The 71,164-nt window shown below is 45.5% G+C and overlaps 3 protein-coding genes across 12 annotated transcripts in view; 1 reads left to right on the forward strand and 2 right to left on the reverse strand.

Moving 5' to 3' along the window:
* Positions 1–749: 749 nt before the first annotated feature.
* On the reverse strand, positions 750–26,279 carry grb2 (growth factor receptor bound protein 2). Of its 5 annotated transcripts, none has more exons than XM_012971688.3 (6): positions 26,258–26,279; positions 10,720–10,951; positions 6,822–6,919; positions 4,143–4,265; positions 3,432–3,636; positions 750–3,083 (listed from the first exon to the last, which is right to left on the reverse strand). In XM_012971688.3, the coding sequence occupies exons 2-6, from the start codon at positions 10,795–10,797 to the stop codon at positions 2,898–2,900; spliced, it is 690 nt and encodes a 229-aa protein (XP_012827142.1). In that variant the 5' UTR covers positions 10,798–10,951; positions 26,258–26,279; the 3' UTR covers positions 750–2,897.
* Positions 26,280–26,438: 159 nt separating this feature from the next.
* tmem94 (transmembrane protein 94) lies at positions 26,439–52,604 on the forward strand. Of its 5 annotated transcripts, none has more exons than XM_031894314.1 (33): positions 26,439–26,655; positions 28,750–28,994; positions 30,102–30,189; positions 32,243–32,353; positions 33,063–33,187; positions 35,833–35,969; positions 37,021–37,223; positions 37,404–37,555; positions 39,182–39,284; positions 39,373–39,459; positions 40,959–41,075; positions 41,164–41,220; positions 41,308–41,412; positions 42,097–42,261; positions 42,351–42,527; positions 42,624–42,918; positions 43,042–43,215; positions 43,336–43,438; positions 43,737–43,954; positions 44,149–44,324; positions 44,404–44,542; positions 45,437–45,552; positions 46,606–46,705; positions 46,793–46,901; positions 47,691–47,880; positions 48,504–48,581; positions 49,078–49,163; positions 49,250–49,331; positions 50,550–50,698; positions 50,806–50,900; positions 50,988–51,081; positions 51,161–51,331; positions 51,970–52,604. In XM_031894314.1, exons 3-33 carry the CDS (start codon positions 30,166–30,168, stop codon positions 52,040–52,042), a joined length of 4,011 nt encoding a protein of 1,336 aa, XP_031750174.1. In that variant the 5' UTR covers positions 26,439–26,655; positions 28,750–28,994; positions 30,102–30,165; the 3' UTR covers positions 52,043–52,604. The 5 variants fall into 5 exon arrangements, with proteins under 5 accessions (XP_031750174.1, XP_031750175.1, XP_031750176.1 ...); XM_031894315.1 differs by having other exon boundaries at positions 26,439–26,570; XM_031894316.1 differs by lacking the exon at positions 28,750–28,994.
* A 4,712-nt stretch (positions 52,605–57,316) lies between these two features.
* The window catches only part of caskin2 (CASK interacting protein 2), a 26,559-nt gene continuing 12,711 nt past the window's right edge, over positions 57,317–71,164 (reverse strand). Inside the window, exons 3-21 of one of the 2 annotated variants that reach the window (XM_004918462.4) lie at positions 70,647–70,698; positions 68,810–68,907; positions 67,714–67,859; positions 67,515–67,610; positions 65,374–65,504; positions 65,149–65,257; positions 64,718–64,826; positions 64,544–64,638; positions 64,323–64,440; positions 64,083–64,211; positions 63,869–63,978; positions 63,473–63,521; positions 63,313–63,386; positions 63,015–63,125; positions 62,821–62,922; positions 62,528–62,666; positions 59,963–61,480; positions 59,628–59,880; positions 57,317–57,825 (exon numbers count right to left, since the gene is read on the reverse strand). In XM_004918462.4, the coding sequence (XP_004918519.2) occupies positions 57,732–57,825; positions 59,628–59,880; positions 59,963–61,480; positions 62,528–62,666; positions 62,821–62,922; positions 63,015–63,125; positions 63,313–63,386; positions 63,473–63,521; positions 63,869–63,978; positions 64,083–64,211; positions 64,323–64,440; positions 64,544–64,638; positions 64,718–64,826; positions 65,149–65,257; positions 65,374–65,504; positions 67,515–67,610; positions 67,714–67,859; positions 68,810–68,907; positions 70,647–70,698 (3,533 nt within the window). In that variant the 3' untranslated portion in view covers positions 57,317–57,731. The remainder of the gene's footprint in view (positions 57,826–59,627; positions 59,881–59,962; positions 61,481–62,527; positions 62,667–62,820; positions 62,923–63,014; positions 63,126–63,312; positions 63,387–63,472; positions 63,522–63,868; positions 63,979–64,082; positions 64,212–64,322; positions 64,441–64,543; positions 64,639–64,717; positions 64,827–65,148; positions 65,258–65,373; positions 65,505–67,514; positions 67,611–67,713; positions 67,860–68,809; positions 68,908–70,646; positions 70,699–71,164) is intronic. The other variant, XM_002939982.5, reaches the window with a different exon arrangement.

Raw genomic sequence — 71,164 nt, forward strand, 5'->3', positions numbered from 1 at the left:
CGGGGGTGAGAACATGCAGGGGGGCAGTTAATCTCAGTTTCTGATACCTTTTATAGTTTACACAAAGGTAATCCATCAAAGCAGCCAGACAGGTGGGGGGCCACACAGAGGGGGGTAGCGGGCCGCCAGTTGGACAGCTATTAGAGATAGTAGCCATTAGCAGAAAGTGATAAAAGTCTCACACACACAGCCAAGCAATACCTTTAAGGGCTCTGGCACATGGGGAGATTAGTCGCCCACGACTAATCTCCCCGAGTTGCCATCACCTGTGAAAATGTAAGTCGCCGGTGGGATTTCGGGAAATCGGCGAAGTTGCCTCGCGAGGCTTTCGGCGATTTTGGGAAATCGTGCCGCCGCGTGTGCCATCCCACCGGCGACTTACATTTTCGCCGGTGGGATGGCAGGTGATGGCAACTCGGGGAGATTAGTCGCCTGCGAACAGGGAGTTTTGTCGCGGGCGACTAATCTCCCCGTGTGCCACAGCCCTTAGAAGACAAAGCCCTAAAACATGGGAACAGCTTGGTTGTACAAAGAGTGGATAGATTTATCTGCAATTCTGAATACAAAGACAAGTATAAGCTTTTAATTCACTTATATATGTGCCTACAATAAGAACCTTTTGCTGGTTATGAGCCCACAATAACAAAGCAAATGCTGGGCAGGCAGTGATGGTATGGATCCCATATGCAGGGGAGGTGGCTGTGGGATAGCCGGATTTCCATGAAGAAATGAAACCTGTTTACCAACAGTCAGGTGAACAAAACACCAGATTTATTATTATTATTATTATTATTATTAACAGTTAACATCTATCTACTGAATGCTGCATTGGAGGATTAAATACAGAAGCCGTTCTTTAATTAAACACTGATTTGATTGGTTTCATATACACACACAAGTTACCAATCTGCAAGGCTGCAGGATACACACAGATCCCCGAAGAGACAATCATATGGTCCCAGTGCATTCCAAGCCCCCCCATACACGATGACCTGGAGGAAGCAGATAAGATGGACCGAGAGTCAGAGGGGCAAGGAGGAGGGGGCCAGAGAGGCAGTCCAGCTGTCCTCAGTGAGGGACTTACGTTACCACCGTAGGGTTTTGAGGACATGGCTAAAAATTCAATACTTAACGGGAAACAGACCCTATTTGCATGACTTTCTCATTTAATTGCACTTAGATGCTCAGAGCATGGCTTGCTTCGTGAACAAAACACTCCTTTCTTAATATTGCGGTATAACATGGGAGCTGCCATATTGCTTTCCTCTGTTCTATAAGCAATGCTGTGTGGTTATGAATACAGCAGGAGAGGCAAGTAGTATGGCAGCTCCAATACATAAGTATAAATACTCTGTGCTGTATATAAGCTATACTTTATACTTGCTTGCTTGCTAAAAGGGCATATTATCATTTATATTTTTAATACTTTTTAATTCCCTTTAAACAACCAGGGCAAGCTGGAACATCGGCCCACGTGCCAGGAACCACTGCTCCGATAGCTAGACATAGTGGGCAGAGGCCGATTCTCTGCATCATTCTACCCTGAACCACTTCTGAAGCTACTGCCAAGCATAAAGCCATTCCTACCCGGTCAGTCAAACCACTGCCAGGTTGTTAGGGTGAATTCCCCTAGCAACCTCACAGAAATTGAAATAATTGTGTGATATTAAAAGTGTCCTTTGCCTCTTGTCGTTCAAAACCCTAGGTTATAACCAATACCCTGCCAGATCCCTGCTGGCCCCCTCCCAGCCCCAATCCCAAACGTATTTTCCTGCCAGTACTTGTGTTAAATGACAGAACCATAGAATAGTAGATTAGGCCAACTGCTGTCTGTACTGTGGGAGTGAGATACAAAATGTCAATATCATGTAAAGATGCCTGAGGCCGGTCAGCTGAACAGACACCAGGCTAGACAGGCATATATGTGCCAGCTACCGCTCCACCCCCCACCAACCTTGTTTATTTGGGGGGGCTCCCTACTCCAGAAAAACGGGGGGGATAGAGTTTGTGGCCCCTTACAATCAAACCAGCAGAACCAGACTTGCATAGAGAGAAAATGAGTGGATATGGCAGCTCTCACTTCTGCGCATTTTATTTTCCAAGGCGTGTGTACTTAGTGCTTGGCTAACACATGCATGATAAGGATGGGGGGGGTGAAACAGGAATGGGACGTGGGGAAGAAACAGCAGCAGTAAAGGGAGTTTGTTAATTAAAAAAAAAAGTCTCTTGTTTTTGTTTTAATTTAAAGGTAAGTTTTGGCATTCTTAATCAAACATCAACAATCGCCCATCCCCTTCCCCTCGAGAGTCGGTCGGACCCTTCGCCCTCCCACCCAAAAAAAAGTTCAACGTTGGGCCAAGGGGTTCACCTTGTGGAAAGCGTGCGTGGCGGCTGCACAAAGCACAGCCAGACTTGTGGGATCGCCGTCTCAGATCCAGGCCCAGGAAGCAATAACATCTGCGATACAGTCGAGTCTGTCGGTCTATAGAGTTGGGTTTGAGCTATACTGAATGCGTACCATTCCCACCCTCGCCCCCTGCGCTATTCTGCAATGCTGTCATCTGTCAGTCAAAGGGCAGCAGCCAACCAGATTGAGGCAGTCAAAACATAAGCATTCTTACAATATATGTCTATGTCCCCCCACCCACCCCCCCCAAGTTAATGATCTATCCATGTTTCTATCCTGTTATTGAGTATTTATGACAATCCCGGGGCAAACTGTCCTTGCTGGTGTGCGGGGCTGCATTTAGACAGTCATCTGTCTGTCTTGGTCAGTCTGTCTTGGCTTCCCCCGGGTAAAGATTTTCTCTCCCTTTGGTCGCTCAGTCAGTCCGAAATGCCTCCCAGATCAGTCTGCCTGTGCTCCTCCTTGGCCACTGGTTCCTTGCCGACTCTGGTTACATGTTACGGTTAACGGGTGTCACGTAGTTGCGTGGGAACATGCCAGTTTGGCCGAGGCATGTCCCCTTCCACCAGTTGGGGTCGGAGTTGTCTACAACTTGGATGAAGTCTCCTCGTCGGAATCCAAGTTCACCATCTTCTTGTGGGTCAAAGTCAAATAGCGCCTGCACATAGGTCGGTTGCTGCGGTGAGGTTAAAGATCGACATGTCAGGGGGGCTTAGCCTTAATAACACAGGATACCCCTCCCTCATTCTGCATGCACCTATTATACATAGCACAACATTCCTACAAGCAGAAATATATATGCACCACAAAGCACCCTAGTTATACACAGACAGAACCCAAATAGCCACACCAGACAGGCAGGAAGGTAGGTGGGAAATGTGAGAAAAGGCCCAATGTTATCAGAGAAGATGAGATTTTGTTCCTCTTTAGTAACGAGATACATTATATCCCACACAAAGCTGTATAAATGCACCGCGCTTCTATCCAAAGCACAGTCTCTTGCCTGTCCCTCCCCTCTATATACCTGTAGCAAATTCGTGGCTCTGTCTCCCCCGTGTACCTGTGGAACCTGCTCGATGTCTCGTAGGAAGATCTGCTGGTTCCTAGACACGGATGTGGACCTGTGGTAGTCCACCAGCTCATTCAGCGAGTTGAACTTTACCACCCACAGGAAATACTTGCCGGCTCCATCCCGTAGGACCTTGAAGTGCTGCACGTCATTGCCGAATCTGAAGAAGATGGGTGAATTTTTACAGATGCTCCTTAAAGTTTAAGGTAACTTTTAGTATGTTATAGATGGCCCTATTCCTTACAACTTTGCAATTGATCTTCATTATTTTTTTAAGTTTTATTTTATTATCTCTTCTACATCTTTCCAGCTTTCAAATGGGGGTCACTGACCCCGGCAGCCAAAAATCTATTGCTCCGTGAGCTTGCAATTTTATTATTGTTACTTTTTATTCCTTATCCTTCTATTCAGTCCCTTTCCTATTCATATTCCAGTCTCTCACGGAAACCTCTGCCTGGTTGCTAAGGTAAACAAGACCCTAGCAAGCAGAGAGCTGCTGAACGAAAAGCTGAGAAACTGAAAAACCATAAAAAATGAAAATTAATTGCAAATTGTCTCAGAATATTAATGTCTATGTCATACTAAAAGTTATTGTAAAGGGGAACAGGCCCTATTCATGACCGCACTGCCAAAAAAAATACAGATCCCCATAAGAAAAACACTCACTTGACTGATAAGGAGAAATCTCCAGGAGCACTTTCACTCTCTCGGATCAGAAAGGCACCATCGTGTCTCTGCTTTCCAAGCATCTCCTCTGCTTTGGCACGGGGGATTTTACCGAAAAACCACCTACGGAAATCGAACGCCATTAAACTCAAGGGCAGAAAACACACAGAGGGAGAGCTGTGGCTAGCGGGAAATACTATTAGAGAACTGGAGATTAAAAGAACAGGAAAAGGGAGAGCATGCAAGCAAAAAAACCACAAGAGGGGACTGTTATGTGTTAGAGAAATGGTATATGGTGCAATTCCAAGGGGGGATTCACAAAAAGTGGAAAAAGTCTGTTCTGGGGGGGCTAAAAGTGATGGTAAAACAGATGTAAATGCATTCTCCGTATTCCCAAAGACACAAATTTAAAAAAGGAACTGTGCTATGCTGAAGTTGCACAACATCTTCTACAGACGGTCACTTTATTTGGAGCCTTTGTGGGACAGTGTGCAAATGTTTCTTCCTCTACTTTGAACCATAACCTCCTAAACCATATTCACAAGCAATTTAAAGTGAATTTGTCTTTTTGACAAAAAAGGAGCAAACTGCATTTTATGACATTTTCACAGTGGAGTAAGTCAGGGAGTAGCACAATCATAGCACAGCGGAGAATCACCCAAAGACACAGTGACACAGGAAAGGCAGAACAACATTTCAGAAATAAATGGTCATTAAAACGCTGTGTAAAAATGAGAAGTGGAGAAATTTAACCTTTAAAGAAAAAAAAAAAAATCACAAGTGGAGTTTGCAGTCGGTGAATACGGCAGGTGGAATTGCCCAATGTGCCATTACCCTTAGTCTGATACAGATAGGCCTACAATACGCACGATTCATTCCTTATTTATGGTGTTATGGCTGCATTATCTCTCTACTCTAATTACAGCCCCAGCAAACAGTCTGCAGTTCAAATTCCAACTCTGAGAGCTTCAGCTCTATAAGTGATAAAAATCCACCTCTCCTCCAGGGACATTTCTGTATGGGCGGCCCAAAGGGACAGCAAGGCTGATGCCACAAGGGACTGACTCTCGGCCTGTGTTTATTCCCTAACTGGCATCAGCCTTTCCTCTGCAACCGGAGCCATTGTGTTGGCCTAGTGCAGGCACACAGAATGGATTTCGGTGCCAAAACGCAAACTTGCCTGCACCCAGATGCAAATAGGGAGCCTTGTGGGTGCAGGCAAAGCAGGCCGAGAATCAGCTTTGTATGGCCTAAAGGTGGCCATACACGTGAAGACCCGCTCGCTTGGCGAGGTCACCAAGCAAGCGGATCTTCTCCCGATATCCCCACCTACGGGTGGACGATATCGGGGAAAATGTAGGCTAATTTGTCCCTGGGGCCAAATGATCGAATTATAACGGCACCAATGGGGCAGTCGGTGCGGGGGCCGCATCAACGAGCCAATCCAACTAAATCTTTCAACCTGCCCGATTGATATCTGGCCAATTTTAGGCCATATATCGGTCGGGCATGCCCCTTGTTCCTGCTCCTACATGGGCCGATAAACTGCCGAATCCAAGGGACCGATATCGGCAGCTACAATCAGCCCGTGTATGGCCACCTTTAGCCTTCTCTGTGCTCCAGGTAACTTCTCCAACTTGCCATTATTACTATTTCTTATTGCTCCCAGTGAATTAAGGTGCCACATATAGGCAGCTGTAAGGGCCACATGGGTGGTTAAGGCAGCCAAGCTGGCCATATTTGATGCTGTTAGTCTGGGAAGGAACTGTCAGATGACTACCTATATTATCCCTTCTGAAATCTCTCACGATTCAGTAGGTGCAAAAAAACTGCCTCCATGCAGGTTTATTGGAGTATCAGTGAGAAGGATACAGACGTTTTGGGAACCTCTCGTTCCTTTTTCAATGTAGCATTCCCTAACACCCACCCCAGGTGAACAGAATTTAAACTACAAGGTGCAAGTCCATGATCATATGAAGTGTCGCGAGATCTCGGGCTGTTAGTGATGTCAGTCATAGGTCATGCGATAGGGATTGCAGACAAAGGAAGCTCACAGCAACAGAGCCCAGCAAGAATAGATGGCAGCACAGTACAACAAGCACCAAGGATGCTCAGCAGTTTGCCCAGCTACTACTGACTAACAAAGTATTGCGGTACTGCATTTCCAACTCCATGCAGCCTTCGGTGTCAGGCAAACTAAACTGGGGTACACTAACACACTTGTGCAGGCTTGGGAACCATACAGTCCCATGTACATTGCACCTTCCGCTTCACTCTTCAATCCAGCAAATGTTATTTTTCTTTTTGTTTAATGGCATCCCTTTGATGCTATGATTCACCTTCCCCAGTCACGTTTCCATCTCTGCTCTATACAGAATATCTACGGTAGGCACAGGAAGGAAATGCACAGTGTCTATGGTTTCACAGCATTTCTTCTTACATAAAAAAAAGTCCCTGCGTCGCAGCTTACACTGTACTACATGGCTGGAGAATACCTCTATGTAGTGGAACTGAGGGTGTGTATGAAAGTATATGGTGGCCACCCATCTAACATTCTGTATCTTAGCTCCCATTTCACTGCCATATCCCCCGAGACGCATGGAACGCCTATCAAATGTAATGTTTAAATACACAATGAGAAGGAATAATAAGAGAATTATAAGTTAAGGTGGTGCTTACGGATGTGGCTTCATCTCAATGTAGTTTTTGGGGATAAATCCATCCTTGCCATTGAGTTCGGCTTTGTACCAGTTTTGGTCACATTCTTCATTCAAGACCTGCAAAGAAATGGAATGTTTGATTACTAAAGCAAATTACTTATAGTGAAGTCCTGGAATCTGTATAGGCCTTTCTAGGCTTCGCATTGGGCAATTTCTCATTACAAATACCAACACAAGTGACAAAATAGGGCACCAATGCTAATTCTGGAGAACAAGAGGAAGAAGGGCATGAAGAGGACACAAAGAAACAGAAAATGAACAGAAAGCAACCAGAACATAGCGCAAAAGAGAACAGAGGAGAAGTGAGGAATAAGAAATATTCTTTAAAGAAAGGGCCATAACGTTCTTATAAGATAACTGGGATAAGGGCCACACCAATGACTCCAAAGCAGAGCAGTGCTCCATTTGGCAACAGACCTTCATGGATATTAAGATCTATCCATTTGGCCAACTTACTCCATAACCGAAACAGATCTGGAAATGAACTTTCTTGTGCATACATTAATCCCCTCATAGTAAATTAATTTCCTTATTTTTTATTTTATTTTATTGACAGTAGGAAAAATGTACCCAAGAGCTGTACCCCATGGCAACCAGACAATTTGTTTGGTTATTGTACCAGAAAAGCAGTTTCTAGCCCGTTGGTTGCTATGGCTTAATGACCTTCAGTTAGGTAATGGTTTCTCTGCAAAAGCGGGATCCATCTTAAGCAGAGGCCCTCTATATGTGGGGGCAGAGCCAATCTCTAGAATTACCATCTCTGCATTTCCAGGGGTAGGCAGAAGGGTTAAGGTGGCCATACACGATTAAGGCCCCCATACACATTGAGATCCGCTCGCTTGAGGAGATCGCCAAGCAAGCAGATCTTCACCTGATACCCCCACCTAAGGGTGGGTGATATTGGGGAGCGTGTAGGTGAAAAAAAAAAAAATAATTAGATCATTTGGCCCCAATTATATTGGCGTTAATGGGGCAGTCGGTTCGGGGACCGCATCAACAAGCCGATGCGGTCCCCGATCCGAATTAATTTTCTAACCTGGCTGATCGATATCTGACCAATTTTAGGCCAGATATTGGTCAGGCAGGCCGCTCGTTTCTGCCCCTACACAGGTCGATAAGCTGCCGAATCAGTCCAAGGGACCCATATCAGCAGCTACTATCGGCCCGTGTATGGGCACCTTTAGATCTGCTCGTTTGACGAGGATTTTTCCACTGATATACCCACCTAAAGTAGGTTTCGGGCCAAGTAATTGAATTACAAAGACAGGAACAGGACACGGAGTGAGGACCACATCAACGAGCTGATTAATAATTGGGGTAGTTTTGGCACAAAACAGCTTTAGGTTTCCGATTTCATGAAACCAGACTTCAGAAAAACATTTTGCTTTTGAGGTAATGTGGTCAAACTTGCACTGCACCAGCTAACCTCTCTGACACCCTGCTGCTTAAAAGCCACAGCCAGGGGTTCATTTTCTCAAACCCTCTTTTCATCACCGTGACCCGTGAATAGACCACATCACAGATACAGACATGCCTTTGTACTGAGCCAGCCCACATTGGGCTACCCAATAACCAATCACAGCCCCTACTGGTTTTCCCCCTAGGAATTGTTTTCATGCTTACATTGCTCACCAACATTTTTTATATTTAAATGTTGCTCAGGGGTAAAAAGGTTTGGGGAACCCTGCCCTAGATCAATATGACTAAAATGACTGGTCTGGCCAATGATCTTAAGGTCCCCATACACGAGTCGATTGTAGCTGCCGATATCAGTCCCTTAGACCAATTCGGCAGCTAATCGGCCCATGTACGGGCACTCCCGACCGATATCTGGCCTCAAATCGGCCAGATCTCGATCGGGCAGGTTAGAAAATCTAGTCGGATCGGGGACCGCATTCGATCGTTTGCCCCCAGGGCCAAGCAATCAAATTACCCTGGATTCTCCCGATATTGCCCACCCATAGGTGAGGATATCGGGAGAAGATCCGCTCACTTGGCGACATCGCCAAACGAGCGGATCTTATGGTGTATGGGGACCTTTACTCCATCTGGCCAGCTTCATTAGATAGTACGTAGCATTAACACCCTCCAAAAATCCCTGTCACTGAACCATTTCTCTTTCCTACAAGAATCAAGCTGCATATCAACCATTAACTATAGAAAATAGCATAGTTGAAGGCAAGAGGCGATTGGTGGGGGATGAGCGAGTGCGTTTATCTGGAGACAGGATAACAAGATGGGATAAATAAGATTATCCTAATCGCCCAGTGAGCTGGGAGCTCTTAATCTGCAAAGCTAATAGAGGGGGTGCGGGAGGGGGGAGACCAGGCAGGGGAAAGATCAATGATTATGGACTGTGCCACGGAAAGATCAAATGCAGCTACACCAGAAACGGCTGCAGCCTATTCAATATTGCACATAGGAAGGAAAGATTCACCAAGCCAAAGTCAATGCCTGTCCCAAGCTCAGATGCTGCAGCTGTTTGCTGTTTATTGGCAGAATGGAAACATTAGGCGATCAATGTAGAAATATTTTCCCGTCATTGTTGTCTGGCTTCCCTGAATGTGTTAATGACTCACCGTGCAGTTTCAGCTTTGCATATGTTGCCATTGTACTACAGCTTTTTGGCAACAGTGTTTTTAATTGCACCTTGCAGCCAATTACTCATACAAGAAGCCAACAATCAGTATGTTCTAATGCAGCGTTCCCCGACCAGTGGCTCGTGAGCAACATGTCGCTCCCCAACCCCTTGGATGTTGCTCCCAGTGGCCTCAAAGCAGGGGCTTTTTTTTGAATTTCTGGTTAGGAGGCAAGTTTTGGTTGCATAAAAACCAAGTATAATGCCAAACGGAGCCTTCTGTAGGCTGCCAGTCCATATAGGGGCTATAAAGTAGCCAATTATACTTTTTCCATTTAAATGTGGCTCACAGGTATAAAAGGTCGGGGATTCCTGTTCTAATGGGTCAGAGGGCACGGCCAGCTAAAAGTGCCTGATAACAGAATGCTCCATGCTTATCATTGGCACACATGTAAAGTGGGGTACGTTTATCCAGCAGATGATATAGTTGTCTGATAAGGGGCTATAGTTATCCAATAATTTTCCCATTTGTAATTTCCCGTAGAATAAGGGGTTGAGAGAGGGAATGAAAATTATCTATCCATGTCTCTAAGAAATTCTACAGTACCAGGGATTCTCTGATCTCTAGTGTACTTGTGGGGTGGCAAAAGCAGATACCCCGGCGACAAAAGGGTTAATAAGGACCCCTGTGCTACATGATATTCTCAATATTAATACAAGAATAGAACGTGAATATAAACCCTAACTACAGACAATGTGTTTTCCAAATAAGTAATGGCGCCCATACACACACTGATATTACTGATAAAACAAGGTTGTATGGTGGCTTGATGAGGCGACAGATATCAGCAAAAGCCTTGGATATTGGTCTATTGGCCAGGGTGGAAAAGGCGCCCAAACACAGACAGCAGGTTTATGCAGGGGGAGAATTCTATTGTTTCTACCTGCATATCTGGCCATACACGTAGCAATTTCGATCTATCGTACGAAAGATCGTTCCCACCATCCACTGACGTTCAGGGCTAAATCGTCAGATATGGAGGTAAAAATAATAGAAATTCTACCTCCTTCTTCCGATTCAGCTGCCCGTTATCCTCAGCTTTTTGCAATAACGGTCGACTTTGTGCAATATCAACGGTGCGTGTATGGCCAGCTTTAATGTTACTGGAGTGGACAAATGATCTTTCCTTCAACCAATGGTATGTATTGCATGGCTAAGGAGGCCCACTGTCTGCCCCCCTCCCACCCCGTGCCCTGATAGACCCCCTGGGATACTCACCTTCAGTATGTCCCCTCGCTTAAAGCTCAGCTCATCATCAGCTGTGGCTTTGAAGTCATATTTGGCTACTGCCTCCATACTGACTGCAGAGTCCTGCCCCAGGGGGCGTCACAATAAAAAGGGCTGTTCCCCCTCCGCTGCCCGCACCTTTCCTCTGCCACGTGGATCAACCCACCACGTCACGCTGTCGCCTCACCTCTGCTTAGTGCTGCAGGAAGGACTCACTCGCGGCCTATGGGGGGAAGAAGATTCAATGTTTAATTATTGTTACTTAGAACGACATTTTCTTTTTATGGTCAACTTTTATGGGCCGTGTGTGGGACCCACAGCATCCAAAGAAGGGATTATACAAACCCATGAGAATTAAGATCATAAAAGACGCCGATTCCGAGTAGGGATGTAAGAGCTACATTTATTCACTTGTTCAATTTAAATTAATCATACAAAAAAAGGATTTTTAAAATGAAAGTAACAGGTGCCATACAGTGGATCATATTGAACTCAGATAAACACTGCCTCTTTAAAAAAGCACAAGAGCAGCTTCCTTCATAGTCAATAGTGCAAAGGAGTACACACCCTGTAAGCTGCCTTTCTGCCTAATTACATCCACAGGCCATAAAATAATCAATGGCAGGGTTGGACTATAGATCCATCAGGTGGTATCTTAATCCCTGGCTCAGAGCTAAAATATCTTCTCCTGTCTGGCCGAAAATCATCTAGATATCAATCAGGCAGGCTTGAAAATCCTGTAGGACGAGGAGCCCATCAGCAGAATAGTCTGGTTGTTCTCTGTTGACACCAATGATAACTGGGCCTACGATCGGATCAGCTAGATTTGCGATCTCGCGAGTGAATCTTCACGTGTATGGGGACCCTTACTCGTGAGCCACAGTCAAATGTAAAAAGACTTGGGGAGCAACACAAGCACCATAAAAGTTCATGGAGGAGCCAAATAAGGGCTGTGATTGGCTATTAGGGGCCTCTATGCACCCTATCAGCTTACAGGGGGCTTTATTTGGTAGGAAATCTTGTTTTTATTCAACCAAAACTTGCCCCCAAGTTAGGAATTCAAAAATAACTCCCTGGTTTGGGGGCACTGAGAGCAACATTCAAGGGGTTGGGGAGCAACATGTTGCCCCTGAGCCACTGGTTGGGGATCAGTGTCTACATACACAAGCATGGGGTCAATTAGTGTGAGATTTGGGGCCAACAATAAATTTAAAGTCCTCCAATGGGATCTTAAACTGAAAGTGCGACAACCAATGGTCCTCGTGCAGTATGGCAGCTCTCACCCCGATTTACTTTAGAACATTCTCATAGATAGTTTTAAGCCAGCAGCGCACAGGTATTTGTCTGCATCAGTCAATTCAGCAAGATCAAGACAACCCTGCCTGCAGTTGAATGCTAAATCGCTATCCCAGCTGCAACTCCCAACACCCCCGTACAATGCCTAAGTGTGTGAGCAGGAAGAACGGAATGCTGCATGTACCTGACACACCTGCTTTTTATACTCCGGAGTAAAGAATTATACAAGGAGAGGGGTAGCCGGGCACAGGATGTGCCATGGGGAAGAGCTACATTCAGCATCCTGACGACGTTACATTGGGGGTTAACGCAATCAAAGTGAGACTCATTTGCCCTGTGTCCAACCTGCCAACAGCCTTGCACTGTACGCTCTGTGTTATCATTACAACAGATTCCCCGGTGCTGCCAGCATTTGTGGGAGTTGTGACAAGCAGCGGGGAGTTGTGAGGACAAACAGCTTGAGAGCGGAGAGCAAGGCCAAGCTAACACTCCGCCTGGTTTCCTATGTGTTTGCAGAAGGGTACTCCCAAGATGGCAAACTTACACAATAAATAAGATGAGCCCAGGGCAGGAGGTTAGAGTCCTACACACCTTTAACTGATGGTTCTATTAAGCTGGCCCTACACGCACCAATATAATTGTACAAAACTGCGTTTCGGACTGGGTGTGGGCTCCGAATTACTGCCACAATAATTTTCAAACCATGGCAGCAATTATATTTGCCTATTTGTGTCTGTAAGTTACCCTCCCATATAGATTGTAAGCTCTACGGGGCAGGGACCTCCATCCTCTTGTGTCTTTGACTATTAACTTATTGCAACTGTATCTTGTATTTATTGTTATACTTTGTATTTATCTATCATCTTAATAACCCCGTTTGTATTAATGTATTCTACTGTACAGTGCTAAGTATATAAGTAGCACTTTATAAATAAAGATATACATACATGGCGATCGGTGGCTTAGTATGATTTCGTACGATTGGTGTCTGCCAATTATTATGTTCAGAACATTCGCCAATTTGGACTTTAATCCTACAATTTTAGCCTGAATGTTAGTTCTAGATCGTAGCATTTAAGCGCGATATCCGAATGTTTGTCGGAAGAAGACTGAAATCTCAATGTGTATGGCCAGCTTTAGTAGCTCCTATCCAGACACAGCAGATATATAATGATATAAATGAAATACCCAAACACAGAGAAATCCTACCCCCAATCTCTATCATATAATCAGACCATGTGACCAACAGAGCAGGAAGGGGAAGCAGATATCTATTGCTCAACAGGACAAAGCAGTGAAACCGAGTGCAGCCAATGTCTCCGCCTACAATAAATTAAAATGAGGTTTATTGCCTCATTTTCTGGCTCTTTGTTAATTGCAATAGCTCCATTTGTTTGTGGCCACTAGGGGTGTCGTCTAAAGATGGCCATATACGCACCTTGTTTCGTACGATATTCGGTGCGTGTATGGCAAGTCAGCGAGTCGACTGATATCGCAGGAAGCTGCTGATATCGGTCGACTCACCGATTGGCCAGGTTAAAAGATTTTGATCGGGCGCCATAGAAGGCGCCTGACCAAAATCTGCCTTCAACGCTGAATCGGCAGAAGGAGGTACAAATCCTATTGTTTCCTCCTCCTTATCTGCCTGTTTCAGCCCTGAAGGTTAGTGTCGGATCTGACGATCACAGATCGCCACGTGTGTGGCCACCTTAATAAGGGGCAGAAATCGATAATACGGGGCTTGAAGCCATTCGCCAGGTCTCCAAAAAAGCCCAATTTTGAGAACACAATCCATACAGAGATATTGGAGAATTTGTTCCAACTTGCTCTCTCATTGGCTCACTATGGTAACGACAATCTGATTGGACTGAGCATACTGAGCCCTTTCATTACCAACAAAACCAAATAAATATAATTATCATCTATGCAACGAGCATGCCTTACAGCTAATGATCTGCCTTCAAAAGGTCATCCAACTTCATACTTACAAAAGGCAACACCACCTTAAAGTGATACAGACACTGCTAAATTAAAGGGGAACTATCACAAACAAATTCTTATATTAGATCAGAACCACATCTGGCTGGAGATCCCACATATAATGAAGTTACAGTAACAGCTGTATAACCTGTAATGCCAACATCCAACTGCTGTAAGTGTGAACAGCTGCAACAATGGCTGCAAACTGAAAAGGGAAAATACATTGATCGGAAAAAAACGAACAATTACAGGTATTATTGTTGCTTGTATAAACCGAACAGCACAGGTACAACTGCCACTAATAAATAGTCTTGAGGAGAGAGACACATTAAATGCCCTATGGCAGCACCAGCATTGGGTTCTCCAGCAACCCTATGTTGTGCCTAGGGAAATGCCAAGCAGCCAATCGGCATAGCCGGCCAAAGCCAAGCGCAGCAGACTGGGGAGTGACAGGTTTTATTCATGATGGTGGGTGCAGCCTTTCATGTTGCACTAGTTTAATTATTAAAAAAGACATGCCCCTAAAAAAAAATTTTTTATGAGGATGAAAGCACTTTTGCATTAATTTTTTTATTTTTAGCAGTTTCTGATGTATTTGCATTTTTAGACTGCTAATAGCAAAGAGATGTTGAGCTGAAAGCCTGCCTAGCAGTCTAAAACAGCTAAGATCCCAGTAGCCGATAAAAACATCCAATTAATAGAAACTGCAAAAGAAGCTCCACTGGGGCAGGGACTGATGGGAATGTGATAGGGACCTTAGATTGTAAGCTCCACTGGGGCAGGGACTGATGGGAATGTGATAGGGACCTTAGATTGTAAGCTCACTGGGGCAGGGACTGATGGGAATGTGATAGGGACCTTAGATTGTAAGCTCACTGGGGCAGGGACTGATGGGAATGAGATAGGGACCTTAGATTGTAAGCTCCACTGGGGCAGGGACTGATGGGAATGTGATAGGGACCTTAGATTGTAAGCTCACTGGGGCAGGGACTGATGGGAATGAGATAGGGACCTTAGATTGTAAGCTCCACTGGGGCAGGGACTGATGGGAATGGGATAGGGACCTTAGATTGTAAGCTCCACTGGGGCAGGGACTGATGGGAATGGGATAGGGACCTTAGATTGTAAGCTCCACTGGGGCAGGGGCTGATGGGAATGTGATAGGGACCTTAGATTGTAAGCTCACTGGGGAAGGAACTGATGGGAATGTGATAGGGACCTTAGATTGTAAGCTCACTGGGGCAGGGGCTGATGGGAATGTGATAGGGACCTTAGATTGTAAGCTCACTGGGGCAGGGACTGATGGGAATGGGATAGGGACCTTAGATTGTAAGCTCACTGGGGCAGGGACTGATGGGAATGGGATAGGGACCTTAGATTGTAAGCTCCACTGGGGCAGGGACTGATGGGAATGGGATAGGGACCTTAGATTGTAAGCTCACTGGGGCAGGGACTGATGGAAATGCCTAATGCACCACAGCCCTCAGTACACTGAAAAGGAGGAGAGGCTATTTTAACTGCTGCCAGAAAGTTAAGGCTATCTACTGCATTATTTCCATTCAAGGAAAAGGCCTTTAATTGCTGGGATTAACCTTATGAAGGACAACGCAGTAGAAATAAGCAATATTTATCCAAAGTCCTGCCACAAAAACATTGTTGAAAAAACAAAAAAACTACACAACAGTCAAAACACCCCCTTATGCCTTAGCCCCTGTAGTGCAATACAAGATATAGGAGCAAGTGCTTTCTAGACTCCATACCTTAACTTTTGTTTTGCTCTATAGCTTTCAGGCTTAAAGCTTAAGACTGCTGTCTGGTTGCTAGGCTTTAATTATATAAGCAACCAAACAGAAGGTTGGATGTCAGAATGTAAAATAAATATAAAAGGGCCAGAACAGAAAGACAAGTAAAAAAATAATATATATCTATACACACACATACACTATATATAGGCAGAAAGCTGAAGCCTCCCAGGCAGATTATTTGGTTGCCAGGGTCTGTGGCAAGTAAACATAAAGTGATGGGGAAGGAAGTGCAGATACCAATCTTTCTCACTTCACTGGGAATGGGGGGAAATATGATGGCTGCTTGCACAGGTACATGGGGCAATAATATGGCTGCTGGCACAGGTACATGAGGCAATAATATGGCTGCTGGCACAGGTACATGGGGCAATAATATGGCTGCTGGCACAGGTACATGAGGCAATAATATGGCTGCTGGCACAGGTACATGGGGCAATAATATGGCTGCTGGCACAGTTATATGGGGCAATAATATGGCTGCTGGCACAGTTATATGGGGCAATAATATGGCTGCTGGCACAGTTATATAGGGCAATAATATGGCTGCTGGCACAGTTATATGGGGCAATAATATGGCTGCTGGCAGAGGTACATGGGGCAATAATATGGCTGCTGGCACAGGTACATGAGGCAATAATATGGCTGCTGGCACAGTTATATGGGGCAATAATATGGCTGCTGGCAGAGGTACATGGGGCAATAATATGGCTGCTGGCACAGGTACATGGGGCAATAATATGGCTGCTGGCACAGGTACATGGGGCAATAATATGGCTGCTGGCACAGGTACATGGGGCAATAATATGGCTGCTGGCACAGGTACATGGGGCAATAATATGGCTGCTGGCACAGGTACATGGGGCAATAATATGGCTGCTGGCACAGGTACATGGGGCAATAATATGGCTGCTGGCACAGGTACATAAACAAACTTGTTACCAAAAAAAGATGCCAGTTGTCCAGCTCTGATAAAATGATATAAGAGCAAAGACAACTGAATTTTAGTGAGTTCAATAAATGTTTATCCTGTTCGGCCCGCAACCTAAAGTGTGTTTTGAATTTTGGCCCCCTGTGCAATTGAGCTTGACACCCCTGGTCTAATGTATACCAACTAACGGACGGTCTGTGTGCCAAGCTATGAGGAAGAAGACAAATAAGTGGCCCAGTGAATCTATAATCTATCTGCCCCGGCCCTCTCTGAAACATTACACTTCCTCTAACAGACAGCGTGCAGAGTTAACCCTTCCATGGCACGGCCAGGATGCTCTGGGCCACGACGGACTGTACCATCTGTTGCGGCTCCCCACCCATGTGTACGATATGGCAGCGGAGAGGATCCCATCTGCTAACAACCCCACCCATAGAAACACTATCCTTGGCTTTAATACATACAATCCATCACAGGCACAATATATCTGCAGGGCAATATGAATGCATAGGATAAATAATATCCACAGTCTGTGGCAGCATCTTTAACTCTATCAGCTCCGTACAGAAATGAGAGGAAAGAAAACGAGCAGCTTTGGAGCCTGCCCTAGAAACCTGCAAACTGGCCCCCTCCTTAATGAGAGGAAGACTCAGCCCCCCCCTTATATTATTGCTCGCTGCCTGGTGCTCTCACAGCACAATTCTCTGTGGCTAACAGAGCTGGGCCGGGGGCAAGCTTAGGAAAGTAGGTAACCTGGCCTCCTTTGGGCAATAAACAACATGCTCAGGCAGTGACAAGAGCGACACAGACTTGGCTGAGCCCACACTGACACCACAGGATGTCACCACACGCTCCCAATTTACAGGAAAAGGGTGTGTGTGAGAGTTAACCCATACACGCCATGCAGGATGGGGTTAAATCAGAACGGTGTACGTCCCCCTTCATAATCCATGCAGCCAGGGCCCCTCCTCTTTCCTGTTTTGAAAGATAAATGATTGCACCAGGGAATGAAAAAGAAAAAAAAAAAAAATCAGTATCCAACCCCCCCTCTCCACAGCCCCAGCACCATATGATTAAACCATCACCCTAATGGCCTGTACGGATAGCATGGCAGCCGCAGCCAGATAGCCGTGAATTCTGCCTTCCTTCACGTGGGGGCATTGGGACACCCTAAGGCCCCCAGAGCCCCCTGTGCCTGTGAAGTTGCCTCGATAGCTCCCTATCTTTTCTTCTGCTGATACACAGCAAATCCTCTGGGCTGCTGTCCCCATACACCTTCAGATCTGCTCACTTGGCGATGTCGCCAAGTGAGCGGATCTTCACCCGATATCCCCCACCTACAGGTGGGGGATATCGGGGGGCATGTAGGCAAATTCGATCGTTTGGCCCTAAACACTGCAATGGGGCAGTCGGTTCGGGGGCCGCATCAACAAGCCAATGCGGTCCACTATCAAACTGGATTTTCTAACCTGCCCGATCGATATCTGGCCAATTTCAGGCCAGATATCGGTCGGCCAGGCCCCTCGGTTCTGCCCCAAACACGGGCAGATAAGCTGCCAAATCGGTCCAAGGGACCAATATCGGCAGCTACTATCTGCCGGTGTATGGGGACCTTAAGCCTCTACTCACAATAGTGTGTGTGTGTGTGTATATATATAGATTGTATATGGATTAGCACTCTTTATATATTTAATATCTATTACAACATAGTGAAATACAAAAAATATGACGTTTTGGTCCCAGGTGGGATGGGACTAAAACATCGGATTTTTTTATTTCACCATATTCTAATAAATATACACTTTTTTTTTCCAAATCAAGAGATTGCTGATCCATACGCAACCAGTTATACATATTTTTTTAATTGTGCAACTCAAAGAAAACTGTTGACTGAGTGCAGGCATATTGGGACTACTGCTATATAAACACAAAGGATGGCACACTGCTAGATATTCTACTTTGGGTGCCCAGTAAATGGTTTCAATACTACAAAAAAGACCAGCAGCACAGAGACTTGATGTGAAATATATATATATATATATATATATATATATATATATATATATATATATATATATATATATATATATATATATATATATATATATATATATATATATATATATATATATATATATAATACAGCATGAACAGCCAATGTAATGTTTCGGCCCACACTGGGATATATACACACACATACACAGAAGAGTGTAAGCTCTTTTGGGCAGGTCTCTCTTCACCTCTTGTATCGGTTATTGGTTGCTTTATATGTTACTCTGTATGTCCAATGTATGTAACCCACTTATTGTACAGCACTGCGGGATATGTTGGCGCTTTATAAATAAATGTTAATAATAATAAGTCATAATACAATACTAGTAATGCATTCAGATTCACATTAGATGGCAACACAAATGCATTTTGCATCAGTCAACCCTATACTATCAGCTTCTATGACAGATGAACAACACTTTTTGCTTGATGACCACCCCTAATCTTAGCGTCTCAGCAGCAGCCCAGAGCACACTGAGCATGTGCAGTGCCACCGACACACAAAAGAGGGCCTAACAAGATGGGGAGCTGTTAATGGTCAACTTTGAAGGCCTGGATCATTACTGTTACTGCTGCACCTCTGGGCTGGTACTTTAATTTCTTTAATATGCACTCCTATTTAGGCTTTAGCTCTCCTTTAAAAGTTCATCATAATCAGATACATAACAAGCCATGGCCAGGTAGTGAAGCAATCAGCTTTGCTTGCTCTCCAGGCTGCGAGTAGCTACCAATCCCCACCCCTCAGCACAGGCCCGGGTAGCCAAAACAAAACATGTACATCCACATGAAAGGGAAAGTAACTGCGTAATTGCCTGGTTTACACAAGCACTTTAGCTGGATGCTGCTGCCTGACCGTGTGGGGTTAAGTGCTTTATATAAATAAGCCACACTGCACATTCAATATATTCTCACATACATCTAATCCACAAATAAAGTGTTTTAAAGGGCCCGTTTCAACAGCACAACTAGATGTTATGGGGCCCAAAGCCGATTAGCTACCCTTTATCAGCAGATTCCAACCCAATATGATAGGTTCCGAGCCATGTATTTGATCGCTGAGCATGCAGTGATCAGGCCTATATATTCCAAATGCAATCAAGCCTGCACCTCTAGAGTCCATAACAGGTGAATAGTGTTATTCCAAGAAATTTATAACCCTGATTGTGGCGTGTATGGGAGTGCAAGACAGCATAAAAGATAACAATGGGTTAACCACATACTCATAAGAGGAAATGCAAATAACCAAGACTATAGCTGTGTTACAATATAACGAAGTGAACAAAGTACAAATTCATCAAGGAAGAACTAGTATGAAGAAGGAAACAAATAATGGCCACCAGGTGGCGATGTTGCCACCGAAACCTATGGGGGGAAAAGGCTCGCACGAACTAAGTTCAATGGCAGCCCCCATCCTGCTAAATAAAGCAGAGGGAAAAAGATGTTCCGGGTACATAATTAAGCCAGTAAACAGATAATAAATATAAATAATAAATGCCGCATGTTGCAGGCATCTGTCAGAAACCAGCAGGGATGCGCCGAATCCAGTATTTGGCCAAGATTCAGCCGAATCCACAGTCCTGGCTGAACGGAATCCGAAAAATCACCAGACTTTTTGTCATGCAAACACGGAAGTTAAACATTTTTTGCCACGCGTTGTGTGCAATGCTAATTAGGAATCGGTCAAATGCTTTATATAGGATTTGGGGGTTCGCCAGATTCGGTGCATCCCTAGAAACCAGCATGTGAATTATACCCCAATCTCACCACACTGCCCCAGATTTGATTTCCTACAGTAAGTAATTAACACAAGATAAATATATACATACACTATAAATATACATGCAGCTGCGCCTCTAGCCCAGATTTTCTTTCTCCCACTTGCAACAGCAGGCGTCCCCTCAGCCCTCACATACAGTCTATATCCCCCCCCCCCCCCAGGTTTGGTATATATCCTCCAATCCCCCTTCTGCTCCTATAGCCCAGCAGGTCTGTATATCCTACTCAGAGTATAGGTCTTACACCCAGTGGCAATTCCCATTCACTTCTACTGGGGGTGAATTATAACATCTAAATGAGGGCAATTTGTCCCCCCAGAACAGACTCTATTCTTCCTTTCCCACCTTGCCCTTAGTTGCCAAGTCTGTGTCCCCCCCTGCCCCTTGTCTGGAAGCCAGTATAATATTTGCCCTATTTTACCCATCATCATCCTCCTCTGACAGTTCACTTCTCCCCTTGCTTCACCCTCATTAATCTCAATTTCCAGTCTATTCAGCTACTCAACTGTCCCTGTTCTGCCCCTGGTTTCACCCCCCCAGCACATCTGCTCTCTCTCGCTGTGTTACCCCCACTATGGTATCCCATCAGCAGTCTCTTTTCCTTTGTCACAGCTGTCACACACTGTTCCCAAGACACAATGCTCACAGTCAGCTATCACTCAGCAAAGGTTAATTAAGCCAATGAGGAGTCTGGTAGGGATGCTAAAAGCCAATCATACTGTGTGGGCCCATCTGACCCCACCTGGCCCTATCCACATGCTAATGACTGTGACTGCATATATCATGGCTGCACAGAAACCAGTGTAGCCCGCAGCACCAGAGAGTGAGATGTCAGTCCCGGCAAACTATCATTTCTCCCATTACACAGGTCCCCTCCTAAGGCTTGTGGCCCTATAAATGAATGTACAAGTAGGAGGGCCCCAAGCTGTGTGATTTCCCTACCCACTTCCCTTCTGAGGAATCCTGATATAGATCTCCCCCCCATCAGTTCCCCTTGCATTCAGCCCATCTCAGCACTTCCCTCAGTCTCCCCAATTCCCCCCACTTCCCCTTTCTGCCTCTCTCCCCCCAGCAGTTCCCTTACCCACAGCCACTGGCTGCTCCCGACCCCTACCCACAGCCACTGGCTGCTCCCGACCCCTACCCACAGCCACTGGCTGCTCCCGACCCCTACCCACAGCCACTGGCTGCTCCCGACCCCTACCCACAGCCACTGGCTGCTCCCGACCCCTACCCACAGCAACTGGCTGCTCCCGACCCCTACCCACAGCCACTGGCTGCTCCCGACCCCTACCCACAGCCACTGGCTGCTCCCGACCCCTACCCACAGCCACTGGCTGCTCCCGACCCCTACCCACAGCCACTGGCTGCTCCCGACCCATACCCACAGCAACTGGCTGCTCCCGACCCCACACCCGGCAGCCCCTCATCAGCCTCCCCAACTCCCTCACCCACTCTCCTTCCCAACAACATCGCTATCGCTCTGCGCACCCCTTCAACGGGCGCCACTCCTGCTGCTGCTGCTGTTGTACTACAGCTCCCACTATCCCCCCTCCTCCCTGGCAGCCCATGGGACTTTCAACTCAACAACAGCCGGACACCCACCCACCGCTACATCGACTTCTACGACACGGCTGACACTCATCTCCCCACCTCTCGATAGAGCTTTTCAGAACCCTCACCGAATTCCGCGGAGCCGCTTCTCCTGTCTCTCTCCCTGGCCGCTTCCGCTCCGCCCCGGGGCAGATCCTCCCGCGATACTTCCGGGGCTGCGTGAGTCCCTGCGAACGGCGCATGACGTCATATGAGACGTGAAACGCAACGCACTTGAGGGGCGGGGCAGCCCATGTTTTGTCAATACGGCTTGAGCTTGGGACAATGACTGCGGTTATTTGGTTATCTATAGTCATGTGTCCAAATGGTCACCAAATATTCACAACTCTCCTCTTGGCTGTACACATCACTAATAAACCTGTAACTCTCCCCTTGGCTGTACACATCACTAATAAACCTGTAACTCTCCCCTTGGCTGTACACATCACTAATAAACCTGTAACTCTCCCCTTGGCTGTACACATCACTAATAAACCTGTAACTCTCCCCTTGGCTGTACACATCACTAATAAACCTGTAACTCTCCCCTTGGCTGTACACATCACTAATAAACCTGTAACTCTCCCCTTGGCTGTACACAGGAATTATGGTATTTTTCTCCAGAAAAGGTGGCAAGCCTACACAGAACCCTATCATGGTGACTTCTCCCTGTGTGTTTAATGGTGTCCTGTGTGAAACCCATCTATATCTTCCCACATTCCAGGGCCAGTTTAAGGTAGGGTTGCCACCTGTCCGGTTTTGATCCAGACAACCTGGTTTTGGGAAAGTCAAACCCTCCTGCATTGATTCAGTGATCGGGCAATTGTCATGACCCCGCCTCTCCCCCCACCCACTTTCTCAGCTGGCAGAGGTGGCAACCCTAGTTTATGGGTATGGCAGGGGCAGCAGAAGATGTTTTTGGTTGGGGGCCAGGAGAGGCCCCACTTGTGCCGCCCACCCCTCTGCCTCTGTTTAGCCACAACTTCCAAAACCAGGGGGGGTGAGGGTAATTCTCTCCCCCAGTTCCAACGCCTATGGTGAGGGCATTTGCGCCATTGGTCAGTTAAGACCCCCTCACAGCAGGGGGTGTAGATGTAAAATAACACATACTACATTGAGGAGCAACTGATAGTTGTCTTACTGGAAAAAAAAAATACAGCGACCCTTTAATACAGTTCCTCATGTTGTGGTGACCCCCCAACCATAAAATTATTCCTAAGAACATCAGAAATATGTGTTTTTCAATGGTCTTATGCGACCCCTGTAAAAGGGTTGTTTGACCCCCGAAGGGGTCCCGACCCACAGGTTGAGATACAGCACTAACGGGAGCTACTAACCCTCCTGCCACTTGGGTGTCACCATGTCATTATCACTCAGTTCATCTTCCCCCCCCCCCCCCCCTTCACAATAGGAATGTATCATCTTGCAGTGCACCTTCCATTGCTTCAAAATAACATGGTAGAGCACTAAGGGGCGTTACTAGCACTCCTGCACAGACCCAATGCACCCTATCTTATCCTTTACTGTGCCTGAACTGGTGTGGCATTACACTAAAAGAGTCAAATAACTGGTTTAAAACTAAAACACAGGGGGGCTGCTGTAAGATGGCATAGACAGTCACTATTTATTGGGCTGGGGGGGGGGGCTGTTTTGGTCTCTGGGTACTTGGAATGCCAGGACCCAGGCCCAGACTGGCAATCTGTGGGTTCAGGCAAATGCCAGAGGGGCTGCTGTAAGATGCCATAGACAGTCACTATTTATTGGGCTGGGGGGGCTGTTTGGGCCTCTGTGTACTTGGAATGCCAGGACCCAGGCCCAGACTGGCAATCTGTGGGTTCAGGCAAATGCCAGAGGGGCTGCTGTAAGGTGCCATAGTCACTCACTATTTATTGGGCTGGGGGGCTGTTTGGGCCTCTGGGTACTTGGAATGCCAGGGCTCAGGCCCAGACTGGCAATCTGTGGGTTCAGACAAATGCCAGAGGGGCTGCTGTAAGGTGCCATAGACACTATTTATTGGGCTGGGGGGGCTGTTTGGGCCTCTGGGTACTGGGAATGCCAGGACCCAGGCCCAGACTGGCAATCTGTGGGTTCAGGCAAATGCCAGAGGGGCTGCTGTAAGGTGCCATAGACAGTCACTATTTATTGGGCTGGGGGGGCTGTTTGGGCCTCTGGGTACTTGAAATTCCAGGGCCTATTTTGAAGCCCAGTCCAGGCCTGGTTCTACTCACCTCTTAGGAAATTGCTGATATAATTGTAAATGTTTGCTTATGTGAAATATGCTAAATTCTAACTTGTCATCTTTAATTAATATTCCCTTCTGTGTTGAATGCTTTATATTGTGGGCTTGCAGTGTAGCTTTGGCCAAATGGATATTCAGGGACATGGACAGTTCAGGTCTCCTAATAAAAAAATTGTTAGGAAACGATCATTCAGCCATGCAGACGGGGAGGTTAGTCCATCAGAGATTTGTCCATCAACAAAAACAACCATTTCAAGTGATATTATCTAATTGAAGCCAGGAAACCTATCTGCTTGGCCCTACAAACAACTGGACAATGGGTAAATTTTATTGCAAACCTCGATTTTCTGACTGATGTCCAATCGTTCCTTGTCCACTAATCTTACTATAATTTGCCAGATTTGTCTGTCGCACTGAAATTGGTTGTTAGATAGAGAAAAATCTTACGCAATACATGTGCGCATTTTATTGTTATCTGACACAAATGTTCTAACCTGGCTGATTGGCTAAATGACCGATCACCATGGTACGAAAATGACGATAATTCTGAGCCCACACACGGTCCAAACATTGTACGAAGATTTTATCGGTACATGTATGGCCAGCTTTAGGGCTGCTATCGGGGGATATTCCATTCAGGGGCCCCAGGAGACACATTGGCAGCCCAGAAAGGGGCAGGGCTTGTGGGACAGTGGGTGGGATTTAGGCAGATCTTGGGTTAGGTTTTTGTATAATGGGGCTTGGAAGTGCAGGGGCATCATGTGTTTATTCAGGTACAGGTATGGGACCCATTATCCTGAATGCTCGGGACCTGGGGTTTTTCGGATAAGGGGTCTTTCTGTAATTCGGATCTCCTACCTTAAGTTTGCTAATTAAACTATTTAAACAGTAATTAAACCCAATAGGATTGTTCTGGCTCCAACAAGGGGTAATTATATCTTAGTTGGGATCAAGTACAGGTACTATTTTATTATTACAGAGAAAAGGGAATCATTTAACCATTAAATAAACCCAATAGGGCTGTTCTGCCCCCAATAAGGGGTAATTATATCTTAGTTGGGATCAAGTACAGGTACTGTTTTATTATTACAGAGAAAAGGGAATCATTTAACCATTAAATAAACCCAATAGGTCTGTTCTGCCCCCAATAAGGGGTAATTATATCTTAGTTGGGATCAAGTACAGGTACTGTTTTATTATTACAGAGAAAAGGGAATCATTTAACCATTAAATAAACCCAATAGGACTGTTCTGCCCCCAATAAGGGGTAATTATATCTTAGTTGGGATCAAGTACAGGTACTGTTTTATTATTACAGAGAAAAGGGAATCATTTAACCATTAAATAAACCCAATAGGACTGTTCTGCCCCCAATAAGGGGTAATTATATCTTAGTTGGGATCAAGTACAGGTACTGTTTTATTATTACAGAGAAAAGGGAATCATTTAACCATTAAATAAACCCAATAGGGCTGTTCTGCCCCCAATAAGGGGTAATTATATCTTAGTTGGGATCAAGTACAGGTACTGTTACAGAGAAAAAGGAATTCTGAACTTTCTGGATAACGGGTTTCCGGATAAGGGGTCCGATACCGGTACCAAAGGCTGGGCCTTTGCCAGGGATCCCAGGTGACCAGTGGGCTAATATTTGGGGATCCCTGATAATTTAGTAGACCAGGAAGAAATGATTTCTGATTCTAGCCCTGGACACACTAAAAGAGCCCACTGTAAGACTATTATATCACTAATATATCACTTTTGGGGGACACTGCCAAACACTCACTGTCAACACTTATATAAGCCCAAGACCTGCTGGCAGCCATACCGTCTCCGAGTCTCTGACAGCCCAATCTGTACCTACCCATATGCTCCAAGCTCTTCTCGCACATTTAACCATCTAACAGGCCGGAACTCCCCGCTTAATATGACACGGAGCCACCCAAGCCCCGCAGACCCGCCATTGGTTACTGTACTTTCACCAGACCCCGCCCCCCAGCTACCGTCGATCAATCCGCTTCATCGCCTCCAGACCCCGCCCCCTTCCGTAAATTTCCTCCTCTTCCAGTGACGTCAGTAAAATGGCTTCCAGGGGCTGAACCGCAGAGCTGGAGAGGCCGGTGACTTACCGGAGACCCCTGGGGTGGGGTGAGAGCCGCGGCAAGCCAAGTCCGACTGTACGTGATGGGATATTGCTAATGTCATAGGATATTATAGCTTCCGGCCCGTGTGTACAGTGTAGTATGTATATCATATGCAGGAGTAAGTATTGCACTATGTGCAGCTCCCCTCAGGCACTACACATTGGCTTTATCTAGGGGCTAATAACAGGGACTGATTCCTAATAAGACACAGACTATATATATATATATATATATATTTATATATATATTTGCCCCTGGATATATGGCTGCCTATAGACACACCTACATGGAACTATATTATATATATAATTACCCCTGGCTATATGCCTGCCTATAGGCACACCTACATGGAACTATATATATATATATATATATATATATATATATATATAATTACCCCTGGCTATATGCCTGCCTATAGGCACACCTACATGGAACTATATATATATATATATATATTTATATATATATTTGCCCCTGGATATATGGCTGCCTATAGACACACCTACATGGAACTATATTATATATATATAATTGGCCCTGGCAATATGCCTGCCTATAGACACACCTACATGGAACTATATTATATATATATGTATAATTGCCCCTGGCTATATGCCTGCCTATAGACACACCTACATGGAACTATATTATATATATATAATTGGCCCTGGCAATATGCCTGCCTATAGACACACCTACATGGAACTATATTATATATATATAATTGCCCCTGGCTATATGCCTGCCTATAGACACACCTACATGGAACTATATTATATATATATATATATATATAATTGCCCCTGGCTATATGCCTGCCTATAGGCACACCTACATGGAACTATATTATTCCCCTGGTACATGGGCAGGGAAACCACCCTCTCCAGCTGTTCTTGCTCCATATTCTACTGAATAGCAACTTCCCCACAGAACCCCCACATACAGAGCAGCGACGTGTGTAGCGAGGTGCGACTGTCGCTTTTCAGCGTGTGTTCATTTGGGTGATTTTCTATCTGAATGATTAGGGGCAGGGGAGGGTGTTCAGAGATGTTAATATGATTTTACCTTTCAATTTAGTGTCCCACATTAAAGGGGCGGTTCACCTTTAAGTAAACTTGTAGTGTGTTAGAATGTCCCATTCCTAGCAACTTTGCAATTGGTCTTCATTATTTATTTTCTATAGTTTTTTAATTATTTGCTTTTCTCTTGTGACTCTTTCCATTTTTCAAATGGGGGTCATCGACCAAATAATGACTCTGTGAGCTTGCAATTTTATTGCTATTGTTACTTATCTTTCTATACAGGCCCACTTCTATTTATATTCCCAACTCTTGCTAGGGTAAATTGCACCATAGCAACCAGATGTATGTTAGTTATAACTTTATTTATAAAGCGCCACAAATGTAAGCAGCACTGTACAATCTTACAATATACACAATGACACACAGGGAGGGCAAGTGTTATAATAAATACAATAAATAAGTATAAATACACAGGGAATAAGTGCCATGAGGTATGAGACACAGTGGGGAGGGGGTCCCTGCCCCGTACAGCTTACAATCTAGCTAAAATACCATCTGGAGAGCTGCTAAAGAAAACAAATAAACAATGAGGACCAATTGCAAATTGTCTTGGAATATCAATGTCTGCATCATTCTAAACATTAATTTAAGGATGAACTACCCCTTTAAACATACTGATGCTATACAGCTGTATGTGTTGTCTGTCATGCTGTGGCTCTGGGAAGGAAAATATAAGACAAATCACAGTTGATCTTTATATTTCAGTTTATTTTTTTTATTTCTTATCTGCAGTTTTTCATTTTGAATTGAAACTGCTATCTGGTTGCTAGGGGTCCTCTTAGCCCAGCAACCAAGCTGAATAGAGGAGACTCTGATGAGAAAGCAATACAAAACGCAGGCGTATAATTAATCTGCTTGCTGGTTGCCAGGCATGGTTGGCCCTAGCAACTATATTTTGAAGTTCAGGTTAGACAGGGGCAAAATAAATAAAGAAATGAATATTTGTCAAAATTCGCCCCACGTGAGCCCTGACAGCAGATGCAGTTGCTGGCGTTTCTCATGCAGATTGGTGTTTAAACGCCGGTGGAGAACGCCAAATGTCTCCACCTCAGCATTTGTTTAAATGAATTATTCACCTTCCTATCACAGTCTCACCTGCCTCCTCCCATTGCTGTCTCTTTCTGCAGCTTCCACAATCAGTTGTGACTGCTGTCATGTGCAAACTTGTTATAGACAACACCCCGGCCAAGCACTCTAGGAATAAAGCCCTTACTCCTGCCAGGCACATCAGCGCCCCCTCTGAAATTCCTAATTCCTCCAGATTTGAATACTGTTTTTACCTGAAGCGTTTCTTTGGAACTGATTACTATTCTGCGTCACCACAGCTCTGTTTGCCTAATTCATAAGGTCTCCCAAGGCTCTCAGAGGGAGGGTAAGCTATACTGACTCTCTAACCTGGGGTTCATTTATAGTAGGCAGTACAGTATGAGGATATAGCTTATTGTATATTTGTATTTATACATATGGGTAGGGGGTGCCATAGTGTTTCCCTTAGACTGTACAGTATGGGGGTACAGCTTATTGTGTGCCCAGAACATTCCTTCTCTGTATATTTGTATTTATACATATGGGTAGGAGGTGCCATAGTGTTTCCCTTAGACAGTACAGTATGGGGGTACAGCTTATTGTGTGCCCAGAACATTCCTTCTCTGTATATTTGTATTTATACATATGGGTAGGGGGTGCCATAGTGTTTCCCTTAGACAGTACAGTATGGGGGTACAGCTTATTGTGTGCCCAGAACATTCCTTCTCTGTATATTTGTATTTATACATATGGGTAGGGGGTGCCATAGTGTTTCCCTTAGACAGTACAGTATGGGGGTACAGCTTATTGTGTGCCCAGAACATTCCTTCTCTGTATATTTGTATTTATACATATGGGTAGGAGGTGCCATAGTGTTTCCCTTAGACAGTACAGTATGAGGGTACAGCTTATTGTGTGCCCAGAACATTCCTTCTCTGTATATTTGTATTTATACATATGGGTAGAAGGTGCCATAGTGTTTCCCTTAGACAGTACAGTTGGCCACTTAGCCCATGTTAACGCAGAGCCACCATCATTAATCTTGGAGCCCAATACAACCAAAACAGTTGGGTTCCCCTATTTACCCGAGAGAGAGAGGAAGATCCCTGATAATTATGCATCAAAAATGGTGGGGGCAAAATCTGTTTTGGGCCCCTATGGGTGGCTCTGAAATTCTTGCAGAATTACCCCTTCCATGCTCATGGCCTATCTCCTTACTATATGTGTATACTCTCTCTCACTATCCTCTAGTGCTGTGCCCTTGCCCCTTCCACCCCTGACCTCTGCATCCCCACACAGCACTTGGCATTTCTGCCTCGCACAGAGCCCATGGTTATATTTAAGCCTTAGCTTCCTCTCCCCCAATGTCCCAGTGTGCTGTATAGTTACTTAGCAGGGGGGTCTCAGCCGTTGTCGTCCGGATCCTCACAACCCTTTCTCCTTTGCTGTGTAGGTGCTGTCAGCGTCAGTAAGTGATACCCTCTTCTGTACCTCAACTTCCCAGAGTGCCCCATGTCATGGATCCGAATGAGAAAATCCAGGTAAGGACGTAGCCAGTGCTTAGGCTTCTGCATCACTGCCAAATGCTCTGGGCTTCTTTGTTTTTTTCCTATTTACACTCGTCATTCTGATATATATAGTGAATAATGTACCCCCTATTGTCAAATATAGGGATATTATAAGTCGCCGAGGAGTTCCTTATAATATATAGTGAATAAAGTACCCCCTATTGTAACATATAGGGATATTATAAGCCCCCGAGGAGTTCCTTATAATATATAGTGAATAAAGTGCCCCCTATTGTAACATATAGGGATATTATAAGTCCCTGAGGAGTTCCTTATAATATATAGTGAATAATGTCCCCCCTATTGTAACATATAGGGATATTATAAGCCCCCGAGGAGTTCCTTATAATATATAGTGAATAAAGTGCCCCCTATTGTAAAATATAGGGATATTATAAGCCACAGAGGAGTTCCTTATAATATATAGTGAATAAAGTCCCCCCTATTGTAACATATAGGGATATTATAAGCCACAGAGGAGTTCCTTATAATATATAGTGAATAAAGTACCCCCTATTGTAACATATAGGGATATTATAAGTCCCCGAGGAGTTCCTTATAATATATAGTGAATAAAGTGCCCCCTATTGTAACATATAGGGATATTATAAGCCCCCGAGGAGTTCCTTATAATATATAGTGAATAAAGTGCCCCCTATTGTAACATATAGGGATATTATAAGTCACAGAGGAGTTCCTTATAATATATAGTGAATAAAGTGCCCCCTATTGTAACATATAGGGATATTATAAGTCCCAGAGGAGTACCTTATAATATATAGTGAATAAAGTACCCCCTATTGTAACATATAGGGATATTAAAAGTCCCAGAGGAGTTCCTTATAATATATAGTGAATAAAGTCCCCCCTATTGTAACATATAGGGATATTATAAGCCACAGAGGAGTTCCTTATAATATATAGTGAATAAAGTACCCCCTATTGTAACATATAGGGATATTAAAAGTCCCAGAAGAGTTCCTTATAATATATAGTGAATAAAGTCCCCCCTATTGTAACATATAGGGATATTATAAGCCACAGAGGAGTTCCTTATAATATATAGTGAATAAAGTACCCCCTATTGTAACATATAGGGATATTATAAGTCCCCGAGGAGTTCCTTATAATATATAGTGAATAAATTGCCCCCTATTGTAAAATATAGGGATATTATAAGTCCCGGAGGAGTTCCTTATAATATATAGTGAATAAAGTGCCCCCTGTTGTATAATATAGGGAAATTATAAGTCACAGAGGAGTTCCTTATAATATATAGTGAATAAAGTCCTCCCTATTGTAAATTATAGGGATATTATAAGTCGCCGAGGAGCTCCATGACTATATAAACACACGAGGCCGAAGGCAGAGAGTTTTTATACAAGTTATGGAACTCCAAGGTGACTTCTAATATCCTTATATTTTACAACAGGGAGCACTTTATGGATTATAATATATGAGTTTTAGAGAGTAGATGTGACAGAAATGACATCATTAAGCTCCAATTATAACTAATGACATCACTATAAGGATATAATTTACAGTTTGGTCCCATAGGGGAGTGACCAAACTGTATATTATATAGATAGATATAATACTGTAGTTAACAAAACTTAGTGCTCCAACTTTGATGTCTCCAAAGGGGCGTGGCAACAGCAAAGGAAATAAATCAGAGCACGTTCACATTACAGGAAGATTAGGGCCACGGACGTATTTCTTCCCATTACCTCGCTATATAATAGTGTTGTGTTGGCCCACGCTCTGTCCGTAGCACCCACAGGTTTTGGGCAGCACTGTTGTGCCATAGGCCTTAATGGATCTTATGTACAAAAGTCTTTCTTGTCTACAGTTTTGACCACCACGGTCCTTTCTAAAGCACTGCAGGGGTTAAAAAGCCCCTTGTACTCCATACACAGGCTCTTCTCCGTTTAAAGGGCAACTGTGCCCTGTTATTCCCACGAAGTCTCTAGCTCTTGCTGCATTATCCTTCTCTTTCATTCGTTGGTTATGTTTCTGTTTCTGACAGGACGGCCATGGTGTGGGGCTCACCACCCACCAAGCACTGTCACGTCTGCAGGAGCAGCTGTCTGCGGAGCTGTCCAACCACCAGAGACAGAAGAAGAAAGTTCCGTGGAAGGTCAGAAGGTGTCACCTTTTCTATCAGTTGTTCTGTTGTGTCATGCCTAATAATGGACTTAGCAGCCCTCCAAGGTGATTTCTGTGATCATGTGATCAGGCCTGCTGACTGTACATTTACCGGAGCCTTTTTGGGTTATAAAAATGCCACATTACTTGCTTGATTAGGAGGAGGTTACATGAATCAGAAAGACACACAGGCTCTCAGTCTTTATCTAATGGCCTTGGCCAACTTAGATTGCGTCTTGATAGTTGAGCCTTTGCCTGAAAAATATCATGTTGTAAAGGTCCCCATACACGGGCAGATCCGCTCGAGCCAAGCGAGCGGATCTTCTCCCGATATCCCCACCTACGGATGGGCGATATCGGGAGAATCCGGGATGATTCGATTTATAACGATGGGCATAGGAAAAGTCGGCCCGGGGACTGTATCAACGAGCCGATGCGGTCCCCGATGCGACTAGATTTTCTAACCTGCCCGATCGAGATCTGGCCAATTTCAGGCCACATATCGGTCGGGCAGGCCCGTCGGTAGTGACCATACAGGGTCGATTAGCTGCCGAATCGGTCTAAGGGACCCATATCGGCAGCTAGAATCGGCCCATGTATGGGGACCTTAACTGCTATAAAACATTAGAACAGTGATGTTTCGCTAAGGCTTCTGGGTATGTAACCATTCTAACATTGCCTGCCCGTTATTTCTCCTACAGGACTGGATGAGGACTTTCTTGTATCACAAAAATCGCTCTTCCTGCTTTCACTGGCCGGGCGCTGCACTCATGTTGCTGGCAACTTTGCTGCTTCTCTGTTGTTTCGGCAGTCAGCCCCAGGGGGGGTGAGTTTTATATATATATATATAATGGAATACTCTACATCAGTGGTCCCCAACCAGTGGCTCGTGAGCAACATGTTGCTCACCAACCACTTGGATGTTGCTCTCCATGGCCTTAAATCAGGTGCTCATTTTTGAATTTCTGGTAAGGAGGCAAGTTTTGGTTGTATAAAAACCCAGTGTAAAGCCAAACAGAGCCTTCTGTAGGCTGCCAGTCCCCATAGGGGCTATTAAGTAGCCAATTATAGCTCTTGGCACCTCCAGGAACCTTTTTCATACTTGTGTTGCTCCCCAACACTTTTTCCCTTTTTAAATGTGGCTCACGGGTATAAAAGGTTGGGGATCCCTGCTCTACATTTAATCATTATTCCTACTTGCACATCTCTTATGTTGCATGTAAAAATGAACATTCAGCTTACTGAACATTAAATGGTTGTTAAGTTTTAGTATGTTGTAGAATAGACTGTAGAAGCAACTTTTCAATTGGTCTTCATTTTTTCAATTACTTGCCGCCTTCTGCCTCTACCACTTTTAGATGGAGGTCACTGACCGCAGCAGCCAAAAAACTATTTCTCTATAAGGCTACAATTTTATTGTTACTGTTAGTTTTTATTACTTACCTTTATATTCAGGCCATCGGCTATTCATATTCCAGTCTCTGATTCAAATCAGTGCCTGGTTACTAGGGTAATCTGGACCCTAGCAACCAGCTTCTGAAATTCCAAACTGGAGAGCTGTTACATTTCAAGCTTAATATTTCAAAAACTACAAATAAAAAATGAAGACTAAATGCAAATTGTTTTAGAAAATCGCTCACTACATTATGCTAAAAGTTGAACCACCCCTTTAACCCTTATTGAATGAAAATATTAAAGGTTAACTGAAGATGAATGTGGGCATGTTTTTAGGGCTGCCTAAAGGGGTTGTTCAATTGGTCTTCATTTTTTTTAAATTATTTATAGTTTTCTAATTATTTCACTTTTTGTTCAGCAGCTCTCCATTTTGGAGTTTCAGCAGCTATCTGGTTACTAGGGTCCAAATTATCTTAGCAACCAGTGAGTAATTTGAATGAGAGACTGATATAAGGATAGGAGAGGACATGAATAGAAAAACAAGTAATAAAAAGTAACAGTACAATTGTAGCCTCACAAAGCAATAGTTTTTTTGGCTGCCGGGGTCAGTGACCCCCATTTGAAAGCTTATTAAAAAATAATCAAAAATAAATAGTAAAGACCAATTAATAAGTTGCTCAATATTGACCATTCTATAACATACTACACCCCTTCCCATTGCTTTTAAAGAGGAGATATACCCACCCATGCTCCTATTTTGAACATGTTTGCATTTTCTTTTAGATTTTAGTGTGGTAGCAATTGAATGTGTAACAGGAGTGCCCTCTAGTGCTCGGGCAGGGGCAGTACAGAACAGCAAAAGCGCCAGGAGACGCTTCCTGCATCAGCAAATTAAGCTTTAGCTATCTGGCTCCCAGTTTTGTTCATCTTATCATTATACATATAACCAATATCGTCACGTTTTCTGCTTTGAGACAATCTGCTGAAAAATCTTGTGATCAAATTCTACTAAAATAGATCAGTCGTACATTGTTCTTATAATCATTCTGCTCTCACAAGCTGTAGTCAGGGCAACCACAGTGAGCTTCTGACTAGGTGACTCAGTGGCTGTATCCTGCTGCAAATATAGCCATGCATAGATACATCAGAAAGCAAACAAATATTCTCCTCTCCGATTGCTCAAATCCCTTTGCTTAAAGGGGAAGTATTTCACTAATCAGATTCAGAAGCATAAAATAACACAATGATGAAGCTTTATTACCGTTTTCATTTAAAGATCTCAAGGTGAGGGTATAGCTGATAATGTGCAGAGAACAATCCTCCTCCATAGCTTTGTATATATACTGATGGGTGGGGGCTGCCATAAAATATGACCTTAACCATTGTGGGCACCCAAACTACACTCAGGGTATCAATGGAGTATTGTTCTAGTAGGTGATAACTAAACAAGAACCTAAGGAAATGTCACTCCTCCCTAAGATAAGTGTTCAAATTGGCAAAAGGTACACAAGCGTCAGTTGCTTCTTGACTAGGAACCCGAAACAACCAATCGGATGTTTGCAGAACAGCAAATGCTAACTGCTGGTTGGTTGCTGTGGGTTGTTAATACCTGAGCAAAGTTTGCACCTTTAATTACACCCCCCACATACACTCTTTGCAAGGGCTTTAGGGTGAAGACACACTGGGCTACTAGTAGCAGCTATTTTTTTTCAAGGCTACTAAACTCCAGAAAATCCCCTGCCATAGACAATACTGAGAATTGCCTCTGCTAAAATACACGTAGAGACAATTATCAGTAAATGGTCAGCATTGTCTATTTTAGTAGCCACAACAAGTAGCTGCTACTAGTAGCTCTGTGTGTCTTCACCCTTCGTTGTCGCGGGCGACTAATCTCCCCGCAATGCCATCCCACCAACTATAATGTAAATCGCCGGTGGGATGGCATTTGCGTTGCTGCTATGTCCCAAAGTTGCCCGAAGTTGTCTTGAGAGGAAACTTTGGGAAATCGTAGCTTTGTTTTTATCCCAGTGAGACTGTAGATGAAGATTGGTTAAACTGCCTGTATTTCTCCCCCAGCCAGGGCTCGGAGGTGGGTAATGCCTGTGCCCTTCTAACGCTGCTGCTCCTTGATCTGTTCCTGATGAGGCGACTGGAGATCCTCAAACAGCAGGAGGTGGAGAGGAGACTGATAAAGATCATCGATGACATTAAAGGTCACTGCTGCCTACGTTTTTTGTTTTGTCTTCAGAACACAGAAATTGCAGTCAATTGTACCCTAGAGCTGAGATATCTGATCCTTTAGATTCTGTTTTATTTCTGTTCCTAGCACATCAGCCTTTTTATCTGCAAATGTTATATGACCCTGTATTAAGCACAATTCAGCAGGAACAGCCCCTAGGTTTGCCCATAGCCTGTACAGAGATACCATAAAACTATGGCACATAGGGATTCCCCTGTACTAAGCACAATTCAGCAGGAACAGCCCCCTAAGTTTGCTCATAGCCTGTACAGAGAGATACCATAAAACTATGGCACATAGGGATTCCCCTGTACTAAGCACAATTCAGCAGGAACAGCCCCCTAACTTTGCCCATAGCATGTACAAAGAGATACCATAAAACTATGGCAGCATAGGGATTCCCCTGTACAAAGCACAGTTCAGCAGGAACAGCCCCCTAAGTTTGCTCATAGCCTGAACAGAGAGATACCATAAAACTATGGCAGCATAGGGATTCCCCTGTACTAAGCACAATTTAGCAGGAACAGCCCCCTAAGTTTGCACATAGCCTGTACAGAGAGGTACCATAAAACTATGGCAGCATAGGGATTCCCCTGTACTAAGCACAATTTAGCAGGAACAGCCCCCTAAGTTTGCTCATAGCCTGTACAGAGAGATACCATAAAACTATGGCACATAGGGATTCCCCTGTACTAAGCACAATTCAGCAGGAACAGCCCCCTAAGTTTGCTCATAGCCTGTACAGAGAGATACCATAAAACTATGGCACATAGGGATTCCCCTGTACTAAGCACAATTCAGCAGGAACAGCCCCCTAAGTTTGCTCATAGCCTGTATAGAGAAATGTTGTCTTAAATCTGATGCTTACTGTAAGACAGTTGTGCTTCCAGGATTTCATGCTAATTATTTATTTAAAAGAACAAGTAAAGTAAAAAATTATGTACTTTGGGTGTAAACAAGAAAACCCCATAATGCACTGGTGTAGAGTAGTAATGTGACTAATACAATGCTTTGCATCCCTACAGATATCCTTAGTAGAGGGACAGAGCTTGTTTGGGGAGATGCTCTGTATCCTGATCTCTACATGCCCTCAGCCCCTTCATGGTCCCTACATTGGGCTTATCGAGATGGACGACTCGTGAACTTGCCAGTCAGCCTTCTGGTGGACGGAGACGTCATTGCCCTGCGGCCTGGGCAGGAATCATTCGCCTCTGTGAGGGGCATAAAGGTAACTAGGACTTTTTAAGCTGCATTTAGTCTCCATTGTGCGTGGTTTCAGGCGGAGCCCCAATCTGCAAAGTGCGTTTAATAATTCAGAGAGCAACTAAAGATAAAAGCCATTGCTTTGGGTTATTTTGCTGCAAATTTAATCACTGGGTCCATCTGCAATTTCTGTTACCCACTTTAGGATGATGAGCACATAGTCCTCGAGCCAGGCGACCTCTTTCCCCCTTTCACTCCTCCGCCGTCACCTCGAGCTGAGGGTAAGAGGGTCCCCCAGGATCCACAGCAGCATCACCTGTTCCGTGTCACCAGAACTCCGGTCTTGGACAACGTCAGGTAAACCTTCCCGGAATCCATATGGATTTGTGCAGATTCTGGTCAGATAGCGGAGTATTGTATTGGCATGTGATGACAAAAAGAAGCCCTTTCCATCCTCCTATTTGGGCTCGGAACTCTAGAAAAAAGTATAGTTGTGGCTATATTGGCTAGTTATACCAGGGCCGCCCCCGCAATGAGGCAAGGTGAGAACGCCAGTTACCAGGGCCTCCCCTGGACCTGCTGCAGCAGCCCCAGAAACACCGCTCAGTCACACAACATACCATCATTATATAAGTTCTATGTAACCTAAACGACAGCTTCAGCTCCTATATGCAGATAAAAATGTTTTATTTACACAATAAGGCACAATACTGACACGTGGGGCAATTCTTTGTTTTGTTGGCTAAGCTGGTGGGCAACAAAATGCTTGGAAAGGCCCCCATTATTTTCTGTGCAGATTACTGCTGGGGTGCAGGCATACACAGTGATTACATTGCCTAGGGCAGGGATCCCCAACCAGTGGCTCAGGTGCAACATGTTGCTCACCAAGCCCTTGGATGTTGCTCCCAGTGGCCCCAAACCAGGGAGTTAAGGTGGCCATACACGCACCGATATTATCGTACGAAACCTCGTTTCGTACGATAATCGGTGCGTGTATGGCATGTCGGCGAGTCGACCGATATCGCAGGAAGCTGCCGATATCGGACGACTCGCCGATCGGACAAGTTTGAAAATTTTGATCGGGCGCCATAGAAGGCGCCTGACCAAAATTCTCCCTTCAGAGCTGAATCGGCAGAAGGAGGTAGAAATCCTATTGTTTCTACCTCCTTACCTGCCGATTCAGCCCTGAATGGTGTGTGGCGGATCTTACGATGTTTCGTGCGACCGATGGTCGTACGAAACATCGTCGGATCGCCACGTGTATGGCCACCTTTATTTTTGAATTCCTGGCTTGGAGGCAAGTTTTGGTTGCATAAAAACTATGTGTACTGCCAAACTGAACCTTCTGTACACTACCAGTCTACATAGGGGCTACCAAATCACCAATTACACACCCAAAAACATTTTTCATTCTCGTTTTGCTCCCCAACACTACATTTGAATGTGTGGGTAAAAAAGGTTGGGGATCCCTGACATTGGGTAATGGAAACACAAGGTGATTCCACAGGTTTTGTTATCCAATGTGAATTGCCTTGTAGCGCCTTACCCTAAGTTTCATCCTCCTCCCCCTGTGAAAATAAAACACTTGGGTTGAGTTCTGTTCTTTGAATACAATAAAGCAATTCTAGAGTGACACTTCTAATTGCTTGAAGAGCTATTGAGACTTACAGGCAGCACAGATCCCTGGATATGGGCCACAGCAAGTTCTAGCACAGCCCAAGGCTCCTTGGTGAGAGCACTTTGTGCTTTAAGCTGCTGTAAGTACATAGGGCAAGTAGCAACCGGAATTTCAAGTGCATTGACAAAAGCAGCTGTGTCTCACCGTCTGGATGTAATTCCTGGGCCAGTCCTAGTGGTCCAAGTAAGTTATGATCATCTATAAATAAAACTTAATGTGTCTTGAAGACAGAAATAATGTAATTAACAGCGTCTGTTACCAGGGCCTGGCTATAATCCTTACACCTTCTCTTCCATCCGTATCAGGAACTGGTTGGATCAGGCCTTGTCTCGGCCAGTAACAGCCCTGGATAATGAACGGTACACAGTACAGTCGGTGATGCTGATGCACGCTGTCCCCAGCATAGTGGTACGTGCTAGATCTGCTGTGCTGTTATTCCAGAGCACTGAGTTACCTTCTTGTGTTAAGTTGTGTCTGTTTTTTTTGTGACCCACAGGCTGCCTTCCTTATCACCAACGCAGTGCGTCTTATATTTAGTGCTCCTGGCATCCCGCCGTGGCCATATGCTCTGTTACAACTACAGGTACACTCCACTATAGCATTCACCTTTATGGGCTTATTCTTACTTGTTGGTAGCAGACTTGCCTATAAGCATAACCACAGAGAATATGCCAAACTGAATTCCCACAGTGTCATACAGCACGTAGGTGGGCTGGAAAGGCTCTAGGCCTGAGAAACCTCTCTTGCAGGTTCCAAAAGAAATGGGGCTTAAATGAACCACAGGAATGAACCTGACTTCGGTACAGGCTGGGCTGGGAAAACTTAGTTCCAGGGAATTCCCCCCTGCAGTTTCCATTACGCTACAACTAGAGGATAATGTAAGAAAATAATTAATACCAACAAATGTAAGGGGTAAAGGCGGCCTTACATGGACTTGTGAAAGCTGCCAAGTTGGCCTCTCTAACAAACAGCCTTTCTGATATCTGGCTGGTTAGAAAATTCTGTCAGCGGGGTCTACATTGATGCAATAATGCACAGCCCTCTACTGTTGGGTCTCCATGGCCTGCAGCATGACCTGATCACTGGCCTGGGACTCCATGGCCTGCAGCATGACCTGATTACTGGCCTGGGTCTCCATGGCCTGCAGCATGACCAGATCACGGCCTGGGACTCCATGGCCTGCAGCATGACCTGATCACTGGCCTGGGACTCCATGGCCTGCAGCATGACCTGATCACTGGTCTGGGACTCCATGGCCTGCAGCATGACCTGATCACTGGCCTGGGACTCCTTGGCCTGCAGCACGGCGTGATCACTGGCCTGGGACTCCATGGCCTGCAGCACGGCCTGGTCACTGGTCTGGGACTCCATGGCCTGCAGCATGACCTGATCACTGGCCTGGGACTCCTTGGCCTGCAGCACGGCGTGATCACTGGCCTGGGACTCCTTGGCCTGCAGCATGACCTGATCACTGGTCTGGGACTCCATGGCCTGCAGCATGACCTGATCACTGGCCTGGGACTCCTTGGCCTGCAGCACGACATGATCACTGACCTGGGACTCCATGGCCTGCAGCACGGCCTGATCATTGGTCTGGGACTCCTTGGCCTGCAGCATGACCTGATCACTGGTCTGGGACTCCTTGGCCTGCAGCATGACCTGATCACTGGCCTGGGACTCCTTGGCCTGCAGCATGACCTGATCACTGGTCTGGGACTCCATGGCCTGCAGCATGACCTGATCACTGGCCTGGGACTCCTTGGCCTGCAGCACGACATGATCACTGACCTGGGACTCCATGGCCTGCAGCACGGCCTGATCATTGGTCTGGGACTCCATGACCTGCAGCACGGCCTGATCATTGGTCTGGGACTCCATGACCTGCAGCGTGACCTGATCACTGGCCTGGGGACAAACAATCTGGTCATTCTGATTTTGGCCAAGTGCATTGTTTGCCAAATGAGGCAAAGAGCTACTCATTCGGCAAACTATCATTTATGCCCACCTTGAGACAATGGGCCTCTCTGCATTTACCTGCAAGCTTACGCACAAGCAACCAGTCTCTTTATTCTCTATTGGCAGGTAAATGCAGTGCTCCCTGTTCTGCCGCTTCTCTTTCCAGTCATGTGGATCCTGGTCACTGCACTTGGGGAAGCACGAGTACTGGCACAAATGAGCACAACCTCCCCAACCTCCTTGGTGAGCCTTTTTTTTTTTTTCCTCTGGGTCATTTACTTCTGATTTGTGGCTTCATCTCATTAAATATGGCACCTTTCACCCCCTGCAGATGGCCAAGTTTTCCGAAGATACACTCAGCAGCTACACAGAGGTCGTGTCTGCACAGGTGAGGAAGGATGGAGGAAAGAAGCAGTCAATAGGTTTATGTTATCTCGGGGTCCACTTTTTTAATGAAACATATTTTCTCTCACAGGAAATGATGCGCTGCTTGTGTTTTCACTTCCTGCAAGTCCTAAGGGGCAAAAGCGAGATTCTGGCCTACACTTCCAGCTTGTTGCACGGCTTGGGGTCTGTTACAGTGAGTGAGGGAATCCATTTTAGTCTCAGTGTGTGTGCAGTGCTTCCTAAGCAAACCAGATTCTGACATGCATTATGGGTGTTGCAGTGATTATATTACTAATTAATTGGGACCTACATTAAATGTTATGCAGATGCTTGGGTTATAGCTTACAGATCTGGCAATGTAGAAAATTGGAGAAGAATTAGAGAAACACAGCAGAAGGAATCAACTTGCTCTGCATGATAAGCAGCTAAATGGGTGTCATATTCCCAAGGTCAAGCTCCATGAGCAGTGTTTGATTTGGTGCCATATTACCAGGGCTTCCCTGCACGATCAACATTTAATTTGGTGCCATATTACCAGGGCTTCCCTGCATGATTCGCATTTGTTTTGGTGCCATATTACCAGGGCTTCCCTGCACAATCAACATTTAATTTGGTGCCATATTACCAGGGCTTCCCTGCATGAGCAGTGTTTGATTCGGTGCCATATTACCAGGACTTCCCTGCACGATCAACATTTAATTTGGTGCCATATTACCAGGGCTTCCCTGCATGATTCGCATTTGTTTTGGTGCCATATTAACAGGGCTTCCCTGCACGATCAACATTTAATTTGGTGCCATATTACCAGGGCTTCCCTACATGATTAGTAGTTGATTCATTCATTATATTGTGCAAATCAGTCCTGATGCTCTTCTAGGTTCTGTGCTGCGTGGATAAGCAAGGGGTGCTTTCATGGCCCAACCCTTGCCCAGAAACTGTCCTGTTCTTCAGCGGAAGGGTGGATCAGACCACTGACAGACATGATGATGGCGGTGATCAGATGTCCCTTAGATCCTACTGCCAGGCTGATCTTGAGGAGGAGGTGAGGTGATATCTAGGTTACCCTGACATTCCCAGTACTTATATGATTCTCATAACATATGTATATGCCTTCATTTATTGTCCCCCAAGCCACAAGAGATGGTGGCTCTTTTGACAGACACGGACGCTATGCAACTCGTGAATGAGCAGGAGAGCCCGGAGAGACAAGGGGATTCTAAGACTTCTGACCCTCCACGCAAAGGACACAGCAGGACCAAGCACACTTCAGGGTCCAATGTCAGCTTCAGCCAAGATACGGCAGGAACGGTGAGAAAAAGCAGGAAGTCTTGGCCTGTTTAGAGAACAGTAGTGTGGCCCCTATTCGGTTGGGCAGGGCTTCTGATTCCACTGTGCTTTTCCTAGGGCAACAGCGAAATAGATGATTATGTGTGCGACTGCCACCTAGAGATGCTGCGCCTTTCCCAGGATCAGCAGAACCCACAAAGTATCCAGTTTGATGAGTCCAATTGGCAAGTGCACCTTAGTTCCCTGAAGCCATTGGGACTTAACGTGCTGCTAAACCTGTGTAACCCAGCAGTGACTGCCACACTTTGTCGCTTTTCCGATCACCTGCGACACATCGCTCTCCAAGAGACGCACTGCTCGGTGTTGCCGGGGCATATTCCTTGGGGCCTCTGTGATTTTTCCAGATTAATTGGTGAGAATGTAGTCAATTCTGTCCCCAGTAGGGCATAGGGAATATCTGATTGGCTGCAACATTTTATTGGGCCGGGGGACATAATTGCTGCCTCATCTCATACCCTCTCATCTTTTTCTTTAGGATTTACCCCTGGAGCCAAGGATCTATTTAAGTTGGAGAACCATGTTGCTCTCTACCATCTCCCAAACGACGAAGCTGTGAAGGACAATCTGCTGTCGAAGCTCTCCGCTTCGGCCAAGCGAAGACCTCCTCTTAGTCACATGATCAGCCTCTTTGTCAAGGATGTTACTACTAGTGAGTTCCTGGCACTCAGTCCCCTATTGGCCCCCGCCACACCTGTCACTGCCACATCTGAGTACTGCCTATGTTTTTGTCCTGCTTCTCACTTTGTCTCTTCCAATATTTCTCCCACAGACACTGAACAGATGTTGTCCCATGGAACGGCAGACATTATCCTGGAAGCCTGCACAGATTTCTGGGATGGAACTGACATTTACCCTCTGTCTGGCTCTGACAGGTAAAACTTAAACCAGCTAACTTTCTAATAAACCCCTCCTTATCCCATATTTTTTACTCATTGTAACTAAGCATTGTGTCAGGTCTCCGTATTTGTTTCCAGATCTTATAGTACTAATGTGATGAACTATGTCCATGTTGTTTCATATAAACCAATCGCTTTCTTGCTATCTTCATGCTTAGTGCACTTGGCTACTTAAAGCTACCTGCTGATTGGTTGCTGTACCGTTCTAGACTAGGAAACCCTTTTAGTGTCTTTTTGTCCATTTCTTTTAACTCTGTCATTTCTCCTGTTTTAGGAAGAAGGTTCTGGATTTCTACCAGAGAGCCTGTCTTTCTGGTTACTGCTCTGCTTTCTCTTACAAGCCCATGCACTACTCCCTTTCTCCTCACCTGCATGGGAAGTGCATAGAGTTGCTGCATGCTCCGGGGCACAGTGCCCTCTCTGCGCCATGGGATTTTGCTGGGAGCATTGCCGTGAAGCCTGGGGGCAGACATGACAGCTGGAGCTCTGATGGTAAGTGTTTGGCAAGCAGCTGTTACCGTCACACTGCACTAGAGCATATAGCGCCCCCTGGGCTCTCGTTTTTCACTCTTACACAATGCCCTATGCCTCCTGCTCTCTCTAGCTCCCCATTTCCACCTCTGACTCTCTCTTCTGATGTCCCTTATTTCTACTCTCACTTTCCTTTACACTCTCCGTACACCCAGAAGGTATTGGGGAAGTGATAGAGGATTTCACACAGGCTCTGAGCGGCCAGATCTTCATGGGAATGGTCTCCTCGCAGTATCAAGCTCGGCTGGATATCGTTCGGCTTATCGATGGGTTAGTTAATGCCTGCATCCGATTTGTGTACTTCTCAATGGAGGACGAGCTACAGAGTAAGGTGTGTAATAACATATAGGGCCTTCCTTCATTGTGAGTTTTTGTGACATTGTCACTTATTTTCTTATTTTTCCTGTCAGGTCTTTGCAGAGAAGATGGGTCTGGAGACAGGATGGAACTGTCATATATCTCTGACGCCCAATGGGGATGGACCTGGGTCTGAAGTGCCCCCCTCTAGCCCAAGCCATGCAGGCTCTTTGCGGGATGATCTGCACCAGGGTGAGTAATAATTCCTAGGTTGTTCTCTGTACTAATTCCAAGTAGATGTGCCAGCCTTAAGGATCCCATATACAGGCAGATTGGGTTATCTCTGTGGCCAGTCAGCCCACGGATGGAACAGACACTTCTATGTGTAATAAAAGGTGCAGTAACCCATAGCAACCAATAAGATGTTTGCTTTTCAAAAGGTGACTAATAAATGCTAACTGGTGATTGTTTGCTATAGGTTACGGCATCTGGGCAAACTTAGCCCCTTTTATTACATCACTCCTAGAGTGTGCACAAGGGTTTTGTTGTTTTTTTTTTTTTTGCTGTTCTGATTGTTTGGAAAAACTTCCCAATAATTGTATAAAACGTTAGACCCAAAAATAAAAGGTTGGTGAGATTTTTTTCAATTCTATCTACCTAAATATGTATACAGTTGCAAAAATCCCTGACTGTCTTGTCAGTGGGGGTCCAAGCCCCCACCCACGCTCACCTGTAGCAGTGTAAAAAAAGTAAATTGGAGATTTGTACCAGTATAAATACAAGGGTGAGGTAGGCTTAATGTAGGGCAATGGCAGACAGGGTGCCTATTTAACAGTTTTTGAATTATTTTCTTTCTTCTGACTCTTTTCAGCTTTCGAAAGCCCATAAACTATTGCTTGTTGAAGCTACAGTTACATTGTTATTGTTACTTTTTATCTTTATTTTCCTGGTTGCTAAGGTAATTTGTTACCTAGAAGCCTTATACTGTAATTCCTCTAATTCCAAAGTGAATATAAAGCTGAATAAAAAAAGAAGAAAATGAAGACCAATTGCAAATTGTTTCAGATTAGTACTCTCTAGAACATAATCAATGTTAATTTAAAGATGAACTTAACTCCTCACCTTCTCTACTTTCTCTTCTTTTAGCCTCTCGAGATGATGCTGAAGGGCTGCTTCTCATGGAGGATGAAGGTCACTCGGATATGATAAGCTTCCAGCCTACAGACAGTGATGTCCCAAGCTTCTTGGAGGACTCGAATAGGGTTGGTGAAGGAGGGTTTCTATGTAGAGATATGGGCAAAATACAGGACAGCAACTCCATTTAAGTCCAGTTTGGATGAAATCTAGATATATGTGCATTAACCTTATTCTCTATTGGTTACACATTCAGTTGCTATTTGGTATCAACCCATGTTCAGAGCTTTGGTTTTCTGTGATTCTTATTCATGGACTCCTCTCTTTCCCATTATCAAGTACTGGTCTTGTCCTGACTGAGATGGGTAGTTTACCCATTGAATTAATTTTCGGGTACGATTCAAAGCTCTGCCGATCTCCCGTTAGGGTGAAGACACACTGGGCTACTAGTAGCAGCTACTTGTCACGTCTACTAAATGCCAGAAAATCCCCTGCCATAGACAATACTGAGAATTGCCTCTGCTAAAACACACGTATCTATGAAGATTTTCATTCATCCAGGTCATTGTATATCTAGTATAAATAAATTTAAAGCAACTGGACTTGTTAAGTAATCATTGAAGACGTTTCACTGCTCATCCGAGCAGCTTCTTGAGCTGAAGAAGCTGCTCGGATGTGTAGTGAAACGTCTTCAATGATTACTTAACAAGTTCAGTTGCTTTAAATTTATTTATACTAGATAAAACACACGTAGAGACAATTATCAGTATATGATCAGCATTGTCTGTTTTAGTAGCTACTACTAGTAGCTCTGTGTGTCTTCACCCTTAAATAGCCTTGTAGCGTTTGGTGTTATGGTAAAAAGCCCAGCTAGGACGGTCAGTGGGGTCAGACTCTTGCAGTTTGTCCGTTTGACCAAGGGAAGGAGAGCAGCCTATGAGCAGGAAGTAAAGTGAATCAAAGAGCTGCACTTTAGAGACATCACTTTCACTTACACTAGTGGGGCTATTACAGTGAGACTACCTTTAAAACTGGTCTTTATTACAGTATGTATGGCCCATGGTAAGTGGGGTGGCTGTGGGGAATCATAGACTACCCTAACCATAGAATTGTAAAGCTAAGTTAGTATAAGGGAAAGCATGGTAGTGGTTCTCTTGCTCAAGTATTTCTTTTGCCCTTAGGCAAAGCTTCCTCGGGGAATCCACCAAGTCCGACCGCACCTGCAGAACATTGATAATGTGCCTCTGTTGGTCCCGCTGTTCACAGACTGCACGCAAGAGAGTAAGTAGACTTAAGAGATGGATGTGACTGGGCAGGGGTCATGGTCAAGCTGTTTATAATGTTCTTTTTTTGTCTGTTTGTACCCAGCCATGTGTGAGATGATCCAGATTATGCAGGAGTACGGAGAGGTAACGTGCAGCATAGGGAGCTCGGCAAGTATCCGGAACAGCGGCCTCTTCTTACAGAGCGATATCAGGTCAGCTCTTTGGCTCATTGTTTTCCCCCATCCACCTGCTTTCCTTATGTTTTGGCTTCAGCCCTGTCCTACATATGTTATTCATTATTTCTTTTTTTATTTCCTTCTTGCATGAGAAGCATCCCCTGTCTCATCCCCAACCCTTACTGGGTCTCCGTACAGTTGTGGGGAATTTTCTGTATTAGCACTAGTCTTATCATTCATTTAGGGATGCATAAATTAGGGATACTATCACTTTATTCAGTGATCATTGTTTCTTTATATAATTTAGAGTAAAGGTGCCCATACACCAGCAGATTTAGGCTGCCGATTTGAGTCCTTCAGACTGATTTGGCAGCTTATCTACCTATATGCTACCTGACCAATATCTGGCTTAAAATTGGGCAGGTTTTCAGTCAGGCAGGCTTGATTTCTCCGTTGGTTCGGGGACCGTATTGGCTCATTGATGCAGTCCTCGATTAGACAGGTCCAATTCCCTTCAGAGCATCCTTGCCAAATGAGCGGATATTATAGTTATTTCCACCTTAACTGTATCCATCCACAAACTGATATATGCTGCCAACTCCGCATCTCCAGGCTGAGACAGCAAGCAGGTAAATTTTACTGTCAGTTCCCATGTTGGAGAGTGGCAGGCTAGAAAGATAGACAGCCTCCCTTCCTGTACGCTGCAATGTGTTTTATCAGTCTTGTCCTTCTCTGCGCTCCAGCTCCAATCTCACCCCTTCAGCTGCCCCTTTATCAGTCTGTCCCCACCATCTTTTCTCAGACTGATAAATCTCTTCCCTGCAGTATCTGTTTGGACCCTTTGTATCCATCTCGTTGTTCTTGGGAGATGTTTGGGTATGTAAGTGGCCCCCTGCGGAAAACAGCCTCAGAGGAACTTTCCCCCCTACAGCTTTCTGCCGCCCTGAACTGCCTGCCCTGTTCCATATCCTTCCGACAGGAGGAGTGTGTGGGCATCATCCGCCTCATTGAACAGGTCAGATGCTTGTCTGTAAAGCACCATAACTTTTTTCCTTTTGCAGTCTGTGGCTTGGTTCTCTCTACTGTGTCCAACCATGTTCTGCATGCTGGTGCTTCTTTTGCCTTTAGAAATGCAGTTAAATATTAATATAAGAATTTTCCGTGGCCACTCAGTGGAGCACAATCACAGTATATCCCCTGTACAGTCTAACCCCCGTGGCTTGCAAGCAATACCTAGCTAACTAGCCCATTTGTGGTTGCTCCCAAGGGCCTCAAAGCAGAAGCTTATTTTTGAATTCCTTGCTTGAAAGCAAGTTTTTGAGGAACAAATACTATGTGCACTACCAAACATAGCCTCCTGCAGGCCTCCAGTACACATGGTGCTACCAAATAGCCAATCACAGACCTTATTTTGCACTCACTATGAGCTTTTGCTATGCTCCTGTTGCTCCCCATCTCTTTTTAAATTTGAATGTGGCTCACCACCAAAATTGTGGACCCCCCGCCCAGTCTAACACATAACCAGCATTATCAGCATTGCACTCCGCATAGCCTTATTGTGGATTGGCAAAGCAGATTACCTTACCTTCCTTAGGTTACTTATAATTTATACTTGTTTATGTTTTTTTGCATCCCCAGGCGCGCCATTCCACATACGGTATCAGGAAGTGCTTTCTGTTCCTTCTGCAGTGCCAACTCACCCTTGTCATTGTGCAGGTAAGAAGTCCTAAGCCAGGGAAAGCCCACCCCCATCAAAAGAGATAATTAATACTATACTCCACCTATCCCAGAATTAGGGTCTGCCTCACTGCACTGCAACATGTATGAATTTTCATATAGCAGAGCTGTCACACAAAGTGGCATTGTCTGTAAGGGTGAAGACACACGGAGCTACTAGTAGCAGCTACTTGCCAGGGCTACTAAAACAGACAATGCTGATCATTTACTGATAACTGTCTCTACGTGTGTTTAGCAGAGGCAATTCTCTGTATTGTCTATGGCAGGGAATTTGCTGGTCTTTAGTACCTGTGACAAGTAGCTGCTACTAAGTAGCTCCGTGTGTCTTCACCCTAAGAGACTGGTAGTTGACATTTAGTTCCCACCTTTTCCACTTCTACTCTGCAGAAAGAAAAAAACATATTCAATAGATGCTTCCACTGTTTCTGAGCATTTTCCTTATGAGAGATTAATGTGTAAATCTGTTTTGTCTTAGTTTTTGGCTTGCCTGCTGCAGCTGCCTCCTATTCTTAGTACCACGGATATTCTCTGGCTGTCCTGCTTCTGCTATCCTCTTCTCAGGTGAGACCAGAGCAATGAGACTAGATTGTATTTATTTGCTGTGCATTATGGGACTTCTGCATCATGAGTGTTTTTTCCTATTGCAGTGTGTCTTTGCTGGGGAAGCCTCCAGATAATTCTATAATGGGTGTGGCCACTGGAAAAAACCTTCGTGCAATTCCAAAAAAGGTAAAAATCCTTGTGGAGACGATCAATGCAAACATTTTGCCAAATGGATTCTTGTATTGGTTGCCTGGGCCCCTTTTTCCCCCCCTACTATTGGCTCACAAGTAACATGTTGCACATTGTGATGTTGCTCCCAGTGGCCTCAAAGCAGATTAGGTGTGTTTAAATTCCTGCCTTGGAGGCATAAAAAAACAAGTTTACTCCAGACAACCTCCTGCAGGCTAGCCGTCCACATGGGGTTACCAAATAGCCAATCACTGTGCTTATTTGGAAACCCCCAACACATTTTACATCTGAATGTGGCTCACAGGTAACAAAAGAAAGTTGTTGGCCCTGCCTTAGTGCCATGGTGAAGCTGCAACTGCTTCCATCCTTCTCATGATGAAATCCATTCCTGTTTCATACCTGCATTTTTTTTTTTAGGGATGCACCAAATCCATTATTTTTGGATTTCACCGAATCCAAATACTAATTTTCATAGGGAAATTAGACTGTGGTGGAAGGGCTAAATAGAAGAATTTTTTTTATTTCCGGGTTCATGTAACTAAAAGTCATGTGATTATAAGAATTCAGATTTGGTTAGGCCAGACACTTGGATTCAGGGCGAATCCTGCTGAAAAAGGCAAAATCTTTGCTGAATACTGAACCGGATCCTGGATTTGGTGCATCCCTAATTTTTTCCCCCCATTATTCCTTGGAATTGGAGAGTCCAAGGTTACATAGTTATAGTTATTTGTTATTTAGTTATAGTCATTGCAATTGTGCCCAATTGGTGTTACATAGTTACATAGGGTTGAAAAAAGACCATCAAGTTCAACCCTTCCAAGTAAACCCAGCACACACAACCCACACCTACCAATCTATACACTCACATACATAAACTATATATACAAGCACTAATACTAACTGTAGATATTAGTATCACAATAGCCTTGGATACTGTGCTTGTTCAAGAACTCACCCAGGCCCCCCTTATAGGCATTAACAGAATCTGCCATTACCCCATCACTAGGAAGGGCATTCCCCAACCTCACTGCCCTCCCCGCGAGGAACCCCCTGACGCTGCTTCAAATGGAAGCTCCGCTCCTCCAATCTAAAGGGGGGGCCTTTGGTGCGTTGATCGTCTTTATGGGAAAAAAGAACCCCCCTTTCTGCCTATAACACCTCCTATCTGCCTATATAAGGTAATTTATATGACATGGGCATCTTCTCTTTCCATAGACACAACACTATTTTCTGCTCTGCTTCTTGCTCAAGTTCCTTCCGTCCTGCTGCTGCTGTTTGGCTTGCTTCTGGTTCTCGCTGCAGAGATTTTGCGAGATCTCCGCTCACAGCAACTCCACCAATTGCTCAGGAATTGCCACATACAGGTATGAGAGGGCAGGCATCATTTAGAAATCTTATGTTTAATGGAGATGGGTGTCTCTTACTGAACTTAATGAAAATCTTTGGCTTATCTCTCTCTCCCCAATGGCAGTTACTCTGTCGTTGCCCCGGACTGGTTTGGTTCCCTTTCCGGTGCTCTGCTGCTGGCTCAGAAGCTCTCCGCTTGTCTCATTGTTTTGCACATTGGTGAGCAAGGATGCCTCCTATTTACTGCTTGATATGTTAGAGTTTTGCTTCCGGCAGATATTCACAATAGTACCTCCTCTCTTTCAGTGTTTATCTCCGTCAGTCACGTGCATCGTTCCAAGCCGCTGTGGAAAGGAAGCCCTTTCAGGAATTGGTGGTGGAGTGCAACTCTTCCTGTGCTGTGAGTATGGTGCTGCTGCTAATTAGACCGGGTAAATATTGGCTTTGCCAATTCTGATTTACTCTCACCCTTCTGTCAGGGTTCTGGCTCAGGGACTACAGGCTGCTCTGGACCTGCAGCTTTGGACAAACAAGGACACCCCCCTGACCTTTCACCTTTGGGACATCCCTCTTTTGACCTGGCTACTGGGGACGCTTTCGCTAATTGTTATACTTGTCATTAATGAGTTGGTCAAATTGCATGAAATCAGGTATGAGTCTCTCTTTACTATGTTTATATCTTTAGCTTTTATACTACACCCCCAGCACACACTGATAGCTGTAAGATGCTGGGAGTTCCACCTTACCCACAGGTGCCTTTGTCCTTTTTTTTACAAGCCCCATATGTATAAATACAAATATACAGAGAAGGAATGTTCTGGGCACACAGTAAACTGTACCCCCATACTGTACTGTCTAAGGGAAACACTATGGCACCCCCTACCCATATGTATAAATACAAATATACAGAGAAGGAATGTTCTGGGCACACAATAAGCTGTACCCCCATACTGTACTGTCTAAGGGAAACACTATGGCACCCCCTACCCATATGTATAAATACAAATATACAGAGAAGGAATGTTCTGGGCACACAATAAGCTGTACCCTCATACTGTACTGTCTAAGGGAAACACTATGGCACCCCCTACCCATATGTATAAATACAAATATACAGAGAAGGAATGTTCTGGGCACACAATAAGCTGTACCCCCATACTGTACTGTCTAAGGGAAACACTATGGCACCCCCTACCCATATGTATAAATACAAATATACAGAGAAGGAATGTTCTGGGCACACAATAAGCTGTACCCCCAATTTTTATCATCTTTTTTTTCCCCTCAGGGTTCGAGTGCGATACCAAAAGCGGCAGAAACTGCAGTTTGAAACCAAACTTGGCATGAACTCTCCGTTCTGATCCCTTTCCCAATGTGCAGTTCATGGGGAATACTTTCTGACCTGACGTTAATGAACGACCCCCTTGATGGATGAGGGAGGAGGCCAAGAGCGCCGGTATTGTTTAACCCTAACAATCACAGAAAGGTGCCGCTTTTCTTCCACCAAAAAGCCAGCCCTCACCGTCTGTGCCTCCTCCCCACCTCCTGTGCCTCTGCACTCTCCCTGCCTGTTTACAGACAGTTGGCAGCCGGAGAGTCACCTGCACCTTTCCTTTGTCTGAGCGCAGTCCTTGCCCCTCTGCACTGATAAATTGAGGGGAAGATAGCATGTTCCTCCACAACCTGAAGCATGGATTGTAATGCTAATGCACAGCAACCCCTAACTGTGCCACAGGCCTCTGTGCATGGCTTAGCTAGTGTATAATGAACTTCAGTGCCCTTTAGAAACCACTAGACCTCACCATGGTCAGCATGAATGGAACAGGCTACTTTTTTTAATGATACTTATTTTTTATGAATTGTCTATAATGTGATTTGTATAAAAAAATACTTGTAAATAAAATATATATATATGTGATCACACATTAGTGTGAGCTACTTAATACGCCAGACACGCAGCTACCGTAAAATGGAGAACTGTTAAATAAGCAGCTTCGCTGTTGTTGGTGCAACAGAACTACAATAAGGTGGTCGTGCACAAACCTTTACTGCAGGGCAATAAGGCGCCATTTGTATACTGCCATATTAAAAACGTCACCATTTGTTTGGGATAAAATCTGCTCCTCTTCTCTCAGCCTCTACGTTGGCAGAAATGGAAGTGAATGGGGGATACTATACAGTCTGCAACCCAGTTCTTTTAGTGTTCTCATGCGCCACACTGGCAGCTTTCATTTCATGGAAGGAGCTGCGGTTCGGTCCTCAGGGAACTGGAGAAACATTGGCAGGAGATGCAGCCCAGTATCTACCAGTATGCACTCCCATACAGCTACAGAGCTTTTTCCTTGTAGTCTTACAGCTCCCAGTGGCACTTTTCTTTCCTGCTGAATGCAACTGCCTTCCATCTGGATTTCTTTGTAGGCAAGATTCACTGTATTCTTTCTCATCGACACCCTTAAGATTGACCCATCCAAGAAATGGTACAGGTTCTGTTTTGCATAAATGCTTGTTGTGCTAGATCAGTGGTTCTCAACCTTCCTAATGCCGCAACCCTTTTATACAGTTCCTCATGTTGTGGTGACCCCCCCCAACCATAAAATTATTCCTAAGACCATAGGAAATATGTGTTTCCCGACGGTCTTAGGCGACCCCTGTGAAAGGGTTGTTCGACCCCCAAAGGGGTCCCGACCCACAGGTTGAGAACTGCTGTGCTAGATTAAGAGCTGGGCACCCTAAGCCTCAGTGCTGAACTCTTTATTGCTTGTAGCAGCTAGATTACCAGCTGGGCACCCTAAGCCTCAGTGCTTCAATTGCGCTGAACTCTTTATTGCTTGTAGCAGCTAGATTACCAGCTGGGCACCCTAAGCCTCAGTGCTGAACTCTTTATTGCTTGTAGCAGCTAGATTACCAGCTGGGCACCCTAAGCCTCAGTGCTGAACTCTTTATTGCTTGTAGCAGCTAGATTACCAGCTGGGCACCCTAAGCCTCAGTGCTTCAATTGCGCTGAACTCTTTATTGCTTGTAGCAGCTAGATTACCAGCTGGGCACCCTAAGCCTCAGTGCTTCAATTGCGCTGAACTCTTTATTGCTTGTAGCAGCTAGATTACCAGCTGGGCACCCTAAGGGGCTGATTTACTAACCCACGAATCCGACCCGAATTGGAAAAGTTCCGACTTGAAAACGAACATTTTGCGACTTTTTCGTATGTTTTGCGATTTTTTCGGATTCTGTACGAATTTTTCGTTACCAATACGATTTTTGCGTAAAAACGCGAGTTTTTCGTATCCATTACGAAAGTTGCGTAAAAAGTTGCGCATTTTTCGTAGCGTTAAAACTTACGCGAAAAGTTGCGCATTTTTCGCGTAAGTTTTAACGCTACGAAAAATGCGCAACTTTTTACGCAACTTTCGTAATGGATAGGAAAACTCGCGTTTTTACGCAAAAATCGTATTGGTAACGAAAAATTCGCAAAACATACGAAAAAATCGCAAAATACCGATCATTACGAAAAAAACGCAATCGGACTCCATTCGACCCGTTCGTGGGTAAGTAAATCAGCCCCTAAGCCTCAGCGCTGAACTCTTTATTGCTTGTAGCAGCTAGATTACCAGCTGGGCACCCTAAGCCTCAGTGCTGAACTCTTTATTGCTTGTAGCAGCTAGATTACCAGCTGGGCACCCTAAGCCTCAGTGCTGAACTCTTTATTGCTTGTAGCAGCTAGATTACCAGCTGGGCACCCTAAGCCTCAGTGCTTCACTTGCGCTGAACTCTTTATTGCTTGTAGCAGCTAGATTACCAGCTGGGCACCCTAAGCCTCAGTGCTTCACTTGCGCTGAACTCTTTATTGCTTGTAGCAGCTAGATTACCAGCTGGGCACCCTAAGCCTCAGTGCTTCACTTGCGCTGAACTCTTTATTGCTTGTAGCAGCTAGATTACCAGCTGGGCACCCTAAGCCTCAGTGCTTCACTTGCGCTGAACTCTTTATAGCTTCTAGCAGCTAGATTACCAGCTGGGCACCCTAAGCCTCAGTGCTGAACTCTTTATTGCTTGTAGCAGCTAGATTACCAGCTGGGCACCCTAAGCCTCAGTGCTGAACTCTTTATTGCTTGTAGCAGCTAGATTACCAGCTGGGCACCCTAAGCCTCAGTGCTGAACTCTTTATTGCTTGTAGCAGCTAGATTACCAGCTGGGCACCCTAAGCCTCAGTGCTTCACTTGCGCTGAACTCTTTATAGCTTCTAGCAGCTACATTACCAGCTGGGCACCCTAAGCCTCAGTGCTGAACTCTTTATTGCTTGTAGCAGCTAGATTACCAGCTGGGCACCCTAAGCCTCAGTGCTTCACTTGCGCTGAACTCTTTATAGCTTCTAGCAGCTAGATTACCAGCTGGGCACCCTAAGCCTCAGTGCTTCACTTGCGCTGAACTCTTTATAGCTTCTAGCAGCTAGATTACCAGCTGAGCCCCACTGAATGACAGTGCTACAGGTAGTTGGTGAGTTCTGTATTATCAAGTCTTGGACAAGCTCCTCGAAGCAACTTCTTGGTTCAATGGCGTCACAGTCTCCTATGGGTTAGACCACAGCAACACAACCTTTGTTTTCTGGAATTGGATAGTCAGAATTGGCAGAAAGGCCAAGTTTTTGAGAAGGAGTTGGACCAGACCACCCACCATTAAACTCATATATAGAAGGTTTGATTTTCCCAGTCTTGGCAGCTCTGAGCATTTCAACGGCGGCTTTATCAGACCCTGCAAAGGATCTATTCAAGCAGCAGAAGACCTCTATTGTCTTTGCTTCTCACGACAAGCTCCTCTTGAGTCCTGAGGCCATAAGACCCCCATTTCTCTTAGCATCTTTCTCCTTTATTTTCGGAGACTACATTGACCTGTCGTAATTCTCTCCTTGAATGAATCCTTTTTGTCTCAGCCTTTGTGATTGGACCTAAGAAAAGTTTTAAAGTCTAAACTGGTCACCATACAATGTGTGGACCATGTCGTGAAAGCTTCCCAGTTCTTGTTCCAGGCTTGTTTAGACCCTGGCATAGCATACTCTACAATTTTTGAGCAAGTTGTGTATTTAGCTCATTTGTTCAGCCGGTGTAGCCTCCAAAAAGTTCATTTTGGAGCAGAACTAGACGAAATAATGGAAGGTCCCCCGAGGCTTAAACATTTTTTTAATTGGCATTATCTGTGTGTTTGTTATGATTTCTGTCACTGATCTCTGGCTAAACAAGATTCTTCACAGAGAGATTCATCTCCTTTCCTCTCCCCTTTTGCAGATAACCAATGCTAGACAGACAAAGAGCATCGTCCCTAAGACCAATCACCATGTCTCCCATGGTAACAGCCCACTCTATGTGTTCTTATGGACATTTGACCCTCAAGCTGTATATTTGTTATTGGCAGGTCCAAGTTGTGTAGGTGGCTTTTGGTAGGTTCCCCCTTCTCCCCCCCAGTTGTCTTTTAATTTTTACTTGTAGGCAGTAAATGTCGTCCTGGTTCCCCCTCAGTCTCATTCTGTAGCGCAGCTCATTTCTTTCTTGGTTGAGGGATGCCAGAACCCAGGCCCAGACTGGCAATCTGTGGGTTCAGGCAAATGCCAGAGGGGCTGCTGTAAGGTGCCATAGTCACTATTTATTGGGCTGGCGGGGCTGTTTGGGCCTCTGGGTACTGGGAATGCCAGGACCCAGGCCCAGACTGGCAATCTGTGGGTTCAGGCAAATGCCAGAGGGGCTGCTGTAAGGTGCCATAGACAGTCACTATTTATTGGGCTGGGGGGGCTGTTTGGGCCTCTGGGTACTTGGAATGCCAGGACCCAGGCCCAGACTGGCAATCTGTGGGTTCAGGCAAATGCCAGAGGAGCTGCTGTAAGGTGCCATAGTCAGTCACTATTTATTGGGCTGGGGGGGCTGTTTGTGCCTCTGGGTACTGGGAATGCCAGGGCCCAGGCCCAGACTGGCAATCTGTGGGTTCAGGCAAATGCCAGAGGGGCTGCTGTAAGGTGCCATAGTCACTATTTATTGGGCTGGGGGGGCTGTTTGGGCCTCTGGGTACTTGGAATGCCAGGACTCAGGCCCAGACTGGCAATCTGTGGGTTCAGGCAAATGCCAGAGGGGCTGCTGTAAGATGCCATAGACAGTCACTATTTATTGGGCTGGGGGGGGCTGTTTGGGCCTCTGGGTACTTGAAATGCCAGGGCCTATTTTGTATCCCAGTCCATGCCAGTATAGGACTTATTTACAAATTTCTGAGAATTATTTCTTGCACCTTTCCTCACTGGGTGCGGAAGAGCAAGGATCTGTACTTTTGGGATGAATACAGTGCTGCCTGCATTCAGCCGTGCTGTATTCATCGGAGGCACGTTGGTATCCCCCTATCCGCTCCCTAATTTGCGCATAATTCACATAGACCTGTAAATCAGGGAGCACCAGTGGGCGTGCTGGACTTTAACTCTGTCCCCAGTGTGTCCCCTCCGCCTGCCAATGGTTTCCATAGTTCTAAGCTGCCATCTTTGTATGAAATGCGCTACGTAGAAGAAGTTGGACTCACTTGTCTGACTGAAAGGTTCTGATTAGGAACGCACCCCTGTTTTCCCGATACATACAATACCCCCGCCCTACTTTATAAAAAGACAACAGTTCAGACTGATTAGTAAACATATTTATAGATAAGCAAATATAAAAACACTTTTAAAATAAAATATTTTCTTAAAAACAAACGTCTTTTTTTTTTTTTTTTTTTTACAGTTTTCCAGATATTTGCATTCAAAGCGTTAAACGTTGAGCGAAATGCAAACGTGGAAAAAGCCAAAAACAGCAGCAACGGGTAACTGAACGGTGAAAAAGGCAGCTATTAACAAGCACGGAACAGAACTTGTTAGTAATCTAGATCTTTATGGCGTCGGAACGACCCCCTGACTCCCAGCTCTGCGCCACAAGTCCTAGGGACACGGTCAGGGTTTCTGGCAGTTATATTTATCTCTGGCCTCGAGTAACCGCATCCGGGGCCACTGACTGTCATTATGTCTCTGAGCAGAGTCAAGGACTAAACTAGCCCTCAATCCAACATGGCTTCCAATTGCTCAGCTAGGTCGTCAAACATGGTGCTGATGTCGTCAAGGATGTTCTTGGTTAGTTGCACGTTTTCCCTGCTGGAAGAAACGGGTCATGTGAGTTTTTATTTAATAATGTTTCACTTTATACGTATTGGATATGAACGTTTGAGCAGAATTGGAACCATTTTGCTCTCTGCGGCTTCCTTGCTGTGTACAAATGTGCCCAATAGATTTTATTTGCCAAAAGGCACCTTCTGACAGCAAGCAGTCGCTGCAGCTTGTATGAACTGTGCTTTAAAGGGGTTGTTCACCTTTAAATTAACTCTTAAGGTCCCCCATACACGGGCCGATTGTAGCTGCCGATATAGGTCCCTTGGACGGATTCAGAAGCTTATCGGCCCGTGTAGGGGCAGTAATGAGAGGCATGCCAGACCGATATCTGGCCTGAAATTGGGTAGATATCGATCGGGCAGGTTAAAAGATTTAATCAGATCGGGGACCGCATCGGCTCGTTGATGTGGTCCCCGGACCGACTGCCCCATTGCCGCCAATATACTTCCCCAGGGCCAAACGATCGAATTAGCCTACACGCTCCCCGATTTCGCCCACCCGTAGGTGGGGATATCGGGTGAAGATCCGCTCGCTTGGCGATCTTGCCAAGCGAGCGAATCTTCGTGTCTATGGGGGCCTTTAGTATGGTGCAGAGAGTGCTATTCTGAGACAATCTGCAATTGGCGTCCATTTTATATTATTTGTTGGTTTTCAATTATTTAACTTTATTGTTCAGCAACACTCCAGTTTGGAATTTCAGCAGCTATCTGGTTGCTAGGGTCCAAATTACCCTAGCAGTCAGGCAGTGCTCTGAATGAAAGACTTATATAAATAGTAGAGGGCATGAATATAAAGATAAGGAAGAAAAAGTAACAATAACCATAAAATTGTATGTATTAACAGAGCAATACATGTTTGACTTCGGGGTCAGTGACCCCCATATGAAAACTGGAAAGAGTCAGAAGAGGAAATCAAATAATTCAAAAACTATAAAAAATTAAAAATGAAGATCAATGGAAAAGTTGGTAAAAACTGGCCATTCTATAACATACTTAGATGGTTATGTAATAAAAGGCTGAAAGTTTGCCCAGGAGCAGTAACCCATAGCAACTAGTGATGGGTGGGCTGGTTCGATATCCACGGATCAGGCAGGTTCAGGCTGACCTCAGCACACCATATGCAGGCAACCATACACTGTCGGCTTGTAGCCTCTGGCTCTAAAGGGCCTTAATAGGGTCTATAGAGGGGAGTAGCCGGGTAGGTTGGGGTTCAGACCTGCACATCACTAATAGCAAAACCAATCAGCAGGTAGAACTTAATGGTCACATTGCTATGGGTTACTGCTACTGAGCAAACTAAGTGCCTCTTATTGCATATGGGGATAAAAGTTAAATTAAAGGTGAACTACCCCTTTAATTCTAACAGGAGGAATGCTTATTTGAGCACTTATAATGGGGGCAATGGGGCAGTCGGTTCGGCGACTGCATCAACGTGCCAATGCGGTCCCCGATCTGACTAAATCTTTTAACCTGCCCGATCGATATCTGCCCAATTTCAGGCCAGATATCGGTCGACCAGGCCCCTCGTTCCTGCCCCTATATGGGCTGATAAGCTGGCGAATCGGACCAAGGGGCCGATATCGGCGCTACAATTGGCCCGTGTATGGCCACCTTAACAGCACCTTGGAGATAACAATATCAACGTTCCCCCAAACTATCCAACACCCTTAAAACAGCCCCATCCAAAGTAGCAGAAGACTGGTTTCTAACAAGTTCTGAGACCTCAACAGGCAAGGGGAGTCCTCTGCCCCCTAAAAAGAAGAAATGTAATGGCTCCCCTGGTCTCACCTGCAACTTTTTTCCCTGTTGTCCTGTGGCTCCTCTGTGTTCTGTAGCGGATTGGTTAATACCGGAGGTCCCTTGTCTGAAATGGAAATGCTCTGCTGAGGAATGCACGTCCGTTCCCTGCTTAAGGCCACGGACTCTCTGTCCCACAGAATCGATCCGGCAGGGAGCAATGGACCAGTTACTGCTTTAGAGGGTTTCTGTAACACTTGCTGGGGGCCAGAAATGACCAGATGTGTCTGAGAGATGGAGACACCTGCAACGATAAGACATCGTTAGAAAAGGTTGTAGGGTTTCAAAAATGTTCATTAATGTGTCGAGACAGACAGCGGCCATACCTGTGCTCCTTGTGCTTATTCCAGTTTTCTTCACCGGATCCTCCCTTACCTCCAAGCTCAAGAGTCTTTTATCTATATCTGCTATTTTGGTCGTCAAAGTGTCTTGTGTCAGGGGTTCTTGTGGCGGAAAGAGAGATAGAGAGCTGTTTTCCATTGCTGCCTTAGGACTCTCTTCCTCCTTTTCCTTAAGTTTTGGCCTCCTCTTTACTGTGTCTGATTCTGTAAGATTAAAATCATGCTCCACATTCTTTGGTGTAGATGCGGCCGTCGGCGCCCTGACCCCTGTATCCGGCTTTGGCCCTATTTGGGGTTTGGCGGCTATCTGAGGGCGGGCCTGCGGTGGGGCTACAGAAACAGGTTTAGCTAGAATGGAAGAGGCCTCTGAATGAAGCTGGGTTTCAGAAGATGGCAATTGTGAGTCTAAAGTGGGACTGAGTTCTGAAGGCACCTCTTGCTCCAGCTTGGCCCCGGGTGGTTTGGGGCGCTGCTTAATAGTGAGGTTACCCTCTTCTGCAAAAGGAATGCTCTCGCTAGAACTGTGCTGTGAGGAAATAGGCTCCTCCTTCCTCTCCTCTTCCTCAACTTTTTTAGTGGCCAAAGGGAGGGACAGTCTCCCACCAAGTCCAGCAGCTGACTCACTCACAGTCCTTCTGCGTGTTCCAGAACTTTCCAGCACCTCTGTGTGGGAGGCTTTGCTGGTGCTGGCAGAGAATCCTGCCCCTTTACTCAAATCCTCTAGTTGTGCAGCAATGGTCCTTACTGAGCTCTGAACTTCTGGAGAAGGTCCCTCAACACTGGACATGGAACTGAGTCTTTTTGGAGGCGGTGGGGGAGGCCCCTTTCTACGCGCTCTAACAGCAAACGATTGGCTACGTTGAACCTTTTTCTCCAGCTGCCCATTAGTCAAGGAGCAGCGGCCAGGACGCCGAGTTAGGGTGGCGTATGAACTAAGTGTCCCTGTGCCGGACGTAGCCATTTTCTTCTCCTCCTCTTCGTCTGGTTCACCATCCGACAATGCATAACGGCAAGCACTAAGTGAACGCTTTTTAAGTGCAGGCTTGGGTGGGGGTGCCGGTGGCTCCGGCTGAATCAGGCATCCATTGGGGACCCGGTGGTGATGCAGAGTCTGCTCTGTTCCTTCTGGGTGATTCCTTTGTGGAAGGTTCAATTCTACTCCTTGAGGGGGAACAGGCGGAACCGGGAAAGAAGTAGCAGATTCCTGGGAATGGCCAGAACCCTGAGAACGAGAGCTGATGCTCTCCTGGCTGAAAGACCTCCTTCCTGTACACAACGGTTCATTCCCCCGCGTCAGGGCACTTTGCAGCTCCCGGCTCAATTCTCCTCCTTGAAAGGTCAGCAGTTTGGGAGTGACAGGAAGGTCTCCATTTTCAGGGGACTCCACAAGAGCAACCGTGTCTTGGGACCCTAGAATCCTCCGTCGTAATGTCCCCCCAATAGGGTATCCCTTCTGAAGATCAGTCAAGCGTTTCACACCCAACAGAAGCTTCTTCTGGTGTCCTGTAATCAACAATATAAAAGATTCATTACTGTTCTAAGGAAGCCTCATTGGTAATGTTCATTTCAAATATATTATTTAGTATGCAATAAAACAGGGCTTGTCCCGCGGGTCAGAAGTAGCCATCCCCAAGGGATTTGTAAAGCCTCGACCATGCCCATTGGCTGTTGTATGGAGACATTATTCCTTTCTTGTGGACGTTAGCCAACTACTTGGAACATTTTATGTGTCTTTGTATTTTAACATTGCGTTCTAAAGGTCCCCATACACGGGCCAATAGTAGCTGCCGATATCAGTCCCCCCTAATCGACCCGTGTATGGGCACTTCCAACGGGCCTGCCCGACCGATATCTGGCCTGAAATCGCCCAGATCTCGATCAGGCAGGTTAGAAAATCTAGTCGGATTGTGGACCACATCGGCTTGTTGATGCGGTCCCTGGACCGTCTTTGCCTATGCCCGTCATTATAATTCGATCGTTTGGCCCCAGGGCCAAACGATTGAATTAACCTGGATTCTCCAGATATCGCCCACCCGTAGGTGGAGGATATTGGGAGAAGAGCCGCTCGCTTGGCGACAACGCCAAGCGAGCAGATCTGCCAGTGTATGGGGACCTTAAGGCAATTTAAAAGTCTGGTGTTGTTGCTTAGGTCCCTAGCAACGTGGCAGGATTCTGAAGTACAAACTGGCTTCTATCTAAAGGAATTTGAGTATTAAAAAAGGCTAAAAAACAAAGGCAATAAAAACCAACTTGAAATTACTTTCAACAATCTTTCTACTCAATGACTAACAACTGGAACGTAGAGTTGGAATTTGACTTCCATGACCCTTGTCAGAAAGGCACTGCTGCCAGTTGCCAATACCTCACCTCTATCTCCCCTAGAGATCTCTGTGTTTACTGAATGTAGTGCCAAAACAAAGGACGCAGTACAAGGTCTTACGTTGGACCTTCTGTACAGTAAGCTTAAAGTCATGCCTCTTTATAGAGGGATCTACGATCTGATGACTTTTACTGGACGAAGCTGCCACATGTTCCCCAAACAGTTCCTACCCAATCGGTGGATCCCAATCTCCTGCAGTCCCTCCCAGGTTAGTTCTGTCACGGTGCTCAGAGATTCGTAGCCATTTTCAGAGAGTTGCTTGTGGTACTCTGGCAACCCCAGCTGAGAAAGCCAGTCCCATAGGTCCACCTAGGTTTGAATAAGGGGATAAATGTTTAGGGCAGTTAGGAAGAAGGTAATCACGATGCAAAGGCATAGTGAGTGAGAGTCTAGACACCAAGAGATCATATATAATAGTACATCTGACTCTGTAAGAGGCTGAAGAGTATCAAATGACCCTTACTGGTGTTTGCTGGGGGAGGCCATCAGCCACTATCAGCTTGCCGATCTCTGTGGAAATCTTTTTCCTGTGCCCCGGCTTCGTTACTCCAATGGCGGTTAAGTCCTGGAAGGAAAGTGGAGTGGAAGTCAGTGAGGAGCATGAAAGTAAATTAAGGAAAAGAGGGTAATTGGGCTGGCTAGTAGGCTACTTCTCACCTCTGGGGTCACGCGCATGATGGTTGGAAGGTCATAGCCGGCCGAAATAAAGTTTTCAACGTATGATTCCATCTGAAAGCTACGAAGCCAGCAATATATCTGCTCAGCATCCTAAAGGCCAAGGGAAAAACAGGGTAACACTCGCCCACTGCGTTTATCCAATTCAGTATCCTGAGGAAGGGACTGGACTTGGCAATGAATCCCCTTGGGTTTTTATGATTATAGTATCCTTCTAAGCCTAGTGAGTCCAAAGTTAAAGTAACAGTTTGCCCCTTAAGGTATAAGTGCTGATACTTGCCTTTCCTTGCAGATAAACCCCAGGATCTTTCTCTACTGATAGGATGGTGGATAGAAGGTGTCCTGAGACAGGGCCTTAAAAAGCAAGGTTATAGTCAGTGTCCATGTATAAACCCTTATGGGCAGATAGGACACAGATAAGGGACATATGGTCTTCTCACCTGGGAATGTTTGGCAGTTCTGCAGATTTTCCGAGCCAAAGTGCATTGTCTGCAGGAAACAAAGGAACCATGAGGATGACATCTCCATGCCCAGAGAGCAATGTTCTACAGCAGCACGTTCTCTCTTCTTTCTCCCTACTCCCCTATCCAAGAGAGGTCTAGAGTGGTGGTAGGGATCACCTCCTTGATCTCACACATAGTAGGGCCCCAGAGAAGAGTAGATGGGGATTGCAGATACAGTAGGGAAAGTTGGTGACAGTAAGGATACAAGCTGAGTGAAGCTAAGACTGTTGGCACAAGGCCCTGGCACTATTGAAGACTATAACTTTATTACTTGTCCCCAGATCACAGTAATATGACGGAAAAGGATCTACATGTCTTAGCAGCAACACATACCTGAGCATTCTCTATAAGCAGAGCTGTGTTTATCAGCTGTCCCTCGCAGCTCTGCCCGCTGCCGGCGCTCCGTATACTGCTCTCACTGCCCACACTGTGACGGTCCCCAGCTGAAAAGGAAAAATAATTGCTCTACCATGGTGCCCACAAACCAGCTCATCTGGTATAAACAACCCCATCCCCCACAGCTATGGTTTATCTCCCTATTACTCACCAACTGATGTTTCAGGGTTAATACCAAGCTGAGAGCCTGTTATTGGACTGTGCTGAATTGGCAGGGTGAGGGCAGACTTTGCCAGGCGCTGGTGGGATGGCACAGTGATGTTACGAGATAGCGTGGATCCTATAAGGAAATCAATATGGGACAAGGACAAGTCAGAAAGTCCTGGGTTTTTGCAGGAAAGTAATGGTTCCATACAGCAGGACTGTCCAACCCAAGGCCTGTTAGACTCACCAAGCCGCTTGCTGATAACCTCAACAATGGATGGGGGGAAGAAGCCAACGCGGTCGGTTCCTTTCTGGAGATCATGAATGTGACCCTTCCAGCGGCCATCGGGGTGCTGCTCCAAGACCTGCATCAGAAAGCACAAGTTGCAGTGACAAAGTGTCAGCTTGTATTTCTATAGGAAAGAGAGACAGGAGGGATCAGTGTTTGAGAGAAGAAGGAACAAGCACCGTTATCAGATCTCCAGCTCGAACGTTCAGCGCCGTTGGATCATGAGCATTCCAGAAATCCTTCAGTGCTCGGACCTTCAGTATGCCGGATGCTTCTGTGGAAGGGAAGAGAAATCAGAACTCGAGGTACTGCCATCATCCACCCTAATGCAACATGGCTGTGGCTATGCGTACCTCTGAGAAGCTGCTTGATGTCAGTGCTGGCATGGGTGGTAGTAAACTGATTGACTATATCCAGTGCTGTCTGATTGTATGTGTTCCGAATATTCACATCTACTCCGTTCTGTAAAAGGAGAAGGATCGATTAGGCTCCAAACAGGAAAATTCCTCCAGTCTCGTAGGTTTTTCCATTTTTCAAGATACAAGGGAGATCACTTTTTCTCTGGGGTCACTGAAAAGAACATCTAGGCCGTCTCATATGAGGTCTGGGCAATGCCAACGCTGTCTTTAAGGTCAGTTCAAGCACATTTTGTATACTTTTATTGTTCCCAGCAGAGCCAGGGCAAGGTGCCTTGACACCCAATGCAAGGGTGGTAATATGCACCCCACCATTGTCCCACCGCACCAAGTAGGAATGGTGATACAGACACCACACTGATACCCACCTCTATCAGTAGCTTCACCACTTCCGTCTTTCCACAGAGTGCAGCCTCGTGCAGAGCAGTGCCCATCTTGGTCACCTTGTTAATCTCAATGCTGGATTTAAGCAGCAACCTGTAGGAGCATACACTAAATGGGTCCAGTCCATCTAACACCCTCATTGCAGACACTGAATGTCATATTTAAAACAATCCACCAGACTGACAACTGTTAACTGAACCCACAAGTACCTGATAACTTCCAGGTGTCCATTTTTTGCAGCCAAGTGAAGTGGTGTGGTGAAATTTGGATCTGTTGGATCTTTAGATGTTCCTTCCAAGAGAGAGACGCACAGGTGACTGTTTAACAGCAGCTGAACCACCTGGTAAATATTAAAGATAACAGTTATTTTCACCTTTTGGATTTAGAACCCATCCCCAATAATCCAACATAAGGGCAGCCACCCTATCCTATCCAATCTTATCTACCATTTGCTACAGTAGTAAGAATTTCTGAGACCAAAAATAACTGTTCACTACAAGTCTAACTTTCCAACAATGTCTTGGACAAGAAATACCCCCCCCCCCCCCCCCCCCAAACTGGCCTCAAGAGTGGGCCCTCTTCATTTCATAACAAGGTTACAGATATTTAGAACCATTGGGGTAACGGTCACCCTGCTATAGTTCCAGGGGTACCCAGGGCACAAATAAGCACTCACCCCAAATCCCCCCTAACTGGCCTTCAGGCTGGGCCCCCTTAGCCCATAACAAGGTTACAGATATATAGAAACATTGGGGTAACAGTCACCCTGCTATAGTTCCAGGGGTACCCAGGGCACAAATAAACACTCACCCCAAATCCCCCCCTAACTGGCCTTCAGGCTGGGCCCCCTTAGCCCATAACAAGGTTACAGATATATAGAAACATTGGGGTAACAGTCACCCTGCTATAGTTCCAGGGGTACCCAGGGCACAAATAAGCACTCACCCCAAATCCCCCCTAACTGGCCTTCAGGCTGGGCCCCCTTAGCCCATAACAAGGTTACAGATATATAGAAACATTGGGGTAACAGTCACCCTGCTATAGTTCCAGGGGTACCCAGGGCACAAATAAGCACTCACCCCAAATCTCCCCCTAACTGGCCTTCAGGCTGGGCCCCCTTAGCCCATAACAAGGTTACAGATATATAGAAACATTGGGGGTAACAGTCACCCTGCTATAGTTCCAGGGGTACCCAGGGCACAAATAAGCACTCACCCCAAATCCCCCCCTAACTGGCCTTCAGGCTGGGCCCCCTTAGCCCATAACAAGGTTACAGATATATAGAAACATTGGGGTAACAGTCACCCTGCTATAGTTCCAGGGGTACCCAGGGCACAAATAAACACTCACCCCAAATCCCCCCCTAACTGGCCTTCAGGCTGGGCCCCCTTAGCCCATAACAAGGTTACAGATATATAGAAACATTGGGGTAACAGTCACCCTGCTATAGTTCCAGGGGTACCCAGGGCACAAATAAGCACTCACCCCAAATCCCCCCTAACTGGCCTTCAGGCTGGGCCCCCTTAGCCCATAACAAGGTTACAGATATATAGAAACATTGGGGTAACAGTCACCCTGCTATAGTTCCAGGGGTACCCAGGGCACAAATAAGCACTCACCCCAAATCCCCCCCTAACTGGCCTTCAGGCTGGGCCCCCTTAGCCCATAACAAGGTTACAGATATATAGAAACATTGGGGTAACAGTCACCCTGCTATAGTTCCAGGGGTACCCAGGGCACAAATAAGCACTCACCCCAAATCCCCCCCTAACTGGCCTTCAGGCTGGGCCCCCTTAGCCCATAACAAGGTTACAGATATATAGAAACATTGGGGTAACAGTCATCCTGCTATAGTTCCAGGGGTACCCAGGGCACAAATAAGCACTCACCCCAAATCCCCCCCTAACTGGCCCTCAGGCTGGGCCCCCTTAGCCCATAACAAGGTTACAGATATATAGAGACATTGGGGTAACAGTCATCCTGCTATAGTTCCAGGGGTACCCAGGGCACAAATAAGCTTTAACCCCAAAATGTCACCTTTACTGACATTCAAGCTTCAGCCCTTCCCATTCACTGCATGAGACTAGCCCACTGTGAGTAAGAACCCTACTGACTCGCTGTATCTGGCTAGTAGCTGGCAGTTGCCACTGGGAGAGCCCAGCCGGGACTATACATAAGCATCACAGTTGGCTGCACGCTGCATAATTAGTCACATTTTGGTGACTCCACTCTGCACGTTAATCACTGCTGGAAACCTGCCCTGTGACACCATAAGGGAAGTATCATGTAATTAAAAGGGGAGAGAATTAACAAGGTAAAAGCGAGCTGCGCCCAACCCATCCCAGCTTACTTTCACTCTCCCAAATTCACAGGCGAGATCCAAGGGGGTTTTCTTTGCCTTGTTAACATGGCACGGGTTGGACTGGTGCTGCAGGAGGGTCTCTGACTGTTGGGAAAAGAAGAAAGAAATAGAATTTTACAGGAAGTCAACTCATGACTTGCATGGCCACCACCATTATATATGTGCCACCCTAATATGTGCCACTTACCACTTCATAGTGTCCGTACTGGGCAGCCAGGTGCAGCGGGATCTGTCCGTCATGGGATGCGGCATTAACACTGGCAGAGGCTCGAAGCAGGAGGCGCACAGGTTCCGGTTGGCCTTGCCAAGCTGCATAATGTAGAGGTCGCATCCCTGTAAAGTTGGAAAAACCGTATTAATAACATCAAAGAGGTTTCCCCATTGGCCTGGCCCACCTTCTGCCACAGAAGCCTGAATGAGAAAAGTGTGTTGGTGCTGGTACTGTTGCTTTTCAACCCGCTAAGATGTATGCTGAAATACACAGAACCTATGATATAAAAGAGGGCTGACAAACTGGAGCCCTGTGGCCCTTCAACGGACTTTTATGGTTTCATAGGCTTCTATGTAGGACATTAATATAATCCAGCACTCAGATAGGGTTTCCAATGGACTCCTCCCAACCCGCAATGAAGTTGCTGATTGGTGACACTATTGAGGGGGGGAATAGATGGGTCTATGACATCATGGGGCAGGTTTGTGTCATGGGGCAGATTGGAAAATGTAAGCAGTTAATAGGTTTAAAAGGCAGGGTCTGCTATATCTACTTTGTTAAGGTCCCCATACACGTGTAGGGGCACTACTGACGGGCCTGCCCGACCAATATCTTTGCCTGAAATCGGCCAGATCTCGTTCGGGCAGGTTAGAAAATCTAGTCGGATCGGGGACCGCATTGGCTCGTTGATGCGGTCCGACTTTGCCTATACCCGTCGTTATAATTTGATAGTTTGGCCCCAGGGCCAAACGATTGAATTACCCTAAATTCCCCCGATATCGCCCACCCATAGGTGGGGATATCAGAAGAAGATCTTAAGGTGTATGGGCACCTTTACTGTATGACGTCCCAGGGGCTACAGACATTGCTATCAGAGGCCGCTGCATTGGCAATTGGCCCCAATAGTATCAATATCTGCAGCCTCTGGGGCAGAAGACTTTGGTCTGGTATTGAGCCTTCCCACACTCTTTATACTTAATACCTGCCCGGCTATGCCCAGGCTCAGCGCAGCACCCCACCCCATGCCTGGATATTAGAAACAGTGTCTGGCAGCTTCCATTTTAGATCTCACCGTTTCCATCTTTGATGTCCACGGAAGCTTGCATTTCCAACAGCAAATGGAGAAGCTCGGAGTTCCCGCTGAGGGCAGCATGGTGAAGGGCAGAGAACCTGCGCATTGAACAAGAAAGCAGGTAAGGAGAATGGAAGTTATGGGGTCTTATTTTCTGAAAGTGGAGAAGGCTACAAAGCCATGGAGTGAAAGGAGTTAATCCAACCCTACAGCTTAGCTCAGGGAATTCTGCTCAACCAGCAAAGTCTGCTTTCAGGCATATGGGGTTTCTGAGGGATGCCCTAGAGTAGCTGCCAGGCAGGTTTGAATGGGTGCTGTGTTCTGAGGGTGAGATCTACCACCCACCGCCACCTCCTCCCCCAAATTTTATCTGAGACAAAACAGAGCAGTCAGGGCTGAAAGAGGCTTAGAGTCTGGGAGAGAATCAGCGTTGGCCTGGGAATCATAAATAGGGGACAGTGAAAGAAATAATTTTGTTATAAAGATGGAATTTCAGCCATAAAGCAGGAGGGGATCAGATAGGATCTGTGCCACTGTGACAGAATGCTCTGTTATACACATAGCTAGAATCTCAGCCATAAAGCAGGGCAGGACTGCTGCTTACAATGGGGGGATCAGATAGGATCTGTGCCACTGTGACAGAATGCTCTGTTATACAGATAGCTAGAATCTCAGCCATAAAGCAGGGCAGGACTGCTGCTTACAATGGGGGGGATCAGATAGGATCTGTGCCACTGTGACAGAATGTTCTGTTATACAGATAGCTAGAATCTCAGCCATAAAGCAGGGCAGGGCTGCTGCTTACAATGGGGGGATCAGATAGGATCTGTGCCACTGTGACAGAATGCTCTGTTATACAGATAGCTAGAATCTCAGCCATAAAGCAGGGCAGGACTGCTGCTTACAATGGGGGGATCAGATAGGATCTGTGCCACTGTGACAGAATGCTCTGTTATACAGATAGCTAGAATCTCAGCCATAAAGCAGGGCAGGACTGCTGCTTACAATGGGGATCAGATAGGATCTGTGCCACTGTGACAGAATGCTCTGTTATACAGATAGCTAGAATCTCAGCCATAAAGCAGGGCAGGACTGCTGCTTACAATGGGGGGGATCAGATAGGATCTGTGCCACTGTGACAGAATGCTCTGTTATACAGATAGCTAGAATCTCAGCCATAAAGCAGGGCAGGACTGCTGCTTACAATGGGGGGATCAGATAGGATCTGTGCCACTGTGACAGAATGCTCTGTTATACAGATAGCTAGAATCTCAGCCATAAAGCAGGGCAGGACTGCTGCTTACAATGGGGGGGTCAGATAGGATCTGTGCCACTGTGACAGAATGCTCTGTTATACAGATAGCTAGAATCTCAGCCATAAAGCAGGGCAGGACTGCTGCTTAGTGCCACATAACATATGATTACACATAATTTGATAGTGATGAAATTGAATATGATGATAATGTAAGTACAATTTTTCCAAATACAGTCTCTATGTACATTTTTTCTGGATGTTACTTTATGTTATAATGCATTTAAACAGGAGCATTTCCTGGATATTTAGTATGTTTTCATGCATTTTATGTTATCATTTTGCCCTATTTATCCTCCATGGATGTTACTTTTTCTGCATTTTAAGTTTTTTATTTTGTTTTGTACTTTTTATAGAAAAAAACACCAATTTCACTTTACCCGGATTTAATTGGGGTTTGACCGTATTCTCCTTCTATCCTGACTACTAAAACAATATAGCAAAAGCCAGCTCATTAGAAACCTATGGAGAAGCAGGCGCAACATTGTAGGAAATGGAATGTTGGGAAGTAAAATGGCCACTCACCCATCTGTATCCTGGTGATTTACATTCAGCCTTTTGGTTGATCCCAGGAGCTCTGAAAGGTAAAAATGAAACAGTGACTTGTTGTGCATCACTCGCCAATCCTACCCCCAAGAGCTTGCACTCTGAGCCTGCTATAAAGCTGGGCATACAGAGGTACAGTTAGCAAAGTGACAAAAGGAATACATACTGTGCCTGGATACAGTGCAGAGTAAAACCTGCCCCATGTGGCCAAACTCAGGATGGTCCGGTACCCAGTTGTCTGTTACTAAGTCCCCACCTATTTTTTGCCTTAAAACTCTACTTTTTTTGCCCCAGATAAAGTTATTGGTCTTCCATCATCTCTGCCCCTTATTCCCTCATTCTCTGACCTGCTATCTGCCTCCTATTTTCTCAGTCTGTGCCCTGCTACTTACCCCTTATATCCTCAGTCTGTGCCCTGCTACTTACCCCTTATACCCTCAGTCTGTGCCCTGCTACTTACCCCTTATATCCTCAGTCTGTGCCCTGCTACTTACCCC

The sequence above is a fragment of the Xenopus tropicalis genome, chromosome 10 (assembly GCF_000004195.4).
Source record: "Xenopus tropicalis strain Nigerian chromosome 10, UCB_Xtro_10.0, whole genome shotgun sequence".
Lineage (NCBI taxonomy): Eukaryota > Metazoa > Chordata > Amphibia > Anura > Pipidae > Xenopus > Xenopus tropicalis.

Excerpts from the sequence above, each read along its gene's own strand:
- grb2 (XM_012971688.3), bottom strand. The coding sequence starts at position 10,797 with ATGGAGGCAGTAGCCAAATATGACTTCAAAGCCACAGCTGATGATGAG. Across the intron at positions 6,920-10,719 it reads AGCGAGGGGACATACTGAAG|GTCTTGAATGAAGAATGTGA; the intron begins GTGAGTATCCCA and ends ATTTCTTTGCAG. Across the intron at positions 3,084-3,431 it reads GAGCCACGAATTTGCTACAG|CAACCGACCTATGTGCAGGC; the intron begins GTATATAGAGGG and ends ACCTCACCGCAG.
- tmem94 (XM_031894314.1), top strand. The coding sequence starts at position 30,166 with ATGGATCCGAATGAGAAAATCCAG. Across the intron at positions 44,543-45,436 it reads GCGGGATGATCTGCACCAGG|CCTCTCGAGATGATGCTGAA; the intron begins GTGAGTAATAAT and ends CTCTTCTTTTAG. Across the intron at positions 50,699-50,805 it reads TCAGGAATTGCCACATACAG|TTACTCTGTCGTTGCCCCGG; the intron begins GTATGAGAGGGC and ends CCCCAATGGCAG.